The 51,961-nt window shown below is 31.1% G+C and overlaps 3 protein-coding genes and 1 pseudogene across 4 annotated transcripts; 1 reads left to right on the plus strand and 3 right to left on the minus strand.

Annotated features, from left to right (window-relative positions):
* Window positions 1–18,301: 18,301 nt before the first annotated feature.
* Window positions 18,302–19,410, plus strand: LOC144549408 (calcium uniporter protein 3, mitochondrial-like). The gene is made up of 2 exons (XM_078298137.1): window positions 18,302–18,840; window positions 18,933–19,410. Exons 1-2 carry the CDS (start codon window positions 18,355–18,357, stop codon window positions 19,344–19,346), a joined length of 900 nt encoding a protein of 299 aa, XP_078154263.1. The 5' UTR covers window positions 18,302–18,354; the 3' UTR covers window positions 19,347–19,410.
* Window positions 19,411–25,064: 5,654 nt separating this feature from the next.
* On the minus strand, window positions 25,065–26,312 carry LOC144547454 (pathogenesis-related thaumatin-like protein 3.5 pseudogene; annotated as a pseudogene). The gene is made up of 3 exons (XR_013509084.1): window positions 26,273–26,312; window positions 25,663–26,047; window positions 25,065–25,518 (listed from the first exon to the last, which is right to left on the minus strand). The product of XR_013509084.1 is annotated as a pathogenesis-related thaumatin-like protein 3.5 pseudogene (transcript).
* Window positions 26,313–28,584: 2,272 nt separating this feature from the next.
* Window positions 28,585–29,690, minus strand: LOC144547463 (agamous-like MADS-box protein AGL29). The gene is made up of 2 exons (XM_078296120.1): window positions 29,441–29,690; window positions 28,585–29,036 (listed from the first exon to the last, which is right to left on the minus strand). The coding sequence occupies exons 1-2, from the start codon at window positions 29,688–29,690 to the stop codon at window positions 28,588–28,590; spliced, it is 699 nt and encodes a 232-aa protein (XP_078152246.1). The 3' UTR covers window positions 28,585–28,587.
* Window positions 29,691–40,419: 10,729 nt separating this feature from the next.
* Window positions 40,420–43,434, minus strand: LOC144572272 (Sec14p-like phosphatidylinositol transfer family protein). Its single transcript, XM_078321774.1, has 8 exons — window positions 43,265–43,434; window positions 43,057–43,174; window positions 42,883–42,971; window positions 42,716–42,762; window positions 42,533–42,621; window positions 41,698–41,831; window positions 41,087–41,451; window positions 40,420–40,949 (listed from the first exon to the last, which is right to left on the minus strand). Exons 1-8 carry the CDS (start codon window positions 43,361–43,363, stop codon window positions 40,625–40,627), a joined length of 1,266 nt encoding a protein of 421 aa, XP_078177900.1. The 5' UTR covers window positions 43,364–43,434; the 3' UTR covers window positions 40,420–40,624.
* Between the last annotated feature and the right edge of the window lie 8,527 nt (window positions 43,435–51,961).

Below are 51,961 nucleotides of genomic sequence, written 5' to 3' on the forward strand. Positions count from 1 at the left end.
TAACCACTAAAACTATTATAACTCTATGATTAAAGTGTTGTAGCTCCAATGGTCACTTAACATTGAGCTCCAGATTTTGTACCAGTTGGTCCTGTAAAACACAATCAGCTTCTACATCAGCCTCTATATTCTATAAGCTTCTACAGGAGCCTCTGACTGTGAAATGTTAAAATGGTATTAATAATAGTAAAGAAGTTAATCCAAATAAACACTAAATTTTAAACTAATATATGACTTTAAATGACTACAAATATTTTTTTGATCACTCCATAACTAATATTTGACTTCTATTTTACAAAGCTGCGCATAACTAAATTGGTGGGACCCACATGTGAGAATATGCATCAATCCCATTTTACAAAGGAGTCATGCGCAATTCAGAGCTGCGCATAACCTAAATTATGTTCAGTTCTGAGCTGCACATGATCTCTTGGTCATGCACAACTCCAATCTTCTTCTTTTCTTTTCTTTTCTTTTTTTCCAAAAAGCGATAGTAAAATCGTAATTATGGAATATTAAATGGTAACTAAAAAAAATCGATTTAAAAGGTATATATGGTGAACTTAACTTCAAACCTCAAGTTTGGAACAATTGGAACCAACTTTTAATCTAGTAGCAAAGGTAATTATTTCTTTGTGAGAGGTCGCATGAATAAATTGTGAAAATAAAATTTAGTGGTTTGATCTCCAATTTTTATTAAAAAAAATTAGAACAATCTTATGAATATTAAACTCAATTGTAACCTACTTTGTATATAAACTCAATCGCATATAAACTATTTTTATTACTTATTTGTATGAAATCTTGCATGAGAATAGAACTAATTCCAACTTTATGTATTCTATCTCATGATACAATGCATAGCACCAATTGACTGGTACTACGGCATGCAAGGTTCTAGTTTTGAGATTCAAACAGTGGATCTGATCTACATATATATCAAAATCATACAGGGATAAATTTACCTTTCTTAATAGAGAAATAATTATTAACTTTTAAAATTTCTAGCTAGACCGTCCAATAGAAATCTTTTTCTTTATATTAGAAAATAATAATTTATTTTTTACAACATGTAAAATATGATTACCAAAAAGATTTCACTTTGTGGACCGAATTAAGTGGGTTCGGTCGATTCTATCATCAAGAATGATATAATAGTTTGCCGAAATTTTTATTCATAGGAAAATGAAAAAAAATAAAAAATAAAAAATAAAAAAATGTTGGATAGGAAATTCAAAAATGAAAAGGCAGGAAGAAACCATGACGTCTCTACGGGACGCCATAAGATATCTCAAATCAGAAAAAAAAAAAAAAAAAATACTCATGCGACGCCATAACCCATCCAAACAGGAAAAAGAGAAAAAAAAAAAAAAAAAACTGGGCCGCTATGACCCATCCATTTCCACAGAGTTAATTGAAAAGATGATAGACATGATAGATTTTAGTAACACAAGTAAAGAAATCAATGAAGTAAAAACTCTTTGGGTATGGATGACTCATGGCGGCCCAGTTTTTTTTTTTTTCTTTTTCTTTTTTTCCTGATTTGAGATGTGCTATGGCGTCCCGCAGGGGGGCGCCATAACTCCTTCCTATCTTTCCATTTTTCAATTTTCCACACAATATTTTTATTTTTCTTTTTTCATTTTTCTATGTATAAAAATTTCGGAATAGTGTGGGCAGGGCGGAGGCATAATTTTAAATAATGAGGATCAAATTTTGGAAATTTCGTATGAAGATTAATTATATAAATTATTCAAAAAAAAATATGGGGATCAATTTTATAATTTCCATAGCATTTATTCTAAATTAGAAAAACCGTGTTAAAGTACGGAAATTTTAAAAATGAATGGGGGTCAATCAATTCATTGAAGATCTAAAAAACATTGAAATTAATTTACCGATTTACAAAGTTAAAAATAGTTCCGGTCAATGCGAATAAACTGGAGTATGATAAGAGGTTTACATACTTTTGAAAACTCTCTGAAAAGGTTCAATGTTACTGAATATGTGCGTTTGGTTATAAAAATATGCATCAGTTCGGAATTTCAGACATTCCATGATCTGAATACACATCTAAAAAGAGAAAGAAATTAAGAATATATAAGAAGGGGTTGTTTGTGCGGTACAAGCACACCAACTGACAATTATTTATTAATATGTGTGTGTGGATACCAGTATAAAAATGTGGTTGTTGTTGTTGCTACGTACATCTGACACGAGAACAAAAAAGAAGGTTGCTGCTTCTACAACTAGACAAGATCTCCGTGTGCATCTACCTAGTGATATACTTTATGTTTCAGATAATTATAATTATCTGAACTGAATTGAATTGTTGCCCCTGTAATTTTCCCAAAAATATTCCTGACAGATACCGTTAGTTACCATTCCACCAACACCAAACCGACATATATACTATATGCTGGTATAATTAATTTAGATATGCAAATCTGGTGTCTTCTTCATGTAATTCCAATAGACCAATTGTGAGGCATGCATGGCATTCATTCTCTTGCTCCCAAGTCCCAATTAACTAGTTGTTGAAGAAAGAATCAAAATATGTGGAAGCCAAGTCAGATTCCTTTGTGAAATCAGCCATGAATCTATGCACACTCATACGCCATATATTTGCACTCTTGATAGTGAAAGTGTAATTGATATGTTGGGCTAGATTCACTTAAAGAAAAAAAAAATTAAAAAAAAGACAAAAAAATCTTATTGCATTGGGTATCACTTTAATTGTCTCTTCTTATCCTTGAAATTAATTGTAGGCTGATCTTAATTATGCATAGACAATTCTTTTGGAAGATTTGATTCTAAAATAGCTATTAACAGTTTATTTTTATTTATTTTTTATTTTTAGAAAAGCCCGTAGGCACGCACACCACATCCCAATTTTGTCCCACGCAGAATCAAACCCATGTCCTCCCGTGGGAGGGCTAGTGCCTTTACCAGCTACCCCATGCGGCGGTGGCAGCTATTAACAGTTTATAAAATTACTTCTACGTGATGTGAAAAAATTTATGCAAGATCAACTAACTACGTCATACTCATAGCAACAAAGTTTTCAAATAATACCCGTGTTATATCTGAATGATTAGTTTTAGCACATCTCTAATTATTTCAGAATTTGATGAAATGTTCAAAAAAAATGATAATTATCTTTCCCACATACTCATACAATTAATTAACTTATTATTTATAAAATATCAAATTTTTATATATTATTTAAATTACAAAACAAGTAATTACTTTTTTAAAATGAACTTTAAACTGATCATCGGATTATTTTAAAATTCTAAACTTCTCATTAATTGTGATCATATATACCTAAAAAGGAGGCAAAACATGGTAGCAGACTAGCAGGCTCCCCCGAATCACATTCCATATTTATTGGAACTACAAGGCATTGTTTGTTAACAAGTAATGGTGAATACTCTTTAGTCACCGAAATTTTTATTAATACCCAAAAAAATTATAAAATTACAAAATCTACTTAATTTTTTAGAGGAATTCGAAATTTGCTTCTTAGTCACCGGACAAAGCTCCTCTAAATAACCGGACAAAGCCCCTCTTTCCGGTTATTTAGTCACTGGATCCAAAAATTGAGACCGGTGACTAAATAACCGGTTTTGTTCTTCTTCTTTTTTCTTTTTTCCAAAACAGAACTTTAAAAAAAAATTGTATTGAAATATTAGAAATGTTGAATATATTTCTTTGAAAATAGATGGAATACAATATAATTTGATTTATTAGAAAGACTGCAACAAATAACCCGGATCAACATTTTTCAGGCCGAATTTTTTGCGGCTATAAGAAAAATTAAATATTTCTTTATGTGTTCTTGGAAAAAAAAATGCTTGGATTCTGAATTATTAATCCCGGTTCAAAAGTCACTTCTAGGTAAATACATAAAATATTGTCATCCTTCTAGTACATTTAATTTTTTAAAAGTTATATCTATTTTTGAAAAAAAAAACTTTAAGTTATGAGTGAGTCTATGGTACTATGCATATTACGATTTGGTCCGTGCTACGGCTCATTATTCGAGTTTTCAAAATCCTAATGGTCGATCCAAACCGTTCATCTTGTTCTCCATATTAATATGTGTTTGGAGACCAAATTTTACATTTTTTGGAAATTTTTTACTATTTTTTTAGATTTATTGAATATCACTGTTTTTGGATGGTCCAGAATTTTCAGATCAAGTGATTTTCTAAATATCTAAAAAAAATAGTAAAAAAATTTCAAAAAATATAAAATTTGGTCTCCAAATACATATTAATATGGAGAACAAGATGAACGGTTCGGATTGACCATTAGGATTTTGAAAACTCAAATATTGAGCCGTAGCACGGACCAACCCGTGATATGCATAGTACCATAGACTCACTCTTAAGTTATTTAATGATTGTTATTCAAAAAGAATTCTCAAAATAGATACAATTTTTTAGAAATTAAATGTACTAGAAGGATCACAATATTTTCTGTATTACCTAGAAGTGACTTTTGAACCGCGATCAATAACTTGCATTCAAAACATATTTATTTTTTTCCAATAACACACAAAGAAATATATTAATTTTTCTTACAGCCATGAAAAATCCGGTCTAAAAAATATTGATCCGGGTTATTTGTCGCAGTCTTTCTAATAAATCAAATTATATTGTATTCCATCTATTTTCAAAGAAATATATTCAACATTTATAATATTTCAATACAAAAAATAAAAAAATTTAAAAATTTCTGTTTTATAAAAAAAGAAAGAACAAAACCGGTTATTTAGTAACCGGATGAAATTATTGAAACCGGTTATTTAGTCACTGGTCTCAATTTCTAGATCCGGTGACTAAATAACCGGAAAGAGGGACTTTGTCCGGTTATTTAGTCACCGAAAGGGACAGATTTCGAAATCCCACGTTATCATGTAGATTGCGTAATTTTATAAAAATTTTGGGTATTAATACAAATTTCGGCTTTAGTCACAACTACAAGAAGATAGAGGAATGCTATAATTACACTTAAAGAGTGCAATTTATTTAACAAATAGTGTTTGGTTCTATATACTCTTGTAATTTTTTTTTTTTGCTTGTATCGTAGTAAGACGGTTATTTTTTTTAAATAGAACTAAATATAATAGTTTAAATGAAATCAACATAGTGGTTCTGGAAATTACTACGGTGGAGGGAGAATGAATGAATAAATTAATGAATGGTAAAGATTCATAAAATGAGTTCATAAATCACCCTCTACCGTAGCAATGCTACAGTGGAGCTGATTTTTTTTTTCACTTTCAAACACTTTGTGCTTATTTCGCTTAAATAATTTTATTTAGTTCTATTTTAAAAAAAAAATCTAGTAAGACTTGCATGTAAATAGTGGAGTTTTAAACAATTTTTCCTTTATAAGTGAAATTGTTTGTGAAGTAAGCTCACTTTAAAAAAAAAAAAAAAAGAAAAAAAAAAAGAGAGAGACTTGCAGAAATTGCTAAAAAAATGTTTATGGCTGTTAAAATTAAATAAAAGAAATTAATTTAATTGGTGGTCGTAGCCTTCTAAGCATCAACTAATTGGGGGACCTTTGCACATTTATTTCCTTTTCCCCAGTATTTGGAACTAAGGTCCCACGCATGCATCACAACATCATCCTCATAGAAATGAATCTTTAGTGCTCAACTAATTGATGCAAAAAAATCCTGCTCTAGTGCGAATTTCTTTTGAGGGGACTTTTTTTTATTCATCGTCATCTTCAACAATAAAATCACTTTTACCGCAAGTTGTATCTAATTTTCAAGAATGGAACCGCAGATTGAATTGACGGTCCCTCAAAAACCAAAAAATGCACTGTAATATACTGATATTTAGATTTTTGGGGGCCTTCAATTCAATCTGCAACCCGGTATTTTTTAAATTCTCCAATTTCAAAATTGTTTTGAGTTTTTTTTTTTTTAAATGATATTAATAAAAATTTCGGCTGATCCTAGCCTTTGACTCATTTCTCTAAAATCATCTCGTCTCTTGCAATCTCTTCCCCAGTTGCTAGCTTCAGCTTCAGCTTCAATTTTCCGCACAATATCCTTCCAAAACGGAGATTATGCTAATAAAGCTATATTCATAATTTCTAAATTAATTACATTTAGACCTCATTGGTCTCTAAATTTGCATGCTATTTTTTAAGCAAGCAAACAAACTAATTAAATACACCTACACCTCTAGACATATCCAATCGACCGGCTACTTGTACCCTATCCTTATCCATAAATGTTCACAATCTACTAATCTGAGGCTCTGAGCATGAGCAAAGAAAATTCTACATGCTCACTATATACTGATCCGAGCGCAGTAACCCTTGGTTCTTTTTTTTTTTTTTTTCTGATTTTCTTGTCTACTTTTGTAAAGGAGTTTCAGTTATAATAGTGCAAGTACTGATACAAGTGTTGTATGTACTAATACGAAATGATATGTAATTGATTTTGTCCTGATTAATGAAATATCACCTACTAACTTTCAAAAAAAAAGTTAAGCCTCACCAAAACAGAAAATACTATAATAAATAGATAGCTGGAGATCGAAGTCAACTTTGGCCTCATTTTATATTGAACAATAACAAAAGATCCGATCTGATATATATTCCAATTCAATTCGATCCGAACCATGCATCACTATCAATTGCATGTCATCTACTATACTACAAGGCCCCCCAAGACTTGAGGGGTTAATTGTGGAAGTGGAATCCGACCACAGCAAGCTGCTGTCTGCATGCACTTGATTCATGCTGGTGACTACTTATTCGACCTTTTTTCATTATTGATTCTTCATTTAAAAAATAATTATATTTCACCTTTTTGTTCTTTTTTTTATTATTTTTATGAGTTGGCTTTGCCAACGATTTGATTCCTGAAAACTATCGTTCAATTTCGAGATGATACAAGATAAAAAAAAAAACATTATTAACTGCATCAAGCAAATGAGAAAGGAAAGTAGCACGATTAACAAGAAAAAAGTTTTATAATTGTTGGTTATTCAAAGATTGAGAGTTTGATTTCTCCTCTCGACTTAATTTGCAGTCTCGGTGTTCCAAAAGAAAACAAGTTCGTGTATTCCTCAAAAGAAGAGAAAAAAAATGTAAGAAAGGAGAAGTTAAAAAAAAAATAGAGGTCTTATAGAAGAGTATGTAACATTTCATCATATGTTTAGTGATGGAGCTACAGTGCTGCAGGGGTAAGCAGTTACCTACTCCTGGATTTTTTTTTTTTTTGAACTAGATTCTTTAATGGGTCTTGCCTACTCTTTGATTTGATTCTGCCTACCCCTGTATTCAATTCGGAGTAGCAATTGTCAGTTCAAACTTCAAAGATTGATGTATGAGCATTCAATCTAATTAGGGAAGAAAAGAATTCTTAAATATTTGTTCAATTCGGAGTAGCGATTCCCCTCTGCCTAATTGATACCAATTGTTTTAGAAATTACAAGTAATTGTTTTAGTAATTTTGGTATCGATTAGTAATTTAGAAATTACAACCGATTCAATAGGGAGAGATACAATTTGGTAGGCAGATGGAGACTAGAAGAGAATTATGAAGGTGATTTGAACCCTAGCCCAGTTTCTACCTACCCTGACTCAAATCCTGAATACGTCACTTATTACTAATACATCAATATAAGAGAATAACGGGTTGGCAAAATATTCTTGCTTATTGTCCTATGAGATTACTTACCAACACAAAATAAGAAAATATTTAATAATGGTTAAACTGGTTAAATCAAGAAAATACTCCATAGCACTTCTCTGAAAACTAGAGAAACTCTCTTGTGATTACAAATTTACAGCAGATATTTAGCTATGATATGTCCATTGTACGTATTAGTATCAAAAATGCGACTATACATGGTCCAAAAAGCTAATAATACACAGTTCCACAACCATATCAGTCAACGTCATGTATGAATAAATAGGTACATTGTAGACAGTTAGCAAACTGTGTCTATATAGTACGAACATACAAAGTTAATTGAAGTGAACTGTATCATTAGGTCCCATAAAAAAAACGCCCTGAAAATGATGATTTCTACACGGTCAAAGTAACCATGTATACACATATTCTACAAGGCATCCGTGTTTGATTGTGACAACCATACCCGGTTTGTTGTTTTGAACCGTGTATGTTTTGATTTTTTTTTTTTTTTGAACAAATTTTTATTGGCTAGCATAGTAGTATCCATATTTGCTAGTCATTAAATATACAATATTATACATAGATAATTCATTAAATATTCAACACAACACAACATTCAACAAACCGAAATTGATATACATCCATAAAGAACTCTTCATCTGGAACTCACTACCACACAAAGGGAGTTGCTCTTTGCTATAAAACCAAATGCTGGTGCTTCATATAAAAATTTTACAAAAAGTTGGGGATCAAATTTACAGTACTCATATCATTTTATTATAAATTATATATTAAAATTTTATTGAAGTGTGAAAATTTTGAAATTATATAGAAGCCAATTGACCACATTCAGTTTTATTGGATCCGTCCCTACAAGTGTGCGTATTTTTAACATTCAAACCCATCGGTAGTTACATATATTCAAAATTTATGCGCCGAAATATTTAATTATTTGCACTAGTAGGCCGTGAGCCTTCGTTTAAGATACCCCTCACATAATGCTATTTATTTTCTAATTATAACTTGGTACGTAATAGCATTGAGCACATCTGCATAGATTTTCTTTTTTAGTAAAGATTGAAGGTCAAGCTATCTAACTATTTAATACTCTTGTTATTATAACAAAGAATTTTTTTTATCTGAATTTCAAACTCATGACCTCTCATAAAAACTATATATATATGTCACTAGATAAAGAATAGTTCTTCACATCTATGTAGCTAATCAGCCTAAAAGAATGAAAATGCTAATTAGGCACACACTTATTTTAATTTATTGAGGCTTATGTTAAGTTCTTGCATGAGGATAGAAAAAAATTCAAAATACTTGATTGATGTATGAATGATCAAATGGGAGGAGATGCGCAGTGAGGTGTGTGATGATAATTAAGTGGTATTCTACAAGGATCCAAAGGAGAAAAAGATGTTTAAAGAATTGTGTGTGGAATCCAACATAGTAGATGAAAGAATAGAATGATTCTCACAGATGTTGGGGTTGGCCGGACCTCTTTTGATTTTGCCTAATCCACACCACATATATATTATGATACTTAGAAAATGAATACTTTTCCAATTTGTGCGCATTAATTGATTCTATGTTTGTCATCGAGGATTCCTGATTCGTATCTCCCATTGATTCCCACAGTTTCCACTTTGAAACAAGGAATCAATCCATCAAACAAATTTATATGCTCTATCGTTTTCCACAATTTGCAAGAATCCAATTTCAGAAATTAATTACCACCATTCAATTTAAGAAATGGTAAGAAGGCACATCGGCAATGTTTTACATTTATTTTGAATTGGAACAAATGAAGTACAATTTAGTGGGGGGGGGGGGGGGGGGGGGGGGGTATTTTTGATAGAGAATATATATATATGATTGGGAAAATCAGAGAGGTCTTGTGTTTAGAACGATAGATTTAACATCTTCCAATTTGGAGGAAATATATATTTATTAAAGGTTTATACTGTTAAATAAAATATTTATATCTTAAAAAGGTAAATATACTATTTTATTTTTTTTAGAAAAACTATATAATATTAAGATCAAAGGGAGAAATGTGGAGAGTTTATGTTTATGTTATAAATATAATTCTTGCGAAATTAGATAATAATATAACTTGAAATTTACACAAATTTTCTCAAGAAAATGACTTCAGATATTGCACTTTAGACGAACCCGAATGCACACATTGGCCAATTGATGTTTTAATTTAAGCTTATTTTAATCACCCACTTTATTTTATTTTTTCACGTATTATTTGTTTTTATCTTTTAAAGGGTTTTTTTTTTTTGGACATAAATCTTGAACAAGAAGTACCATTGTTTCTTGTCATTGCTACATATATTAATCCCTCTCCATTTCAATTATAATTCATTGCCACATTTTACGATTACCCCTGATAGAATTTATATTTAGCCACTTTTATATGCAATTATTCATCTTAAATTATATATGTATTATACATATTTACATTAATTACTTTAGAATTTTCTATCTAAATTCATATTGAATTTTTTTGTTGCAAGTATATTTTATCGTCTATCATAATATCTATGTTTCAGTCTACCTCTTTACTCTTACACTAATGTTGATACCTTGACGATGAAGTCAAACTAAACAGCTCCTAATTGTTTGGCACTAGGGGTGTCAATGTGTACGATAATAGTCAGGTGGAAGCATTTTCATATCCGTATATGTTACAAATTGTCTTTATATCCGTATCATATTCTTATTCGCTACAAATTATTTTATTCGCACCATACCCTTACTCATTATAGTTGTCGGATAATGAAATGATAATGAATAAATAGCAGGTAATACTAATATAATAATTATTTTTATTATTTATTAAATAAAACATTAAAACATATACATTCATTTCACACATGTATAGTACTTTATCGGAAAAAAAGAATTTGATGATGCTAAGCGCAAATAAACCAATTAAAGCACTATTTTCAATGCTAATTATATATATAATATATTCTTTTTTTATAATTATTCTAACAGGTACGAAATAGATTTTATATGTATCATTACCCGTTTAGATAATGAAAAAGTTTTTTTACCCATACTCGTACTCGATAAGTTTACAAAACAAAAAACAAAAAAAATCTTATCCGTACAGCCGTACGTATTTATCTTATCAAATATGGTAAATATTGGATAAACGGATAAAATGGTGCCATTTACATCCCTACTTGGCACAACAACTCGTAGCGCTATATTTAAACCCAATAAACAAAGAATTGTACTAGCTAGCTACTACCCTGCATTGCATTGCTTGTTGGTCTCTTATATATCGTGTACCTCTTTTTGGGAATATTTCTCTCCATAATCCATATAGATATAGTGCCCGCTGAACGTGTCAATACACTCTATGGTGCATGGATAACTTCTGACACACACAAAATTATCTTCAACCTTTATGCTTATCGGCATGCATGTCAAATTGGACTGGATTTTGAAAAAACAAAGAGAAATTGTTTATATTAATATTGTACAAATCAAGTCCACAATTCCCTGGAAGAGATATCTGCGCGCGGAGAATATGTCTAAGTGCTGGTCCCGTTGGATTATATATATAATACAGTCCAACACTTCACGCTTCTCTTCTCTGCATCGATCACACAGGATATATATATATTTTGTTTTAGAAATTAAAAATCAAATCTTCTGAAAAAAATTGGTTAATTATCTGCTTTCTTTGAGAAATAGATGGAACCGCTCCATTAGCTTTGGGCATATCTATGGTCAATATAAGAGTTCATTTAAAGTCTAAAATACACTGGAACCGCATCATTTGTGCGGTCCTAAAACCGTACTATTAGTGTGGTTTCATCTATTTTTTAAGTGAAAAAAATAATTATTCTCTTTTTTGAAGAATTAAATTTTTAATTTTTAAAAAAGAAGAAGTATGTCCTCAGAACGATTAAGCTGTATGGATTATATATTTATTAAAAGTTAAAACCGTCATCATGATTCATGATCAATATTATTGTACAAAATCGATTCATAAAAAATTAAAATAAAATGAAACTCAATAATAAATTATGGACGTATATTATTTGATTCAGTCGGAATTATTTTAAAATATTTTCTATGATTAACATATTTTATATCACTTATTTATTTTTTGTAGTTCAAGCATGTATCTTTTTTGGAATTATACTATTAATTTTGAAACGTCTATTACATTATTTCTTAAAATTTTCAGAATTATATAACTAATATTCAATACAAAAAAAAAACATGAGGAAGTTTTTGTCTATTTTTATTTGATAGAAATGCTATATATAGAGAGAGAGAGAGAGAATGACTAAGTTCAAATCGTTTGTTTCTGGACTCAGGAACAAACGACTTGTTTCTCCGATTTCCGAAGTTCAAACGGCCGATCCAAACCGTTAAATGTTTAATCTATATTAAAATGTGCTTGGAGACAATATTTTAGATTTTTTGGAATTTTTTTTACTATTTATTAAGATGGTTTGAAAATCGTTGTTTTTATTAAAATTCTACACCATAAAAAAACAACGACTTTCAAACCATCTCAATAAATAGTAAAAAAATTCCAAAAAATCTAAAATTTTGTCTCCAAGCACATTTTAATATAGATTAAACATCTAACAGTTTGGATCGGCCGTTTGAACTTCGAAAATAGGAGAACCGAATCGTTTGTTCCTGAGTCCAGGAACAAACGATTTGAGCTTAGCCACTCTCTTTCTCTCTCTCTCTCTCTCTCTCTCTCTCTCTCAAGAGAGAGTGACTAATGTGGATTCGTATGCATATGGCCCGATGTGCATACGGTCCAAATTTGAAATTTCAAAATCCAAAACGTCGATCCGAACCGTTCATCTTGTTCTCCATATTAATATGTGCTTGGAGACCAAATTTTACATTTTTATGAATTTTTTTACTATTTATTAAGCCACTTTGAAAATTGCTGATCCAACGGTGGCTGCTGATTTTACCATTTTGTTAAGCCACCGTTGAATCAGCAATTTTCAAAGTGGCTTAATAAATAGTAAAAAAATTCAGAAAAATGTAAAATTTGGTCTCCAAGCACATATTAATATGGAGAACAAGATGAACGGTTCGGATTGACGTTTTGGATTTTAAAATTTCAAATTTGGACCATATACATATCGGACCATATGCATACGAATGCACATTAGCCCCTCTCTCTCTATATATATATATATATATATGATTCGGACCAATACAAAAAAACTAAAGCATACAATGGACAAACTGACAATGAAGCATCTATATAATATAACTGTGCAAAGAAAGATGAGGTGAGCATTTTAATAAGAAAGTAATTATAAATCAAAGAGAATGTATCTAGGTGAATTAATTTAATATGTTTAATAAAGGGTTTAGTACCTCATATTTTTTATATCTCATTTTATATTTTTGTTTTTAAAATCCAAACTATCAATTCGAACCACTCAACATGATATCTATATTAAATTATCCGCAATTATCCGTATCCGTTTAATCCGAATTTGAATAATCTCTGAATACAGAGCGAATACGGAGCGAATTATCCGCATCTGTTTACACCCCTATTTTTGAACCATCCAGAAACAATAATTTTATACTTATTTAAAAAATTAATAACATTTAGTATTCAAACATATTTTAAAATAAATATTATATTGAACGATTTTATTGACAATTTAAATTTTAAAAATAAAAATATTAAATAAGAAATATGATGAAATATGAATGAAATTTGACCCATCCTCGTTTTAATACGTGTTTGCACTATATCACGTGCGATAAACGAACTGAACTGAATATGTATATTCGTCATTCGAAATAATAAATTCATCACTTGCAACGTTTATAGCCTCAATTAAATAAAATTACAAAAATGCCTACGAACTATTTTTTTAAAATGTCTTAACAGTCCGGAATCGTGGTAATTATGTACTAAGGTGTGCTCCGTAATTGAGGGTGAAAATCCTTATTAATGGAAGGAGAAGGAAGAAGTTTACCGTGAACAATGATCTTTATACTTTGATTTGGGGGTGAAAATTGTTGTCAAAAATCAATTTGCGTTTACCTCTGCTTTCTCTCTACTTCTTCAGTTCTGAAGCAGGTGAAATTTTCAGACAACTGCGGTCTGAGGCACGATTCCCCTCCGCACAGTGTTTTTTCCTTCCTCTCCCTCCGCATAACCTTAATTAGAATACACCCTAAGTGAATCGTCAAAAATTTTGACAACTTTTGTATTCTTTTTGAAACAAAGAAACAAAAATATCCCTTTATTAAAAAAGAAGCATATATTGAACCTCAAAAGGACAAGTTCACCCAAAAAATAGTTAATTTTGCTGAAATATGTCAATAAATAACCGAGAAGGCTACAGCCTACAGCAGAATTCACATCCTCTCAGGTTAACTGATTGAGTACAATTGAATCGGACGGTCTACATTGGAAATTTTGACTTGGCACGAATCTCAAAGTACAAATAATACTGCCCTCCGCCATTTCAATTGTGTTGAGTCAGGTACCTGGGAGGATACGGATCCCCAGCTACAGGGGTGCGGTCTGACAGAAAGTACAGTGAAGAATTGGTAGTTTGGTACCAAGAACTTTAATCGGTACCTCCTGTGGCTGTGAATGTGATGCGGTACCAGTAGGTACAGTGGTACACAAATGCACTCATATAAGAAGAAACAAATCAAAATGGACGAGGGGCAAATTCGGAATTCAGAGTTCAAATCTCATTATTTGATTACTCGTGCAGTCGTACTGTTTGTTTTTTTTATTAATGTTTTCTTTTATTTCTAGTGGTCAACTGTTTTGATCTATGTTTCTCTATTTTAAATTTGTTACAAAACTCGTGCAATTAATTTTAATGAAATCAAACGTTGGCCTGACTCATATTTTTTCTAAAACAAAACAAACAAACAAACATAAAGGGGGCAGCCTCGCGCGTTTCATGGATGATGGATCTTGATTCGAACGCATTGGATTTAGTCATACATAAATTATAATATATCAGCCACCGCTTAGAATTAGGGGTGACAACGAGCTGCTAAAGACCGAGTTAGACCTTACTCGTAATCAGCTTGTTTATGGATTAAGCTGAGCAAGCGAGTTTGAATTTTAGGTTCCGAACTAAAATTGTTGCTCAAGACTGACTTGTGGGTTGTCCAAGCAAGTCGAGCTAGCTCATTACTAGCTTGGCAGATTCATAAATTTGTATATTTTCTTTCTTGCTATATCTTAAATTTTCATAACACATCTTATCAATTATGGCTAAATCAAAATAATATTTATATGACTAATTATTGAGGAATACTCTTAATTCAACTGCAATTAAGTAAATCAACTACTATAAATTAAGTTTACAGCTAATTCATACATACAAAAATGTCAAAATCCTAAATTCATACAAAAACATTCACAGAATAAATTCATGCATACCAAATCAAACAAATTTATATAAATTAACTTAGTTTCTTATAATTAATTCACACATATTCCATACAAAATTACCATTTAACTTAAGCACAGTCCAAAGTGCAATTACATTAACACTTGCTATAACATCCATAGACCATAATATCCCCAATCTGAAGTGAACGGATCCGATTAAACTATTAAACTACGTATATTAAATAACTCGTTAATGACTGAGCTGGCTCGTGCCGAGCTAGGCCAAACTCAAACTCATTAATTCTGGCTCGAGTTTATGGCGAGCGAGCTAATTTTAACCCAGTCCACTAACGAACGAGTTGTTACCGATAGAGTGACGAGCGAATACCAAACGGGCCACAAGCCACGAGCTTTTTTGCTGGTCCTACTCAGAATTCAAAAAAAAAAAAAAATCCATAATATAGGAATTACAGGATAGGACCATAGGGGTAATATCTTAGTGGGACCCGCATGTTTTCTCAGGCCGTATTACACTTGATGATATGATTACTTGTGTTTTTGTCAACTCAACTCGGTAGAATTTTTTCAATAAAAAAAAAACTTTGTAGAATTTTATGATACCTCCGTACGGCCGTACCTTATCTGATGAGTACAATTTCATTCATTGCATTAAATTCAACGGCTAGTTCATTTATATTTCAATAATTTCATCCACCTCATTTAATACAATTTATTTAATTAAATAAAAATAAATATTTGTATTTTATGAATTAAGAATTAATAATATTATTTATGTTATTTTTAATCCATTTTACATATTCATGGCTATGGGTTCTCGTCAATTAATTTGTGAGTTTTCGTATATGTAAAATCTCATCTCACGTAATGATGCGACAAATCTAAAAAAAAAAAAAATCAAAAAGGTGATTTTTGAATTTTCCAGTAAATTTTAATTTTCCCGCAAATCAAACTTTAAAAAGAAACAAATTGGTTTAGATGACATGGAGACATTATCATCGGTGGAAATGTCATCTCAGCAAGTAACGGAAACATTGACTGCTCTAAAGAAATTAAGGTCTAGATTGAATCAAGAATAATAGTTTGGAGACTTTGATTGAATAAAAAAAAAATAATAACTCAATTGAATTAAATATATTAGTTTTAAAACTAATACCCGACTTTTATTTATAATTTAACAGTGTTAATTTGATTCGAAGAAGATTGTGGAAACACAAAAAGGCCCGAAATTTTTATTTATACTACAAACAAAACAAAAAAATAAACGAGAACACGTCCATTTTAAGGGAATTCGAGTTCTACTCAAGCCGTAGATATGGCTCTGCGAACTCAAATACAGAGTTTTGCACAGTCGTTCCGCAGCCCCAGACTTGAATCCGTAAAGTCAATCTGCGGCCTCCACTTTTTTTTTTTCTTTTTTTTAGAAAATTTATTAGCTAAAAAACAAAAGGTGGATCCATTTCTGTGCCCATAACTCGTTACACAACAAAATGTATGCATTAGGTGTGCCAATTGTTTTCATTGGTGGAGATTTGGATCTTCTCTAGCTATCAGCTGTGAATCGTTTTATGTTTTTATTTTATTAATAAATTTTCTGTAGAAATAAAAAACAACAACAAAAAGGTGAGACTGCAGATTGGCTCTGCTGACCCCAGTTAGAGACTGCAGAATGACTGTGCAGACTCTTATATTTGAGTCCGCAAAGCCAACCTGCAACCTGAATAAATCTCAAATTTTGACTAAACAATGGTGTTTTGAGTTTTTTTTTTTTTTTATGCTGTAAATAAAATTTCGGCAAAAATGCTGAGCATGAAGGATGTGTCACAGGAGCAGATATAATAATCCAGTTAATTTTTCCTTTTATATATGATGCCTAAATGCTGGGATCAAGTTCCCAGCTAGAGTCTGACAAGGACGATATATATGTGAATGCAAAAAAAAACAAAAAAAAAAAGGTACGACAATATATTGGTCAAATAAGTTGTTAACAACACCGACCCTTCCCGCCGTAACATTTAGAAACTTAAATTAGACACGCTTTACTGGACACCGTTAAGTCACTAATTAACACGTGTCCGTCTTATTTAATCACTTTCATTTTCTCCCGATATATTGATTCAATTTCTCCGTCCATAACTTCCAGTAGATTGTCAACGGATAAGAAACAGATCAAATTTATGGAAGCATTTTTTAACTCTTATCCGTTAAGTTAATTAAAATATAGTTTCTCTTATGTGTACTTGGCTCTATACAAAATTAATTTAAAATTTTAAAATTTTTATATGTAGACGTATCACTCGTAAGATAGGCGGATTTAAACGGTTCGAATTCGTCATTTGAAATCAATCCGACGTATTTTAGAGTTGAGTTCACAAAAAAGTTTGGTGAACTTAATTAGAAACCCCAAGTTCTACTCTATATATCAATTACCGTATTGGGTAACGAGCATGACTTAGTCTTTACCATGTTTGTAATCCTACCCTTTATGATAACAGAGAAATACTTTACTTATCCGTATCCAATAAACTAACGGAAAAAATATATATTTACCTTTATTCATATCTAATAAACTAACAGGAAATATATATATAGAGAGAGAGAGAGAGTTGGGCTATGTTGCATTGCAATGTATACCCTCTTTTGTACATTGGATTATAAATCATCGGATTCAAAGTCCAAATAACCGATCTAAACCGTTAATCTCGTTCTTCATATTAATATGTATTTGGAGACCAAATTTTACATTTTTTGAAAATTTTTTACTATTTTTTTAGATTTATTGAAAATCGCTGTTTTTATGGTCCAGATTTGTCTGAAAACAGCGATTTTCAATAAATCTAAAAAAATAATAAAAAATTTCCAAAAAATATAAAATTTGGTCTCCAAACACATATTAATATGGAGAATAAGATGAACGGTTTGGATCGGTTATTTGGACTTTAAATCCGGTGATTTATAATGCAATGTACAAAAGAGGGTATACATTGCAATGCAACATAGCCCAATTCTATATATATATATATTATATGTACCCGTATCCGACAAACTAACGGATAATGCGTGTGATCCAATAAGATATATGTATCCGTGTGGAGAATTAGCATTAAGACCCCTACGTGTTCGTCTTATTTAACCAAACAATTTCTTCCGATATATTGGTTCAATTTCTCGTCGATACCTCCCCTCACTATAAATACCTCTTCATCTTTCTCTGCCATTTTCACATACAAACTAGTACCACACAAGCACAAGAACTTGACAAACTAATATGGCATACTGTAAAAAGATTACTCATCGCTTGTTTAAGCACGTGTCAAACAACCAATGGCCTTCTTCTCCTCAACTCACACGAAGACTCTTGTATGGTAACTCTCATAACCCGGTACCAATACCGGTACCATCCCACCGATTCCCTGCTTTACCAGTCAATGACAAGCTGCTGGACCAGCTTATCCTTGATCAAACTCGGCTCCGAATAGGTGCAAATATTGCAATGAACCCTCCAAAAGGAGAGAAATTCAACAATGTGATCACAGGAGAGGAGCTAAGGAAGGCGGTACGCGGCGTGCAAATGGAGGCGGCACGGGAGAAACTCCGGGGGACAACTAGGAGCTGCGTATCGTATGATGAACTCGTTCGAGTTTGTGAAGAGATATCTGGTAGCGAGGGAAGCGCACGTGAGCTTGCACGTGCCATGGATGAATCCGGTGCTGTTATTATTTTTGGTGGCGTTGTCTTTCTCCGACCTGACATGGTAAGTTTCCATTAATATTTTTTACATTTTGGTCCCTATGTTATTATAATTTTCAAATTTATAATATATATATTTTTTTTTCAAAATGTCAGATAACAAAAGCAATTGAAGGAATGATTCATCCATCAATGGTGCAACCAACAGATTCAAAAAGAAAAGAATTAGAGAAGATGGAAAAGGAGAAAGCATTGATTGATGCCAAAGCTGAGAAATTGGTGAATAGAGAACTATGGTGTGGATTGGGTTTTTTAGCAATTCAAACCCTGGGATTTATGCGACTTACATTTTGGGAACTTTCTTGGGATGTTATGGAACCGATTTGCTTCTTCGTGACATCATTTTATTTCATGGCTGGTTATGCTTTCTTCATGCGCACAGCAAGAGAACCCTCATTTGAAGGTGTTTTTGAGAGCAGATTTGCTGCTAGACAAAAAGGAATTATGAAAAAGCAAGGTTTTAAGTTGGCAAAATTCAATAAACTCAAGCAAGAATTTTTACATGCTTAATGTAACTTTTATTACTAGTCTAACTTTATCGGCTATGTACAAAAATTATAATCTTTTTTTTTTTCTTTTTAATTGAGGTTGTATATATAGTTACTTCATAATATATGGAGAGACGAATATATGACTTAATTGATGCAGCATATCTTCAACAATGTTAATTATTTGCAAAATAAACACTAATTCATTTATTTTTTATTTCCTTTTTCTTTCTTCTCCTTCTATAAGTGCTAAAAAGTTTCAAACACTCATGTAAATAAACCTTTTTCCATTATTTATAAAATTTGTTGACAGTACCTTGCTGCCAACCAAAATAAATAAATAAAAAGTTTCAAACACTTTTAACATTCTTCCACAATTATTTCGTAAAAGAAAAAAAAATTAAAGAAGAGCAGGATATTTATGTCCCAGATCAAGTGATTATTATTTCTCTCTCCTCTTTCATTTTGATTTTTTTCAAATGTTTCTGATAAATACTTAGTTACAAATTTTTTTCTTTACCACAATCTTTTTTTTTATAATTCTTTTGTTAATAATTTTTTTCACCTATCACAGCTGATTACTTTTTTTTTTGCATATACCTTATTTCAAATTTCAATCCATTCTTCGAGGTTTTCACAGATTCATAATTTTGCAACTTTGATCATGAAATAATAACTCTTAGTTTGTTTGTTAATTACTCAGAGAAATTAAAAAGTGAAAAAGAAGTTTAGTAGAATTTTAAGAAAATAAAAATAATTAAGGGGGGTAGATGTTGTATTATCACGTTCTTAAGGGTTTATAAGTAATTACTAATTAGTTCTCTTTTCACATTGTTTTATGAAAATTCTATATATCTTCAGAGAACGTCCTGCAAGACAACACGTGGTGCCATTGTCATTACATCCAAGTTGGCTGAGACAGGAATGAAATCTGCTCCTATTCTCAAAGAATAGGACCCTCCTCTTCTAATTTTGTGTCTCTCTTGAAAAAGAGAGAAAAGAAGAAGAGAGAGAGATACAAAAAAAAGAGGAGGATCCTCCTATTCTTTGAGAATAGGGGCAGATTTTGATCCGGCTGAGACATGAGACAGATGTAAAATTATACTCTCTCATGAGATATTAATGGGCATTAATTGTACATCTTGATGTACCCTAGCAAGATGAAAATGCACAAATTGATTTAGAGTGTTAAGGTAGAATAGCTAGAATAGTTAGTATAGCGAAATTTGAAATTTGAAATTTGTAAATTAAAAAAGAGAAATTTTTAAATTAGTGTAAAAATAGTGTTGTTCGGATTAGTAAAAATGTTGTTTTGATTGTACATTTGGAATAGTTAATAGCTATAACCGAGGAAGAATAATGCTAACTAGGTATTAATTAACAAGGAAAATAGGCAAGTGGGGTATCAAATAAATTGTCACGACACGAAGATGACAGAAGTGTCGTCAACTTTGTCACTTCGGGACTGTATTGGCGGAAATTCGAGAATGATTCTCTCTCTTCACACTTTCGAATAGCGACTATTCTAACATTTTTAAGAAATAAAAAAATAGTAATTATTCTAACTATTCTGAATAGCAAAAATATTGTTTATGTGTACATTAATTACTATTCTGAATAGTCCTGTTCTCGAATAGCCCCTCCTCCAAACATACCCTAAATGTTCATTTTGTACATATTTTTGGATGTGTTCAGTAGTTAATTTATTTTAATAAGTATAATAATAACTGTAACGTTTAGATAATTATCATTAAACATATAGTATTCGTAAATTTGATCATAATTTTAACATTAAACTAGTTGTGTTTTATCAAAATATTATTTTGTAAACACTTAGCTAGTTTTTCTTAACATTTAAGTAATTATTTTTAACACTGATGTAACTATAATTTTAAGATGTATTGAATGATTGTACATAAGTGTAATTACATATCTTTTATTAAAAGTAGCTAGTTTTAGAATCAGTCTTTGGTTTAGTCGCAAAGACAATACTCTCCTCGTAAGAGGTCATGGGTTCAAAATCCGAAATAAACAATCATTTATAAATATTAAATGGTTACTGATCTACTAAATTCATTAACATAATTATGATTAACACAATTGGTTTAAAAGTTAGTTGATTTGTTCAATCCAAAATCTTGGTTTAACATCAGCCATGAAATTTCATAAATAAAATTGGTGTTCCGTTTTAGGTTATGGAAATATTTTCCTGCAATTGATACCTTTATTAGAAAAAGAATCAGTGAATCGAATATATGCCTGATCAAGATAAGATTTTGAAAGAACAAATTAATGTGGAATGCATTTCTTCCCTCCTGTTGATTGAACAGGGAGCAATCTTTTAAGTCCATTGTGGTTTGCATAAAGTAAGAACAAGGTAACATGACCAGAGATTTGGAGGGAATTTCAGATATGCACTTGAAAAACATAAGAAATACCTAATTCTCCATCTGAAATTTATAATATCATATTTAACCTTCTAAATTTTAAAAACTCACAAATTTATTCAATTTATTACATTTCTTATTAAGATTTATTCAAAATTCATAAAATACTCATACATTACAAAATAAATAAAAATATGTAGTCTATGTAAAAAAATGACCCGTCTTCTAATTGGTCGGTTTCAAGGACATGTAGTGGTTCATTTATCTACACATGACGCATACAAGTATATGAATTACAAATAAGAAAATAAACAAAGTCCTCTTAACAAGCTAACAGAAGACAGAACATTGCTCTTAAACGTGCTACATATTTTTATTAATTCAATAAATAATAGAATAGAATGGGTAATTTATAAATTTAAAATGAGTTTAAATAGATAAGATAATAAATTGAGTAAATTTGTGAGTTTGTAAGGTAAATATGATATTACGAATTCTAGAGGGGGATACGTAATTTCGATGTTTTTGAAGGGTAAACCTGAATTTCAGTCAAAATTTAAAGCATCTGATGAATTTTAATAATTTTGCGTTATAGTAATAATTGTATCCAGTTGGATGAAGATAACTAAATTATGATATCAAGTTGGGGCAATTATCAAACAAATGTCAAGCCATGGAGATAGAAAAGTTCATTTTGGTATCAATGGGCCCAAATATGTGTTCCCAAATGAGCCGGGCTCATCAGCCATACTTGTATATTGCCGAAATTTTAACATATCCTCAATAAAAAAAATTAAAAAAATTACAAATATGTCCTAACATAATTTAATTAAGAAGATTTAACAATCATATCTTATTACATAAACATTAATATTTTTGCATTGAAATATCAATACACTCTGTGCTGAGATTAATCAGAGTATAAAATATCAATGAATCACTGATGTTTTTGTATAAAACAATCGATGCACTTGTGCTGAGATTATTCATGTTATAAAACATCGATGCACCTGTGTTGAGATTAAGCAGGGTATAAAACATTGGCGCGTCCTTGATATGTTTGTAATAAAACATCGATACATTGTTCCAAACTTTAGACGACCATAAGTGTTGGTAGAAAACTTTGATTTTAGCATGAACCTTCGGATGTTGAAAAACTTTAAATTGCAAAAAACAACGTCGTTTAGGGTCTCAAAACTTCAGTTGATGTTGTTTCTAATTCTACGGTCTGTTAATTATTCATCATAATATTTTATTTTACAACAATAAACATTCTAAAATTGAGTATCAATATTACAACAAATGAAGAGCATCATTTATTTATTTATTTTTACTTAAACTAATACAGCGTTTCTGTTTTGTCTTTTTTTTTGTTTGAGAATTTAGAAAAAAAAAAATAAGACAACTGTTAAAAAAAATCAGTTGTTGGAGCACTTTTAAAAAAAATGTTAGTATATATTAGTATTTTTTAAAATCAATTTTTTTTAAAATCAGTATATATTTGTATTTTTTTTTTCTGAGGATATGTATAAAAACTTCGGTGTATATCCTGGCCAATTAGTCAACGAGAAATCCTATGTGGCCGTAAACATAAACAAAGGACTATTTCTTTTACTGATCAGATGCAACTAATTTCATATATGAGGAGCCTATCTGTATGATGTCATGCAAAATTACACAATATAAAGATCAACTTGTCATTGACCCTTTCTTGATAATTCCAATATGAGGAGCCTATCTATATGATGAGCCCATCTATAATTGCAAAATTACACAATATGAGGAGCCTACCTATATGATGTCATGGTTGTTTACTCAGCCAATTTTTTCCTTTGTAATTTACCATGTTTCAGTTAATGAAACCGAGCCTTGTGCCTTTTTACTCCAAAAAAATAATTAGGAGAATGGTATTATGAGGTTTGGGCTTGGGCCTTTTTATTGGTTGTCATCCCCAAATTTCATTTCTTTGCATGGACCTGGTGCACTTAAAATGTTATTGCTGTAGGATGACTGGAGGTGGAGGAGATTAAATCTGTGGGTTTTTTTTTTTTTTTCAAAATTTACAACCAAGGTAAAAAAAATCCTATTTACTTTTCAAATATTTATAATGAGGAGGGATCCGATTACACTCTTTTTTGGTGATACTGGATTACACCCTATGTTTACAAAGTTCAAACAGTCGATCCAAACCGTTTAACTTGTTAGATATGTTAAAATGTGCTTGCAGATTAAATTTTATATTTTTCTGAATTTTTTTACTATTTATTAAGATGGGTACAAAAATTCAACGGTCTGAATATAGCGATTTTGTTAAATACTTAATAAATAGTAAAAAAAATTCCAAAAAATGTAAAATTTGATCTGCAAGCACATTTTAACATATCCAACAAGTTAAACGGTTTGAATCGATTGTTTGGACTTTGTAAACTTTGAAAATGGAGAGTGTAATTCAGTATCACCAAAAAAGGTTGTAATGGGATCCCTCATCATTTATAATAGTTCAGAACTCTGTATATTGGTATTGGTTATGTGCTTCAATATCAAATTTTGGATTATTAATGCCACATCAAAAATTGGCATAACAGAGACAAAGGGATCTATAATTGACTAATTGTAGTTAGCTGTAAAATAGCGTAAAGTACACCAACGAATAATAAAGTGACAACTGTCACATTGAAATGTTACTTCAAAATCTCAAATACCATAATAACATTAACGGCACATTGACTGAGAAAGTTTCACCGCTTCTTTCCCCCTCATCATGTACTTTTTTTTACTTCCAAAATTGCATTTCAATCTTCTAAATTAGTGCAGGGTTTATTATCTAGGCAGGACCTTTAAATACTTGTATGTATAATTTTCTATAAGGTTGACACATTGATAGAATTAAGAACGATTTTTTTTTTTAAAATATCTTCTTTTAAGTGTAAATTATGTACAAATTTAAATTTTAAAAATGTGAACCATGTGTTGTTATTTGTGAAAAAATATTACTTGTAATTTCTAATGTAAAAAAATTATTTCAAAATTAATAAATTTTCTTAAATTAGAGAAATCATTATATGTTTTGCATTTATACCATCGTATCTCATTCAATTATTTTTTTCTGGGAGCAAATAAAATGTGATAATAGAAAATTCAATAGTGAATGGAAATAAAATATTATTGTCTTAGCCATAAGACTAAAGATCAATTAAAAAAAAAATCGCCAAGTTACTTTGCACAAGTTTTAAGAAAATCAACTGACATCATTGCATTTAAATTTTTAATGATTTGAATTACATTCAAACTCACAATGCAATCAAAGGTTTAGAACTAATCATTGTTCAAATATATGATAACAATGAAATAAATCATGAATCAATCATGAATTAAGTAATCCTAAGAAACGAAAATCAGTGATGAACAAAATGGCCAGGCAATCTTGGCCTAAAATGGGCAGCCTTTGCAGTGGCAGCACTGGGGCAAAATGTGATAAGGTACTTGGTACCGGCCGAGCACGTAAAGGTGCTAGTCGGGTCGTCATAAGCATAGCTATACGCTGACGGGCATGCAGCCTTGAACAGCTTCGAGTACTTGGTGGGGCCGCAGTTGTGAGGTGTGGAATGGGCCCCGGTGCAACAGTACTCCTCTGTCTGGAAGGCTTCACAGGCACTCATACAAGCAATGGTTTCAGTTTTGTTTCGTTCCTTCAATCTAAGCTCGGCCGGGCATCTTGCATTGACGTCGCTCACGCATCCAGCATAACCGCAGCTGCTACCTCTTGGCAATTTACCTAGTGCCGTTATCCCGATTCCTACATTGTACCTGTGAATTGATTGCGTTGATTCAGTTGCATATCATCAATAGTTTGTGCAATACATAGTATTGGATCGGCCGTACCAGCAGTGGCAATGTCCGGTTGATAAAAAAATTACAAAAAAAAAAAAAAAGACAGTAATGTGATAGTACCCATCGACAAGGCTAACGTCATAGAAGTCCTTTTCATTAGCACGGTTTGCGAGAGTGAACTCGGCAAGGGTGACAGGTGGCGTGCCTCCAAGTGTGCAATTGAGCACACCGCCACAATCACCTGTTGCGCACTTTGCCCCAACAGCCGTGTTGTTCAAAAAGGAGCAGTATGTGCGTGCCCAGAACCGGCCTGACCAGCCTGGTGGTGCAGAGAATGTGATGTTAGCTTGTGGTACCAGTTCAAATCCGCCTCCACCAAGCACTGCCACACCATTACCGGATAATGTCCCAGGCCATACCTTGTGACGGCAATTGTTTCTTAGTGTAAAGGTCGTTCTCTTCGTTGTTGTTGTTGTTGCTGTTATTGATTCGCACGGAATTGTGCCTGCAGTAGTTTGGTCATAAAGAATCTGTTAAATGTTGTGCAAAAAATAGATGAAGGTTCAAAAAAAATATGATCCTACTGTGCAACTCTTGCATGTTAACCGAGCCTCGGGCCCGTGACATAAAATGGTTTGAGTCGAATTTCAATGGCGTGATGCCTTAGGTGTATGACATGACCTCTTGCTGTCTCAGAAATAAAATAGACATGATTGGAATATGAAATTACCAGCAGAAAGAATAGCGATAAAGAGGAGAAGCAACTTCATTGAGGAATAACTTAATTTGACAGAATAGTCTCTGCTTTGGTTTATTTATACATAAAAACGAAGAGGTTGTGATGTTTGTGCAGCTTCACACAAGAAAGGCATGAGTAGCAGCAAACTGCAAATTAAATTTGTCTTTTTTTTATTCTTTTTCCTATTATATTTTTATCATACGTCTTAAAATTGAAATTATTAACCAAGATGCATTTAGGTTTTAGTTTTACAAACATCTCATTGTCATGTTAATACCAAAAAATGAATTTTCTATGAGCCAGATTGTTATTATGCAAGCAATTTGAACACTAAAGATTCAATAAAATCTAGAGAGAAAAAAAATTCAAGTGGGTCCTTCTTTAATATACAAATTATTTTAGGAATTAAACAGCAAAACTTCTCATACCAGTCAAAAGGACTATATCAATCACACTTCTATAACCTTACATAAAGAACCATGTCATGAGATTTGCTCTCAGATTTTAAATTTCATCCACACCTATGTGTTGGTTGCAAAACTGGTAAAAGAATGTAGATATTGGTTAGTTGGCAACCTTAATTGTAGTTGATCAATTATCAATTTTACTTTGGAATAGTTGACTCATCACTTTTGCCCCTCAAATTTTATTGGTATAAAATGAACCTATAAATACTTGTAATTATGCCAAATTTATAAATTATTTTCTTAAGAAATTAATATTCAGAGTTTCTGACTACAAACTCTAGGATCCGATTCTGCTGTTCTCCAAATGAGATAACAAGACCCTGTTATTCTAAATCTAACTGTTGGATTAAAATCATGCGCGAATCTCAATACAGTACAACGATAAGATTTGAAATAATAGATCTTATTTCATTTGGAGAACAGCAGAGTCGGATCCCAAAACGGGCTGAATATATATAGTGGTTCAATCCGACCCAGTTTCGTCCATAATAGCCTAGTTTTACCAAATTTGATTCAGCCCAACTTATAATAAGTCTTATTGAGAACATATATATTAGAATGAGAGTTACTTTTCTTAGAAAAAATTTATAACAAGCAGAAATCAATTTTTGTGTGTTAACAAATCAGAAGAACAACAATACCAGAAATTCACACGTAATTTAATTTGTAAATAAAAACTGTTGAAATGGGATCTTTTGTTTTAATAAAAAACTGTTTTTACCATTTAAACAACAAAAGATACTTGGTGCCAAGATACATGCACCAACTGTACCAAGATACATGCACCAACTGTACCAAGATACTTGGTGCATCTTTTGATACTTGGTGCATCTTTTGATTAATCCTAAAGATGACATCAAACTTGTTTGGCCTCTGATAAGTCAATAATACTTGTACAGTTGTATGATTAATCATTCATAATATGTTTTTCCAATACATGGATTCACTTTTTACCTTAAAAGAAAAAAAAATCTTATCAAAATCAATCATTAATGTAAAGATTTATTACAAGTAGTCATGAAGAGACAACTACTTTGTTTAATTTTGGAGGATAAAACTTAATATTAGCTGTTACACTTGTGCTAAATTATGAAAGATACTACCAGATAAAACAAGATAAAAAAAAATGAAATAAACACCACATTTATGTGTTAATTAAGAATGCAGGTTAAAGAAATAAAATTTTGGAAAGGCACTTAATTAAATATTTGACTTTCAATCTATATTGACCCCATTTCAATTATTTGACTTTAAAACTAAAACTATTAGTTGTCATCCATCAATTTTGGTACATGTTCACAATAATATTATTCTTAAAATAGAACATGCATTTATGATTTAAGAGCAAATAGCATTTATTAAGAAATCATCCTGCTCATTGTCCAAGAAAATATTATTTGAAAACAAAAGGAAACATAAAGGCATAAATAAAGCCATCTAGCACTTACAGAACATTAAAAGAGAAATTTTGTATGTAATGTTTCTTTACATATAAAAGAGAAATTTTGTATAAAGCTGGCCTATTTAAGATTGCTTGCAAAGAGTACTTAATTTAACTATATTTTCCTTCTAGGATAAGTAGTGCATATATAAGTGACAAATGATGATAAAAAATATTTAATTGTAGCCTGAACATATTTTTATCAAATACTTCCCTAATAATGGATAAATTCTGAAAAAAATTGCTTAATATGTTTTACTAACTGAATCATTAGTAACCTTATTTAAGTATATAAACATTCATTCACAACTCACAAGCATTAAGTTTAATTCATAACATATATATTTGAACAATACTCATCAAATTTATTGTCATACAACAACCTATTAAAACAACTCTTAAAAAGAGCCATAAAATCCACAGTAAAATCCGAACCCCATTTGAAGTGGCTGGAAAGCATTTGTTCCCGGCATGACGCCATTAATTTCTGTCTTAACAGGCACACTGAATTGTGGGACATGCTGCTGCTGCAACTGCCTGTGGGCCATTGCTTCAAGCAGGAGTTGATTGGCTCTTTCGGCGATCGAGCCGCTTAGCTTTACAAGCGCCTTTTCATACGCCTCCAATTCTGGTAAATTCAGCTCCTCTACGCCATCGACAATGGCCTTGTTAAAACCACCCTCGCGCTCCTTCTTTACAATAGCCACCTCTAGTTTTTCTCTCCGCTTCCTCTCGCTCTCCAACATTCCATTTATTTCAGTGCATTGTCTGCTCAGTTCCCTTGCGGTCAGCGATCCCGACACAATTCGCTCCATCTTCGCTCCATTTTGGTTGAAACCAGCTGCACCTATTCAAATCGTACTTAACGTTACCAAATATTTTTGGATAAATATAATAGATTTAAGAAACAAGAAGATGCAAGAATAAAAAGATCATGCAGCAGAGCTGTTCTTCAAGCCTGGATTTTAATCTATGAGCTCAATATGCACATAAGATTTCTAGTAAATATAAATACAAAAAATTGTAATCAAAGAGTGTTAATATGCACATAAGAATTTTATTCTATAGGGTCAATTTTAACATACATATAGCAATTTTATCTTTAATATTATAAGCTATAGTACATCCACTTCTGATTATTCCATGATGACAATAAATTTTGTGAGCAATATTGTTCAAATTAAGATATCTACAGAGACAAGAAGAAATTTATTAAGGAGCACATATATATATATAAAAATAATAAATTACCATGGTTAGCAGCAGCAGAGTTGGTTTTAGTGGAGGAAGAGAGGAAGCGGTCAGCTACGGAGTCGACAGAGGGGTGACCAAAGGAGAAGGCCTTGCCGGCTGGAGAGAAGATTACGATACAGATCTCAGCACCGCAAAGCGTAGATAGTTCGCTCGCCTTCTTGAACAACCCGTTACGCCTCTTCGAGAAACACACCTGCCTCGCCTCCTCGTTCTCAATTTTCTTTATCTCTATCTTTTGCCTCCCCATGCTAACCCTCTTCCTCATTTTGATTTTTTAAGTTCTCTTTTTTTTTTTTCTTTTTACTAGGCTAATTTGCTTGATACAGTACAGTATGAGAGAACTGCACCAGTGCATTGTATATATAGATATATATATATATATATATAGAGGTGCAAATGATAATGAAGAAATTATGGAGAGCTTTTAGTAGGAGCATTAAATGAGGCGCAAAAAAGGAAAGTTTACTGGGACGGTTACACAATTAATGGCAGCAGCAATGGGACGAATTAATTTCCAATTTCTATAAAATCCTCCTGTCACAAGAAAATATCAGATTAATTAATTTTATATTATTATTTACGGTAAATTGGTAACATGTAAAATTATTTTCCAATCTCCGATTACATTATTAATTAACATATTTCTTGATATTGTTAATTAAAATTATTTGTACATCTGAACTTATAATATTTTTATTCTTTATAAGTTGAAATAAACCTTATGTTTTATATCCATATTACCTATTATGAATGTCGATCAACTAATATATAAGCATGCATATTTTTTTAATTGTTTTATAATACTTATTTTTGTGGTATTTGTATATTTTGTTAGTAATATATGCTAATTATTCATACTTGAATATGTATTCGTAAATTATTTTATTTACTTCTTATCCATTTTTGTTCAAAGATGGATTTAATTTTAAATTTTGGCAATCGTCTAATATCTATATTTGTATCCATTTTTTAAAATATAATATAAATACGGATATAATTTTACTACTATCCAGTATCCACCAAATGATACGTTATGTTTAACATTATTCAATAGCAACATGCACTGGATTTCCTTCGTTAAAATAATAACTGATGGTGTCATGTTCTTCTATTTATTTTAATATTTTTCATTAGAATAATTTGTTCATATGTAGCTTTCACTAATATATCTTAATAATATTATGTTATTTGCAATTTTGAGGTGATCCTTAATTAACAAGGAAAAAAAATGGAAATGGATGTCTTACATTAAATGAATAATTTTATCCTTTTGTCACCATATACAGCAATTAATTAATTAATTAATTATTCGTTTGTCCCAAATAAAGGTGTTACAATTCCTAAATTGCCAAGTTATTAAAAGTGACACTATTATCACTTAAAATGAAATGCGAATTAATGCAAATAGCCAGTTGTGATTTGCTTGTCATAATCAATTAAGGCCTTCAATGGCCCATTTAATAGTACTACCAAGGCCCATTTATAATACTTAAATGTTACAGTAGAACATAGACAGTGCAAAATTACTAATAACGTTTGCATAAGCTTAATTATCCACATTGAAATTTAAGAATTCAGAAGATAATTTATTCTTTTGTTTCTGTTGTTGGGCTGGACCACTGGGCTGAGATTAATAAAACGATTAGGCCCAAATTAAACCTGACCTGAATCCTGTACTAACTAAATAGAGCTCGTAGCCCATTATACCATCTTTTGTAAGCCTATTTCATATTATATAGATTTCAGTTTTCTTCTATCAGTTACATGCACGCAGAGCACCAAATATGGACTGTGACAAAAGGCCCTTGTCTAGGCTTAATTTTAACGTATAAATTTTAAGGTGATGTCGCACAATTTTATATATTTAAACTTTTCGATTTGTGTCAAAATTTATACGGGTGATTTAGATTTACGGGAGCGTTTAAATTTATCAGGTTTTAAATTGGTCACACCAAATCTCAACGCAAATTGGAAAGTTTGGGTTTAATTTTAGATAAAATTTGTTCAAAGCCTCGGAACAAAACCCAATTCCTTAAGAAATTAGTTTTTGCCATTAGATAAAGGATGATTCTTATTTCAATTTAATATATAAATATTATTCATTATAAAAGAGTCCAAATAAAATAAATATTAATCATTGACAAATAGTAGAATAATTATGTATGAGTTTGATAAATTACTGTCAATTAAAACTATGTTTGCGTGGCTATCTGGAACCAATACCGGTCAATGTGATTGTCAATGTGATTGTCAATATGATCTATTAGTTGCAATGTTCTAAATAGCGACGTGGCGTAATAGCGTTTTTTAATCTTGAACGCTAAGTTGTGGGATAAAAGTGCGCTATTTCAACTACGATCGTTATAGCGATAATAGCGGTCCGTTATCTGAGGTACACGCTACCCGTTATAGCGCATGCTATGCTACATAGCCTTTTATATAAAGGCCCAATTGAATATTAATTTTAAATATCATTTTTTTCAAGATCTAGATTGATTTTGTTTTTAAATAGAAAAAGATAGATAGTTTATTTCATTATGCTTATATATTTTTTTCAATAGAAAAAATATATAGAGTTTATGCCATGATGCTTAGGTTATTTCGAATGGAAAAAAGATTGATATTTTATGATATTATTAGGGATATTTTAAATAGTAATTTGTGTTGGGTTTTGACTGTTCAAACCCATTTATATACTTAGGGTGCGGAAAGAGTAAAACAAAATAATTTTACATCTAACTTAAGCTACGGATTAAATGAATCAATAAGATTCGTTTAATCCTATTTACAGATCTACTCCGTAATTGATTTTCTAAAGCTTTAAATCTATTTACCAATTAAATAGATTAATATAACAATTTATACCTTGTTTCCAAATCACAGTTGGAATGCAGACCGAGCGAGAAGAGCTACACCAGGGAAGGAATCGACTCAGAGTATCACACGTGTGATACCTCTATCGGTTATCCACCAGGACTAACCGGAGAGCGGTTTATTTCTTCTGCCAGAAATAGCATAAATCGCGGAATTCTGCAGAAACACTATTCACCAAAAAAGGGACAGATTAAATATATTTAAGACTCCAAGTTATTCTGTTTCACTTAAAAGCAAAACAAGAAATACCGCAGAGTTTGCAAAAATATATTTTTCTGAATCTCGTAATAACCGAAACCGGGGAAGAGAGAAATTTCGATTAACGAATTAATCAGATTAACATGTGAATTAGTAAGTTTTCTCTCTACCCTCACCCCTCTATTTATAGTGTTTTGAGGAGGTTCGCAAAAGACCAAAATACCCCTCAAAACAAATCTATTTACCAAAATCCCTTGACACCTCATCCTTTAATATGTGAAAAGACCAAAATACCCCTTCCACACTCTTCTCCATGCTTCTACACCCTAAGGTGTCATGCAAGGTGGCATAGGTGTGAAATGACCATTTTGCCCTTGGCCCATTAAGGCATGAATAGTAAAAGGCTTTGATTTTGGGCTTTGACTTTGGGCTTTTAATTTTAATTAAGGCTTTGATTATTTTGGGCTTTTAAACCCATAATTGAAATCCATAATTAACAAATTAAAATCCAAATCAAATATATATAATTGTCATATACAATTATATTTCTTTTCGGTTGTTGTTCGGTAACTTTTATACAACGTAACGTGTACGTTTATAAATTAACCGTTGTTTCTGCTTGTCATTCTAAATGACATTTATAATTTAATTATATCACGTATAATTAATTATAATCATCTTAATATTAATTATAATTAATTTATAATTAATCAGTAAGATTCTCCGAGTAGCTCCTATATGGTGTGACCCAATAGGATCTGTGTTATGTTGGTAAACAGAGTTAAAACTGTTTTAACTTCTATAATCATGAGTGGTATCTGGCAACACATCATGACCATCCAATTACACAGATGATGTTGTACTGTACAATATCACGATCCAGTAAACTATTTACTTGTGTCTGTTCTTCTGTCTCATAGCTATCAGATCAGTTTCAAGATAGATGTGTGTCATCCTTGCTAACTGAATCTTTTCTTGATCTTGAGTAGATTATCAAATATAATTACTCTTGTAATTATACCGCATGCAGATAATCTAACTCTACCAAGGGGTCCAGTGATGTTATTGCTCGTATAAAATACGAGGGACAAATAGTACTTTTGGTAGACTATCACTTCCTCAGCTAAGCTATACATATGGGAATGCTACCGTTATGACTGTTTTTTACGAACAGTGGTAGATAACAATCACACATACATATTTCTCAGTGGGAACGATAAATACCTCATACTGTAGAACGTGACACTGAATGAAAACATAAATGACACGAACACAATTCTATTTAATGTCTCATTCGGAGTCTGTCAAATACCATGTTCCTAGAACATGTATCTATGTGATTAAAATGACATCTCGTGTGAAGTGGTTTGTAAAACTTAACCATCTTTTAATCCACATACTAACCTTATAGCGGTAATTAGTGTTCCTGCTAATTACCTTGGTCAGTGACCTTTTAAGAGTATATATCATCTATATTATGGAGTTTCACAATTTCAGTCATGAACTCGAAATGATCCATAAATGCAATAATACTCAAGGCAACAAAATGATATATAAATAAACATTCAATTCATGAACAAAACTTTATGATAATTTATCGTATTATTGACTTCTAGATTATTACAAACTAACAATTTGGACTTTGTACTTGTTCAATATGATATTATAATTCCTTAATTAATTTTGTGTTACTTATTGCTCCATCAGACTTTAGATAATGTTAATAATTAGTAGAAATATAAAATATAATTTTTTTAAACAAAAAACGTTATGTTTTTGCTATAGCTACGCTATTCACAATAGTTTTTTTTTTAACCTTTCCACTATAACGCGATAATCATTATTTACAGTGGCTGCCAGGTCTAATGTAATATTAAAACATAAAGTTGATTTACAACCATCATATCAACTCAGGCCTATTAAATTGACTGCTACCAGTTGACTACTCTATGCCAGTAAATACTAAATCCTGCATTACTTTGAACTACTCAGCCATATTGGATCTAGGCTATGTAACACCACTATTATTATTATTGTTATTACAAAATTTCTCTCACAATGTTGCCTGTCTGACTATATATCCACTGCGAACCAAGTCTGGTGGTGCTTTCTTATATATCCTCCAATATCCATCTGTTTCTCTGTCTCCAAATCGACCAGCAAACCGAACTAAACATAACCTGCCATTTCAGTCTCAAAGGCCTGCTGTTTACTCATAATCTTGAAGACCTTCTCCACACTTCCTCCACTGAATTGCCTGGTACCAGTATAGTTTGGTTGAGTAAGCACTTGTCAGGGTTGTATTCAATCACAGCAACTAGGAACATAGGAAGTGTTTCAATTTTTTGGAAAATGACAGCAAATAGGGGACCCACAAGCTGAAATTTTCAGAAGTTTCAAAGAAACCAATTGTTGGATACAACCTCAAAAAATCATACATGACAAACCTAAAAGACAGTCCCTTATTAGAGATACTTTTAAGAACAATATTATAACCAATTGTTTGAAATTTTCACAAGTTTCAAACAAAAGCTAAAATTTTAACAACATATAATCCATTTTATATTAAAAATATTCATTGGACACAGATTGTTACATTTTATAAAATTCATTACTCTGCTAAATGAAATATATATAAAATAAATTAAAAAATCAATCAATGAGCTCAAAAAAATATATAGTTTGATTGGAGATCACCTCTGGCTCTGGGACCATACCTTTAAATCAAATAACTAGGCATCATACCCTTTAAATTTCATTTGTATCATTTGATCTGAAAAACGAACAGTTTCAGGTTTTCATGGCACCAATTAGAATTATAAATAATAACCAATGCATGCACGGAATCTACTTTCGGTACATGGAACAAGCCCCACAAAAATCTGGCCATTTCTCATTTTTGGTCCCCACTTTGATGAAAGGAATCAATAATAAGGTAATATATTAGGTCTAATATTAGGTTTAATAGGGAATTCACATCACCTGAGGTACATCATTTTTTGAGTTTGAATCGGCTATGTGCATTTTTTTTTTTTTTTGACTAAATGTTGGAGGTCAAGCCACCAACTATTTTATATCCTTGTAATTATGCGACAAAGAATTTTTTCCATTCAGATTTCAAACTCATGACCTCTCACGTAAAAACTATGTGTTTTTACCACTAAAATAAAGACTAGTTCTTGGGCATGTGCGTATTTGAGTCGGAATTCATATCAACGAAGGTACATCATTGTTTTAGTTTGAATTGGGTATGTTCAAATTTGAGTCAGATTGATCATGGATTATGATTAGACGATTCATATTGAAACTGAAATGGTGCATTACTTCACAAGATCCATACTCGTCTGATAGGCCAAAAATTTTATTTATATCCTAATCACAAAAAAATAAACCAAATCACTCTAGATTATGAGGAATTCGAGAAATACCCAGGCTGTCAAATCGTTATGTGGGCTCAAAGATTGGAGACCATCATGTCCTTGCGGCTACAGTCTAGGGGCCTCCAAATGATTCGGCGGCCCCATTGTTACTTCTTTTTTAATGACACAGAGAAACCAATTCTCCGTAAGTGGCACAAATATCAAGAAGTTTTGTTCCCTGTGTCGTAGAACTATTTTGTATGAGAATTGAAATTATAAAAATAAAAAATGGAGCCACAGAACTATTTGGAGGCTCTTATACTGGAGCCACATGATTATATGGCGACCTCCAGTCTTTGGAGCACATAACGGTTTGACGGTCTAGACATTTCTCGAATTCTCCGGAATTTGAGATGATTTTGTTTATTTATTTTTTATTTTAGGGTATATAAAAATTTCGGTCTAATAGGTGGACATTTTGCATACATAATGGCATCAAAATAGTATCTATATCCTTAACAGCTTCAATGATAAATGATTAATTTTTATCACATCAGCAGATTTAATATATATTATTCCGAAATTAATTTTATATTACTTCTATCCTTTCTAATTAACTCTAATTTGGACTGTAGCGAAATGCAACTTGGTAATTTTAGATAAATTATTATTTTAGCAATATAACAAAAGTAACAATTACTCTACATTTCCCAACATTTTGGATAAATTGTAATTAAGATCACACAAAGAAAGCATCAAATGATCGATACAATGGTAAAAAAATTGACACAACAGGTTTTGATTTATACAGTGCACGAGTCAAATACAACGCTTGTTTTTATTTTATTATCCATGCACTGTATGAATTAAAAATTGTTGTGTTAAAATATTCATCTGTAATACAACTCTGACCTTCTTTTTTAGAACGGAAATTTTTAATTGATCAAACTGTGCTAAATGAAACATTTTGTTGTGCTATTTTTTTTTAAAGTTGGTAGATGACTGCTAATCAGAGCTTAATTTATTTTAAAAAAAGGAGTGCTATAAAAAATAACAACGGTACTTTTACTTAAAAATTGTAGAGTGAGTCTGTGGCACTATGCATAGCATGAATGGGTCCGTACTACGGATTAATATTTTTGTTTTAAAAATCTTAATGATTGATCCGAACCGTTCAACATAAGTTCCATATGAATAAGTACTTACAAACCGAATTTTACCTTTTTTTTTTTACTGTTTTTTAAGATAGGTAGAAAATCAGTTGATCTGAAATTTCTGGATCATCCAAAAACAATAATTTTTTACCTATCTTAATAAATAGTAAAAAAATTCTAAAAAATGTAAAAGTTGGTATGCAAGTATATATTCATATTAAAATCATATTGAATGATTCGGATCCACCGTTAAAATTTTCAAAATGAAGATATTGATCTGTAGTACGGACTCATCCGTGCTATGTATAGTACCATAGACTCACTCAACATTGTATAGATATTTTCTTGTGATTTGCATAATTTAGGTGGGGGAATATTTTTTTATCAAATCTCACTGCCAACAACCGAGCTGAAATTAAATTTAATAATTATTTTGTGCTTCCCAATTCTAAGTTGTTTGTCCTTTAATTAATAATTATTTTGGGATGGTTGTGTGATGTCAGCTGTGTTTAAAGAAATACCTTGATAAGAAATGACAAGAGACTAAGTGACGAGAAAGTTACCTTGGTTTGGGTTTCATAAAACAGAGGTTTGTAAACTGTAACAAACAGTTCCAATTCCAAACAAGTCACAAACAAATTAAGTGGACTTGTACAAGTTTGGCATGAAAATTTAAACTTGTTTGGAGGTTTGTTTCTGACCTTTGTGCATTGACATCTCTCTATGCGAATTACCATTGTAACACTGAGACAGTTACCACCTGACAAAACCTCACAAATTCCCACATTTTTATTTTTTTAATCATTGTTAGTTCTTTAATACTGCAATTTTTCTTCTACTTCCAAATTATTGCAAATTTTGTTATGTCGATAAAAGATTTTTTTTTTTAGAGTAGGAATTCATAAATGTTACAACATTTTATAATAATTTTCAAAGTCTAAATAGTTAATTCAAACCGTTCAACATGATATTTATATTAAAATGTGATTGGAGATCAAATTTTACATTTTTTTTAACTTTCTTACTATTTATTAAACATTTTACAAAACTGTTATTTTTATGTGGTCCAAAATTATTTAAAAATAACAGTTTTGTAAAATACTTAATAAATAGTAAAAAAATTCAAAAAAATATAAAAAAAATTGATATCCAAGCACATTTGAATATAGAGAACATGTTGAACGGTTTGGATTTTGAAAATCACAAAATTAAATTGTTATAAGATGTTATAATTTATAAATGTTGTAAGTGGATCCCTCCTCATATATTTACTCTACTAATGGAAATTTTTTTGCAGAAAATGAACACAAATATTTAGAATAAAACAATTCGGATGTGTAAAATAACTTTTCGAGAGGTCTTCAAACAAACTAAAATAAAATAGAGTTAAATGCTCAAATTTTTCTCCCAAATAAAAAGGATTAAAGGAGAAGCTTCTTTATTAAAAAAAAAAAAAAAAAAAATCCTATTGGGAATTAGGTGCCGTGAGAGAGTGGGAGAAAAGTTGTATAGACTAGAGGCAGTTTGTACCATGTCGTGAACCGTACATGGTGCCGTAGCGACCAAGCTATTCCCTTTCTGTTCTCTCTTGCAACAATTGCCATTGATCACACTATTCTATGTTGTACTATATCAGTGCTTCCAAGGAGAAACGGCCAGGGATCATGATTCATGAGGCATCAATGGTACCTACTAATTACCATTTCTCCATGAACCGAACAATTCATGCAATTCATTGATTACTCCTTAGTCCTTATGGTCAGATTTCAACTGTGCAACTTCACCAGTATTTTGTAAGGCCTATTTGCCAAATTAATATTTTCAGTTATCACAATATGCACAGTATATATATGTGTGTGTGTATCGGTCCGTAATATAATTTTGTATTTTTGTTTACAAATTTTAAATGATTGACATAATTTTTATATGAAAAATACACTTGATAAATAATTTTATATTTTGTGAAACTTTTTACTAACTAAATTTTATATTTTGTGATACTTTTTACTAGTATTTCAGACAGAGATGGAGCTGCATTCAAGGAATAGTGGTCAATTCCTAATTTATATGACTAACATCCATTCATGTTTGACCCTCATAACTTGAAAGTTTGGCTTCATTCCTAATTTCAGATAAGAAGAAAATCACTATTTTTGAATGGCCCAAAATCTTTAAATCAAGTAATTTTCTACACATCTAAAAAACAGTTAATAAATTTTAAAAAGTGTAAAAATTTGATCTCCAGGTATATCATCGTCTGGAGATTATATTAAACGATTTGGATCAACTATTTGAATTTTGAAAACGAAAATATAAATTCACAGTTCGAACTAAGGTGTGCTATGGAAATAGTTTAAGCAACGCCAAAATATTTGAAAATTAAGGATTGGACGAATTTAATTTGTTTTCATTTTTTAAAATAGCTGCTCCGTGATAAAGGAATAAAAAATGAAATTTGTTTGCAACATGCATTGCGTTACAGCAGGGGCGGATCTACTGTAGCACAGGGGGGGTCAGCTGTCCCCCGCTGGATTTTCAAAAATAGTGCTAAAAAATCTTCTTTTCGGACCTCTGCCCCTCCCTGGAATTCAAATTGCCCCCCTGTAGCTCATTTTGGAATTCTAATAGACGGAACGGAGCCCAAATAGGCGCTGATCCCAAATAGCGAAAATTAGTTGAACCAAAATATTTTTATTTTTTATTTTTTATTTATTTTTTAATTCAAAGGCAGAGGCTGCTAAGTTGAACCAAAATGTTGATTTCAAATTCTCTATAAATGTTGAATTATTGATTTTTTTCAAGTAATTTAGGATTTTTATTATATTGATTGGTATTTTTTTTTTGTTATGTTGAATTGTACCCGATAAGCTATTTGCATCCGATTATTGCCCCGCCCTGACAAAATTCCTGCATCCGCCCCTGCGTTACAGTATTGATGTCTGATAGTAAAATCAATTTAAGATAAGAGGATGTCGAGTTGAATAAAATACATTGCATTTTTCTGTTTCATATTGCTATATTAAATTACATGTCAAAAATATTTTATTTAAGGGGAAAAATCCTGAACAAGAATTATTATGCATGCCACAGTGGTCCATGAAAGTTTGTTTGACCACTTGACTTTATACTAATTTAATTCACAAAATTATAAATTAAATTCATCATAAAAACATGATGAGCTTCAGAGCACCCTAGTTGTACTCAATTTTCTTAAGAAAAAAAGTACCAAAACCCAGTGTGCAAATTGATATAACTCAACAGTTTAGTAGGCCAATATCAGACTTTCTTAAATACTGACTGCTTTCCAATTCCATTCAAGTTACATACCAAAATTTTCTAACATCTCATTTCAAATTTCAAAGCTATAAACTATTTTGAATTAACATTGACATTTTGATTTCACAAAACATTGCTTCAACTAAAATACCAAAAAAACTAGCAGACTGCATAAGTTGTACAGCCTAATATTTATTTACCTTGGCGCAACATTTGTTATGTTTACATTGCCTTACCCTTACTAAAAAGAAGTATACATAATCTACCATATAACTAGCTAGCAAGACAGAAAAGAAAAGAAAATAAAATTTTGGCCTCCTTCAGATCCTCTGCAGATGTCCGAAACGGCGGGATTGCGTATGGTGGTGAGTTTTGACTTGAGAATAAACAATGGAGGTGAGGCCACCGAGGGGTGGTCGCATCTTGGCACGGTAAACCATCTCATCATAGGTCCTACGGTAGAAGCGCAGGAAAGGGACAAACGATTCCTTGTCTCTTTCGCCTCTGCTATGATGACCTTCTTTCTTGAAGGAGAAGAGATTTGCCGGCGACTGGAGGAAGGATGGTTTCGGTGTCCTCGGCTGTTGTCGTGGCACCTGCATCGGTGTCCTCTGTAGCGGTGTCTGTTGCTTCACTGGAGTTGACCTAAGATAAGGAATTGTAACTTAGAATAATTTGCTTGTATGAAGGAATTGTATGATCATTTTGTATATGGGAAAATATTTCACTATGAATCTATATGTATATATAATTTACAGTTGTTGTAAAACATATGACCATACCGGGCGCCGGGTGAAGCGAAGGAGTAAGACCGGGCATTGAGTGGGGATGCTCCGATGAGGGAAGGGCTAGACTCAGCAGGTACAACGGTTCTTGATGAATGACCCAGAGGAGCGGTACTAGTAGACAAGTACCAAGGCTTCACCGAATTGAGGTTGGACACAGTAAATGAGAAACGAGATGAGGCTGAACCGACCCCCGGGTGTTGCTTCCCTGTTACAGGGGTGGCAACAACTGGCTTGAATCGAAGGGAAGTGGTGCGCGGGTACGACGCAAAGCAGTCGCTACCTCCTTCAAGCGAATCTTCGTAGTCGAGTGAACTGACAACAACAGTTACCGCAGCCAATTCGACAAATGGGCGCACACCCTAAAATAAACACACAGAAGCATGCATATGTATTAGCACATGGAATACAATTCATGTACCAAGTTTTAAATTACAAGAACAATTTTTTGCACATTGTTTCAATATTTAGTTTAGCCTTGAATTTTTTTCAACAAAAACAACTTTTTACTGATACATATTTAAAATATAGATAGATAGATAGTTCTGAAACAATTTTAAATTGTTTGAATATTTAGCCTTAATTGTGCTCAATTTAAAATTAGGTACCTTCCAAAGAACGGAGAACATAGAAGGGGGGTCAATTACAAAAGCCTTGTGTAAGCGTCCAGGGTAATAGTCTCCCACCATTTTTAAAGTCCCCATGAAGAAATTCAAAAATGCTGACGCCGACCTGAAAAAACCTACATAAAGTAAAAAAAAACAAAAAACAAAAATAAATTAGCATTAATTAATATAAACCCTACTATAATAATGTAGCCTGTAGCTAACTAACCACGGTTCATTTAATTAAGCCGACTTAACTTAACTTGGGTTGTTTAATTTGAAACACTCTGAGCGGGAAGCCCGGAGAATGTAAAAACCAGAAAGTACTAAAAAGAAGGTTAGTTGACAGAACCAGAGAAAAAAAAGAAGGATTCGGTGTTGGGGACCGTAAAAAAAGGTGAAAAAAAAAGGTGAGGATTGTCTGTTAATCCCAGATCACGCGAGATGGGACCCATATGTCAGGCGCACTTGTGTTTTAAGCTTTTAATCAGTGAAAGAGCACCATTCATTGACTGTTACACTTCCGACAGAATATTCTATTTTTGTATCATTTTCAAGTTTAGGTTTTAAATTTTATACACCTAAAATTTTAAATTTATAAAGAATGGAAGAGAATTTAGTTATTTTTTTACATAATTTATGTTTTTTTTTTGTACTTCGAATGCATATGCACGATTATCATGGTAAGAATTTTTATGATTTTATCTTAGGTGCTATTATCAAAGCCGCCTAGCTATGAGAAAGCGTAGACCAACAAAAGATGATTTTCAGATAGTAATTATAATTATTGTTGTGAGCACAAAAATTAAGAATTTAAAGAAAAAATGTATACACATACTTGCGTCAAATAGTAGCACAAACTGATCTACAAATCTTGACATGGAAGAAACAGCCACTTCCAATGTGAACACAAGCAACCGAACAAACCTAAATAATTACAAAAAAAAAAAGGTTGCCTCTAAAAAAGTAAACACGAGAAAATTTTAGAAAATAGCAAAAAAAAAAAAAAGTTGGTGCTTACGATTTCTGAGAATGGAGTTTGGGATAGTCTTGTTTTATCCGAAATACCTTCAAGGTTAAAAAAAAAATGAAAAATGGTAATATTAGTGTTTGGTAAAAAATGGAAACAAACAAACAAATGGCAGTTTGTACAGTAAAGAGAAAGAAATGAGAGTCAAAAAAATGTACCACAACAGGTCTGGCGTCATCATCATGACCTGCCACGTAAGCCAAACCTTCTGATAGCTCTCTTGAAAACTCATCAGCAATCAAACTCTCTGTAATCACAAATCATTTCTTTTTGATTAATTTTACTGTAAATATGAAAGAGAAAAGTAAGAGAAGGAAGAATTAATTAAGCACCAGTTTCAATGGTGTCTCTCCAAGAAAGAACTAATCTGAGATGCTTGGCTGCTTTCTTCACATTATCACCTCTTGCTCGCAGAAACCTTTCCACACAACCATCGTTGCAATATTTCTCCTGCACATTGCATGGGGACACAAGTTCAAAAAACAAAACCAAAAGAAAGAAAGAAAGAGAAAAATATATAGATATGAAAAGCGTAGGTACCTGTTTCATGGTAAGAGGAGCTTGTTTTCTTAAGAGCTTGAGAACTGCCTCTATACGCTCTCTATCTCTCGAATCTTTCTTCTCCATTTCCATTCCCATCTCTTGTTAACAGTTGATTTGAGAGAGAGAGAGATAGCAGTGTTGGGTTGGGTTGGGTTAGAAATAGCAGGGAAAGGTCTGTTATGAGGTTTCACTTATTTGTAAAGAGACTCTTAAGAAGGAGTGAGGGGGGTGTCCGATGGGCATCGGACCAAATAGGGTTCGATGAGGGGTTTAAACCGTCGGATCTGCTTTAAGATTCGCACTCGCAATTTCGCGTCTGCTTTAAAATCCGTATACACGAATCCTAAAGCAGATCCGACGGTTTAAACCCCTCATCGAACCCTATTTGTGTCCGATGCCCATCGGAAACCCCCCTCTCCCCTTAAGAAGACGCTGAGAGGGTCTAAGAAGACTACAACAGCGTTTTTCTTCCGCACTTTTTCTTCTTTTCCCATTCAACATTTTTTAATTATGTAAAAGTCCACAAGACCACGACACATACTCTGTGCCGTTGCCGTACGTCATGCTCCGTTTCATGCATTATGAGTAAATTTTACAATAAGATTTGGGGGAAATTTTATTATATTCGTAAAATTTATATTATGACAAGGAAAATTATCATAAACACAAATGCAATTTGAAAACAAATGAGGGTTCAAATGTCTCAAAATATTTTTTGTGTATTCATCGTGTCTCTATTTTTAAGAACTTTAATAACTCAAAATTTAACACTTAAAAGTCAAAATAAAATAATTGGATATGATCTACATTATTTCATATATGCACGTGTAAAAAATTGTGATATATCAACTTTGTTTTCGTTGTCATCAAGAACTTTTTAAAACACACTAATTTGGATAATTTCTAGATGTTGATTTTTCAAATGATTGATTCACATAAAAACAAAATCGAAATGCGATATTTTTTTAATAAGCACATAGATCACATCTAACGGTTTTATTTTGACATTTATGATTTAAATTTTAATTTATGAACATTTTAAAAATAGAGGCATAGTGGAGGTAAACAAATGGAGGCATTTGAACCCTCTCATAACGAATAGAGGTTAATCTAAAACTTATAAAAGTCATATTTCAATGCTTAATAATATCGAAAAAGATAGAGAATGGTTTATAAAAAAGAAATTCGGACCTTAGAATTTGATTTATCCAATATGCAATATGCATATCATATATATAAAATATAATTAAATTTGATACAAATTTACAACTCATTAAAAAATGTTTAGATATTTGACGATGCTCATATTTAATAGCTTTTTATTGAATATAAAATACACTCGATTTACAATAAATTTCAGACGTGATCACATTTTTTTCCTCAAAAAAAACAAAAAATTTCACTAGGATTGATAAACATTATCAAAATTATTAAGTTAATCATCGATGAATTTTACAATCCAATTTTCAGTATTGTTTTGTACTATATCAAGGGGTTCTTTGTAATTAAACCAAAGATTTTCACAACTTTAAATGAGAACTTGTGATGTTAAATGTACATTATTTGGCAAAAGTTATGTTACGTATCAAGCGGAATAGAAGAGAAATAGTGAATAGAGTCCAAAACTTTTTTCATACTATTTCAATAGTTTTAGGTAACAATGAAACCTCTTCAGAGGCAGATGTAGGTTCAATAAATTAGTATATAATTTCTATTGATACATAATTTTTTATATAATTTACAGTAAAATGTCACAATATTAAGATGAAAATTATATATGATTGTTCTCTATTTACATTTGATTTTCATAGTTTAGAAATCTGACTCTGCACCCCCTTTTAATGTGCAAAAAAAAAAATGTCTGGCTTATATTTTACCATTTCTATATCATATTCCTACAATATTATTTAATTTTATTCCGTTTGGAATATATATACAATAATTCATTGTTTATTAAAGCAACTAAAATATAACAAGTCCAGCATAAAACACAAAGGAAGGTTTGGTGTAAAAACTTAATTATATTATTTTGTTGGAATTCAAATTTAAGGTACACATTTTAACAGGACATATTTTAATTCATGCAAAAAACAAAATATACACAGGGTAGTTTTCAATATGAATTAAAAATTGTGATGTCAAAATATGTAATCTAATTTAAGCTATTAGTATTTATTTTTTAAATGCACTTATGAGAGATCTGTGTTAGTAAAATTTTATAATTCTTCAATTATATTTTGAACTATATATCTAGTGGTCAAAATACAAACAGATTTATTCAATTAGAATTAGATAAAATTGAATACATTGCTCTTTTTACATCCTCATCTAACATGAAACTTCAAAAATTAAATTTTTTACATAGGCGGATCTCTTATATAAATTGAACCAGATTAATAATTTGGATTCAGATTTTAATTTTAAAATCTAAATGAAAAAATTAGTCATGGCATTTCGTGTCACAAAAATAAATGTGTCATTTGGGATATATAATTAATTGTATGTACTTTTTATTTTAAAATGATTATCAAATTATTATATACAAGATTAGTATCAATTTTGTTAAAAGTTTCTATTTTATTATTCCAATACGTCCACATTTTATTGTTGTTTCGTATTTTTTATTTTGTGTTAAATCGGTAACTATCTAATTGTAATCCATATCTAAATTATTATTCGTTAGTTATCATATTTCTTTGGTTGAGACTTGACTCAAAAAGTTTGACAAGAATTTGATTTATATAATTATTCTCTCACTCTCAAGTAGGGGTGTCAACGAGCTGACTTGGTCCGAGTTAAGTCCTAGTTCAGCTTGTTAATTTTGGACTGAGTTACAGCCAAGCTAGCTGGACCTAGAACATTCGAGTTAAAATCTTAGTTTGAAATGTTGACAAGCCAGCCCGAACTGACAACCTGGCTCGCTAAATCGAGATATATCTTGTTTTAAGAAGAAAAAAAATTCTAAATTTTTTTTGAATAGAGGTAAACCGACCTAGACATTATAAAATGCACACAAATTCATACAAATTCACAAATTAATGTCAGCCGAGCTAGCTGACGAGCAAGATATACCCCAACTAGGGGTGTTCATCAGTTCAGTTCGGTTGAAACCAAACCGAACTTGGCAAACCAAAGTTATAATTCAGTTTTAAAAATAGAACCGAACCGAACCGAATTACCATTGCAATCGAACCGAACTGAATCAAAGTTTTATTTCGGTTTGTTAGGTTCAAACCAAAATATATTAATTATTTTATTTAAAACAATTAATTTATAATAAACCGAAGTATATTAAGAAATAAACCGAAGTATTTAAAGTAATTGATTAAGAAATAAACCAGGCAGTTCGGATCAAATTCATATTATATAAAAGTTTGGTCGGTTCAATTATTTCGATTTTGAAAATTTTCAAACCGAACCGAACTGAAGTTATAAGTCGGTTTTAAAACGCAAATCGAACCGAACCATTAAACCCAAAAAATCGAACCATTTGAACCAAACTAATTCGGTTCAGTTCAAAACCGAATAAACCGGACCCAATGAACACCCCTAACTCCAGCTTGAACTCGTTAATTCTGAAACTAACTAGTGGTGAACTAACTCGTTAACAGTTCAGTTCAGTAACGAACAAGCTATTAGTGAACAAGTCAGGTGCGAGTCACGATCGAACCACGAACCACTAGCTTTTTTGCCACCCCTACTCTCAACTACGTACAATTATAGTTCCCATTTCCCAAGCGCTATTTATATTCATCTTAAGATACTTTTTAAATATTTTAGAATATACATATCCTCGTATATTCAAGATATATTTTTATATCTTGAATATTCATACACCTATGCATATTAATATACTCCAAGACATTCTAACACATACTAGTACACTCTTGAATAATCTATAATATTTTAGATCAATCTTAAAATTTAGAATAATCTAATAAGCTCTCCATGGTATCAGTGTTGTAACTTTCAACAATATTTGTATTAATGTTAATACGAATATAGTTTTGATTATTTGTTTTGTTCACACCCGTGATTGCGTCCAAGCGAATTTTCATGATGTTTTTAGTTCATATTATACAAGATCATGGAATTCAGATCAAACGAACTATAATTTATCTATCAAAGTTGGTCATACAATAATTACCAATTTTTAAACTAACACATCTCGTGTAAAAAAACAACAACAAGATCAATAGTTTCAAATTTTAAAATATTAATAAAAAAAATTGATGTTGTGAGTTGTTACCGTTTTTCCCGAAATTTTTATTTATATCATATTTAAAAAAAAATAAACCAAAACACTTCAAATTGTGGGAATTTCCAATTTGCGGCCTCATTTTTAGAGAATAAAATTGTTTTAGAAATCCCTCAAAAATTTAAATATATTTAATATCATAGTGCATTTGTGGGATTTTCGGAGGGCCGCTAAACTAATCTGCAACCCCAGAAGAATGATGTTGCAGATTGGTTTGACGGTCCAGGTGTTTTTGAAAATCTTCAAAAATCATAATTTTTTAGTTTATTTTTATTTTTTATCGGCCGTTTTTTTATACCAAATTATTGCGGTGTCGCAATCCTTATCTATCATAAAAGCAGATGGTACGACTGAGTTTATAACTGAAAGCATGCATGCAGCCGTTCCTCCTTTTAGAAGTAATGCAATATTCAATATTCATTTAATGTTGTTACATAATCATCCCGAAGGATGTTTGAATTGAAAAAAAAACTAAAACTATAAATGTATACAATGTGTGTCAGTATTTGTTCCTTAAGTAAAAAAAAAATATTTCCAAAAAAATATTAAATTTGTCACCAAGTACATTTTAATAGGGAGATTAACACCTTGTTTGGATGGAGAATAGAGGAAGGGAGGGAATGGAAAATAACAAAAACTTTACGTTGAATCTTGTTTGGTTGATAAAATTATGTCGGAGGTGAAGGGTACAGGAGGTGAAAGGTTTAACCTTGTATCATTATAATTAATAGAATCGGTTTCCTTCCAAAATTCAGGTGTAACGGATGGAAAGAAATTTTGTTACAAATGTTTTTAGAAAAAATCACACAAATATCCAATTCTATATCTTACATATATAATTCTCATACAATATTTTTTCCTCAAACCTACAACAGTCACCGAATTTCTTATTAACCTCCTAAATTTTAATCAATCAAACAAGAAATAAGAAGGGAAATGAAAGTTAAATTTATTTTCTCTCATTAATCATTTAAACACAAAGAGGTTAAATATGTTAATCTTCTTTTCTATTCCATTTTATTCCCTTCTATTCTTTACCTCCCATTTATTTCTCTACTCTTCATCCAAACATGGTGTAAGTTGAGCAATTCCGATCAACTGTTGAATTTTAAAGTAAATATAAAAATGTGGAACAGAACATTTTTTGGAGCACGAAAAGAAGAGAACATTTTAATCAAGAGACAATAGTAATACCACTATTTATTTTCTCTCATCTGGTCTGGTTGGTTGGTTGAAGAAAATGTTAGTAAAGGAAATAGCAAATAAACATGTACTGATGGCACAGAGAATCTTTGATATGTTGGGTTGGTTTGAGGCCACAGCCACAGGAAACAAACATGGGGAAATAGTGTAACTGGCTGTATTATATCCGAATAAAACGGGAACCTTCATGTTTAGTTTGTTTACTAGTCTAAAATCTACTCATGTGATTCATACTGCTCATGCAACGGTACATTTGACTAAGATGGGCCCATCCAATCATCTTTCTTCTTTCTTTAATTTGTTTTCTTTGGTTGCTTTGCTTTCCCTACTTTCACTCTATCATACAAAGGACCGTATATTACCATACATCATGTAAGTATGACTAATATAACATCAGTGTTATTTCAGTCTATATAATATCAACTCTAAAATATATTAAATTGAGTTTAAATGGTGAATCCAAACTGTTGAAACTAATTTACTTTATGAGTGATGCGTTTACATGCAAATTTTTTATATTTTCAAGTTATTTTAGTATCAAATCAAGCGGTAAAAAAATTGAAAAATGAATGTATTAAAATTAACTTAAAAACTCACATATTTGATCGCTTGACTTGATACCAAATAAACTCAAAAACTTATAAATTTTACATGTAAACGCACAACTAATGAAGTAGATCGACTTGAACGGTTTGGATTCACCATTTGAACTCGATTTGATAGGTTTTGAAATTGGTGTTATATAGACTGAAATGACGCTGATGTTATATTAGCCATACTCATCATTACATTACACTACAAAACAAGAAATAAAATCCTTTTGCTAGCTAATTTGCCTAATTTCTATTGTAAGTAGTTGGCTTGTATATCCAAAGAAATGCTAGATTTCTTATTTTCTTATGTCACTGCTTTGCAAAACCTTTATATATATAAAGTTTTGAGCTCATCACTCATATCCATTACAAATAGACTTGACGGAGGTGTATTTTTGGACTTTTTCCGATTAATTAGGCAATTAATCCGTTTAATCGTTTATTTTGTCAATAAAAAAAAATGTAGGCCTTATAGTCGGTTATTTATTGGGTCATGGTCTCTTATATATATTGGGTTGTCTAGTCCGTCAAATTGGACAATTTATTCGATTAATTTGTTACATGCTTCGTCTTGTCTTATCTAGACTTTTTTAAAATGACAATCTCATGGAACATTATTAATTAACAAGAAAATTAAGTTAATATAAGTTTGATGAGTTAATTTATTTTATTACATTATGAATATATGCATATAACTTTAATGAAATATTAATTCATAAATGATTTTCTCCACCTTTTTTATTTTAGTATGGAAGAAGATTCCCAGAATTTTGATAATATCACATGCAATGATATTTGAAAAGTAGAATTAGAGTGTTTTAATTTTGACCACTTAACTCTATACTAAATTAATTTAAAATTTTAAAAATTTTGTATGTAGATACATCACTTGTATATTAGACGAAATTTAACGATTCAAATTCGTCATTTAACGTCAATCTAATAAATTTTAAAATTGAGTTAAAAAAAAAATTGTGTAAACTCAGAAACATCCTCATATTTGAAACCTTAACCTCTCGAATGTGACTTTTACACTTTTAGTAGCTTATCACATGCTATATAAATTCCAAAAAAAAAATTTATTTAAAGTGTGTTGAATCGAGTACAAACATAATTACCCCGGCCATCGCGAATCAGGGATGCTTCTAAAGAAAGGTTCCCTCTTTATTTTGAATCGGGATATAATCTTGAGATGTTTATATCATATCATATCATCTAGAAGTCAAATATAGAGATGATGCCTAATTTACATAGCGACAAGAAATAATAAAATGGGTGATGTTAACTGATGTTGATAGTTGCTTTGCCTTTTTCTCTCTTTTACCTTACACGAAGGGAAAGATACCTTTGTTGGCCCCTCCATTTTCGTTTCAAATCACCGCTCGCACCGGGTACGGATAAGAATAAGATCAATGATGACACCACTCATCAATTAGAGAATCAATTTTTGATCTGGTGGCAAAAGCAAGTGACTCTCGTGTAGAACTACATTTCTTTGAGCTAGAATTCGAAATCTGCTCAATCAGTATTTTTTTTTCCCGATCTTTAGCTAACTTGTCGGCAATAAAGTTGCCGGTTTGAAGCCGGTCAAAACCGAAAAAAAAAAATCACCGGTTTCTAAACATTTTTTCTTTTAACAAGACAGAAAATTTTATAATTTATTTATTTATTGTATTGAAATATTATAAATATTTAATATATTTCTTTAAAAATAAATGGAATACTATATAATTTGATTTATTAGAAAAACTGCGATAAATAGGGGATCAACATTTTTCGGCCCGAATTTTTCACGGCTATAAGAAAAAATAATATATTTCTTTATGTGTTATTGGATAAAAATAAAAATTCTTGGACTGTGAGTTATTGATTTCGGTACAAAAGTCATTTCTAGGTAAATACATAAAATATTGTAATCTTGTTTGAAAAGAAATTAATGATTCATATCTGAGATTTTTTGACGATCAAATACACTTAATTAATATAAAATATAGAATAATTATACTAATACCCCCACCCCTGTCCCCCCATTTATCCCCGCACTCTCTCACTTCCTTAACTGTCATATCCCCTCACTTATTTGGCTAAAAATTTCCATTTATCCCCGCATTAAATTAGAGTCATTTAATACCAATCCCCGCATTAATTATGCTTTCCTCTAATAACAATTCCCGCATTAATTATTCCTTTAAAAATAATTTCCGCATTAATTATACTGTTATCTAATAACAATTCCCGTTAATAAATATTTATTTGTTATTTCTGAGAAGTATTTATCCATGTAACATAAAGTATTTATCATTATGTCTGAGAGTATTTATCATTGATGTTTACTGTAAGTTGCAATTATGTTTGAGAAATATTTATCTATGTAACATAAAGTATTTATCATGTAACATAAAATATTTATCCTTATACATGAGAGTATTTATCATTATTTCTAAGAGTATTTATCACTGATGTTTTACTGTAAGTGCAATTATGTTTGAGAAATATTTATCTATGTAACATAAAATATTTATCTTTGTAACATAGAGTATTTATCATTATGTCTTAGAGTATTTATCATTATGTCTTAGAGTATTTATCATTGATATTTTTTACTGAAAATTGCAATTATGTCTGAGAAGTATTTATCTA

This window comes from Carex rostrata, chromosome 2, assembly GCF_964058835.1.
Source record: "Carex rostrata chromosome 2, lpCarRost1.2, whole genome shotgun sequence".
Lineage (NCBI taxonomy): Eukaryota > Viridiplantae > Streptophyta > Magnoliopsida > Poales > Cyperaceae > Carex > Carex rostrata.

What these genes read in the sequence shown, in the direction of transcription:
- LOC144549408 (XM_078298137.1), top strand. Translation starts at nt 18,355, where the DNA reads ATGGCATACTGTAAAAAGATTACTCATCGCTTGTTTAAGCACGTGTCA. An exon ending in TCTTTCTCCGACCTGACATG is followed by an intron (nt 18,841 to 18,932) that starts GTAAGTTTCCAT and finishes TCAAAATGTCAG; the next exon opens with ATAACAAAAGCAATTGAAGG.
- LOC144547463 (XM_078296120.1), bottom strand. Translation starts at nt 29,690, where the DNA reads ATGGGGAGGCAAAAGATAGAGATAAAGAAAATTGAGAACGAGGAGGCG. An exon ending in CTCTGCTGCTGCTAACCATG is followed by an intron (nt 29,037 to 29,440) that starts GTAATTTATTAT and finishes CGATTTGAATAG; the next exon opens with GTGCAGCTGGTTTCAACCAA.
- LOC144572272 (XM_078321774.1), bottom strand. Translation starts at nt 43,363, where the DNA reads ATGGGAATGGAAATGGAGAAGAAAGATTCGAGAGATAGAGAGCGTATA. An exon ending in AAACTCCATTCTCAGAAATC is followed by an intron (nt 42,622 to 42,715) that starts GTAAGCACCAAC and finishes GTAATTATTTAG; the next exon opens with GTTTGTTCGGTTGCTTGTGT. An exon ending in TTCGCTTCACCCGGCGCCCG is followed by an intron (nt 40,950 to 41,086) that starts GTATGGTCATAT and finishes TCCTTATCTTAG; the next exon opens with GTCAACTCCAGTGAAGCAAC.